Source organism: Oncorhynchus mykiss, chromosome 6, assembly GCF_057628025.1.
Source record: "Oncorhynchus mykiss isolate SJ-2025 chromosome 6, ASM5762802v1, whole genome shotgun sequence".
NCBI lineage: Eukaryota > Metazoa > Chordata > Actinopteri > Salmoniformes > Salmonidae > Oncorhynchus > Oncorhynchus mykiss.
This window is the reverse complement of record NC_143027.1, coordinates 39,224,135-39,296,223: the sequence shown is the minus strand read 5'-3', so window position 1 is coordinate 39,296,223 and position 72,089 is coordinate 39,224,135. Positions and strand designations below refer to the sequence as shown.

Below are 72,089 nucleotides of genomic sequence, written 5' to 3'. Positions count from 1 at the left end.
GTCAGAATAATAGTAGAGGGAATTATTTATTTCAGCTTTTATTTCTTTCATCACATTCCCAGTGGGCCAGAAGTTTACTCAATTGGTATTTGGTAGCATTGCCTTTAAATGGTTTAACGTGGGTCGAACTTTTCGGGTAGCCTTCCACGTACCCTTCCACAAGCTTCCCACAATAAGTTGGGTGAATTTTGACCCATTCCTCCTGACAGAGCTGGTGTAACTGAGTCAGGTTTGTAAGCCTCCTTGCTCACACACACTTTTTCAGTTCTGCCCACAAATTTTCTATTTTCTTGAGGTCAGGGCTTTGTGATGGCCACTTCAATACCTTGACTTTGTTGTCCTTAAGCCATTTTGCCACAACTTTGGAAGTCATTGTCCATTTGGAAGACCCACTTGCGACCAAGCTTTAACTTCCTGACTGATTTCTTGAGATGTTGCTTCAATATATCCACATGATTTTCCTTTCTCATGATGTCATCTATTTTGTGAAGTGCACCAGTCCCTCCTGCAGCAAAGCACAACCACAACATGATGCTGCCACCCCCGTTCTTCACGGTTGGGATGGTATTATTCGGCTTGCAAGCCTCCCCCTTATTCCTCCTAACATAACGATGGTCATTATGGCCAAACAGTTCTGTTTTTGTTTCATCAGACCAGAGGACATTTCTCCAAAAAGTCCAATCTTTTTCCCGTGTGCAGTTACAAACCGTAGTCTGACTTTTTTATGTCGGTTGTGGATCAGTGGCTTCTTCTTTGCTGAGCGGCCTTTCAGCTTGTGTCGATATAGGACTTGTTTTACTGTGGATATAGATACTGTTTCCTCCAGCATCTTCACAAGGTGCTTTGCTGTTGCTCTGGGATTGATTTGCACTTTTCACACCAAAATACGTTCATCTCTAGGAGACAGAACACGTCTCCTTCCTGAGCGGTATGACGGCTGCGTGGTCCCATGGTGTTTATACTTGCGTACTATTGTTTGTACAGATGAACATGGTACCTTCAGGCATTTGGAAATTGCTCCCAAGGATGAACCAGACTTGTGGAGGTCTACAATTCTTATTTTTTGGGTCTTGGCTGATTTCTTTTGATTTTCCCATGATGTCAAGCAAAGGGGCACTGAGTTTGAAGGACGGCCTTGAAATACAATCACAGGTACACCTCCAATTGAATCAAATTATGTCAATTATCCTATCAGAAGCTTTTAAAGCCATGACAAAATTTTCTGGAATTTTCCAAGCTGCTTAAAGGCACAGTCAATTTAGTGTATGTACAATTCTGACCCACTGGAATTGTGATACAGTGAATTATAAGTGAAATAATCTGTCTGTAAACAATTGTTGGAAAAATGACTTGTGTCATGCACAAAAAAATCTTAGCTTGCAGTCATCGTGAATCAAGTCGACAATCTACTGCCAAATCCTTTTTAATCCTTGTTATATGAAGAGAAATAATGAAGAGAAATTATAGATAAAATGTATCGGTGCTCATCAGCCAATGGACATGAATATTACACAACAAGTTAGAAATCGCAAATTCAACAATGAGTGGTTTTGAAGGAATCAGTGACTAACTGCAAGCATTGCAAAGCAATCACTAGCCTGCTATTCAGTGGAGTGGGTGTGTGGTCCCAATTCTCGGTTTAAGGTTCTCTTTTCTTAGTTTAAAATTATAAACATTCAACATTGGCCATGCTGTCCATCCAGCAGGATTCCTGCCACGCTCAAAACAACAACTCCGAACTGGGAAATTTGACTTCAGTGAGTTCAAGATAACTGGGAACTCAGGAAAAAAAACAGCTCGGACTGGGAAAATACACTTTGAATGGTCATCTAACTAGGAATTGTAAGTTGTGAACTTGGGCCTCTTTCTAGAGCTACAATCTGAAGATCACTGACGTCATCATGATTCAACCTTCTTTTTTCCGAGTTGCCAGTTGTCTTGGAAGCAGCATAAATCCAGAGAAAGCCAGACTTTGATGACAAAGTTTGATGCCACGAAGGAGCTCGGCACCACCTTCCTGTTCAAGTGGGCACAGCACAACAAGGTGAGTCCAAAAATGTTTTGTATGTTGCTGAAAAAATGATGTAATATGCCAGTGAGATATGTATACTGCAGCTAAGAAAGTAATACTAAGTATATGTTGTGTAGTAAACTGTTAGTAGCCCATGTGCCTCACCCTAATAATTTGGTATATTTTCCCCTCTTCATTTCGCCTTCTGTTCTGACTTGGTGGTGCACATGTAGTCTTTAACCTGTTTTAGAGAAATGTAATCATCGAATATTGTAAGAGCTTTCATTGCCTCTTTCTTTATCCTACGGTTCTGACTTGGTGTACAGGGAGAACACTGTAAGAAAGGAATGTTCTGAATTCTTTCGCTGTACATTTCAAAAGTGCTGAACAAATAGTTATATTGACTACGTCCGTTTTATCTCGCTTATTAATGTCTTAATCGAAATCATGGATTGCCTCGTTTCCGCTCGACGTCCCCTTATGCCGTAGTTTGTACATCTCAATTGTCAGTAGAAACCACATTTGTTTAAGCAAGTCAGCCATATCAGCTGTGTTTTTTTAAAGGCAGTAAATGAGGCTGAATGAACTGTTTCACTGCCAGACAAGACTCTGCTGAGAGCCAGGTGTAGCAGTGGTAAGATGATGGGACTGCTGTTGCGACTCTGCTATTGGGATAACTTTATGTAGGCCCTAACAGTTTGTGGGCACCGTTTTTCACTGTTATAGTGCAATTCATGTATTGTTTAGTGTTGTGTTGTGTAGAGGTTTTACTGGCATGCATCCCCAATAAAATTGCCCCACCAAGATTTACATGCTAAAATCGCCACTATGCAATCTGCAAACAATGTGTCAACTCCGACAATGAGAACAGGAAGATTGGAACAATATTGAATGCGTTAAAATAAATTACCTTAACCAAAGTAACAAACATTGTAGATTAGAAGTTCTAGGAATTCATGGTAAATGTTCTACTGGTGATATATGGGGAACTCGTTCTGTGAGAGTGGGCTTCTGAGGAGGCTAATCAGCTGTGTCGATGCTCCTAGCGTGGGTAGGAGGGCTGTGTAGACAACCGGTGACTTGAAAAGAATAACCAGGTGCTCCTGCTTGAATTCACCTCTTCCTAGACACTGTAATCAACCGTAGCATTGATTGTTAAGAGGTTCCTTTGTCTTCCTCAACCTTGTGTTGCCTTTTGGGATCGTGACTAATCGTGGACCCTGGCTGCAGTGCGTGGTCCTCTAGTCTGATATGTAAATTCTTAACTCACATGTTTTCTACCCTAGGGTAGAAAGGGGCATTTCCGTGTTTATGACACGCTTTCTGGGTTCCCTGGGGCTTAGCTAGTTATGAGGTAAAGTCTCACAATATACTATGATCTTGTTAGACAACTAAAATCAGCCTCTTCCGTCACAAAAATACACACATTATGAAACTCTTCAAGTTATAATGTTTCCATTATAACGTCCTTATTTAACTTTTAATGACATCACAAAATCGACATTCATTTTCATATTCCAGCTGTCATTTCCATTCTGTTGCCTTAGAATTTACGATGGACGTGAAGTGTCATAACACCCCCCCGCCCCCATCAATCCCTCTATACCGTCCCCCCTCTGCGGGATGGAGAGATATCTCTGTAGAACTGTGATCCACTGTAACCTGAATCTCACAGGCCATTCATGACAGCTGTCATCAGGGCAAAGGGTAGCTACTTTGAAGAATCTCAAATATAAGATATATTTTGATTTGTTTTTTAACACTTTTTTGGTTACTACATGATTCCATATGTGCTTTTCCATAGTTTTGGTGTCTTCACTATTATTCTACAATGTAGAAAAATTAAAACCCTTAAATGAGTAGGTGTGTCCAAACTTTTGACTGGTACTGTACATCCATTGTAAAAAGAAATAGATGAAAATGGTGGTCAAATCAACTAGTTGCTAAAACAGTTGTTTAATACATCAATGGTTATGAGTTCTTATCCCACATGGGACAGATATCCCTTTCAAATCCTTTATTTACAATCTTCATCCACATATCCTGCGGCTATGTTCATCCCATGCCCACACACTTCTAATTCTGAAAAGTGAATTCATACCTGTGAGATGGGTCGCCCTGGTAGTAGTTGTAGGTTTTTATACAGTACCCAAGACCAATCTGTGAGTTAATTTGACCATTGGAGAAGGAGCTACTGCGTAAATACTGCGATGTGGATTGGATTGAGCATCTAATCTTCACCTAGCTACCTAGCTAACGTTAGCCACAACAAATTGGAATTCGTAACATATCATATGTTTTTCAAATTCGTATATAATATTGTATATTCTGCAAATTTGTAACATAGACGATACCAACATGTTTCAAGCAGACCACCATAGTCCCTGCGCCCAAGAACACTAAGGTAGCCTGCCTAAATGACTACCGACCCATAGCACTCACGTCTGTAGCCATGAAATGCTTAGAAAGGCTGGTCATGGCTCACATCAACACCATTATCCCAGAAACCCTAGACCCACTCCAATTTGCATACCACCCCAACAGATCCACAGATGATGCAATATCTACTGCACTCCACACTGCCCTTTCCCACCTGGACAAAAGGAACACCTATGTGAGAATGCTATTCATTGACTACAGCTCAGCGTTCAACAGCATAGTGCCCTCAAAGCTCATCACTAAGCTAAGGACCCTGGCACTAAACACCTCCCTCTGCAACTGGATCCTAGGCTTCCTGACAGGCCACCCCCAGGTGGTCCTAAACACAGGGGCCCCTCAGAGGTGCGTGCTCAGTCCCGTCCTGTACTCCCTGTTCGCTCATGACTGCACGGCCAGGCACCAATCCAATGCCATCATTAAGTTCACTGATGACACAACAGTGGTAGGCCTGATCACAGACAACTATGACACAACCTATAGGGAGGAGGTCAGAGATCTGACCGAGTGGTGCAAGGACAACATCCTCTCCCTCAATGTGATCAAGACTAAGGAGATGATTGTGGACTACAGGAAAAGGAGGACCGAGCATGCCCCCATTCTCATCAACGGTGCTGTAGTGGAGCACGTTGAGAGCTTCAAGTTCCTTAGCGGCCACATCACCAACAAACTAACATGGTCCAAGTACACTAAGACAGTCGTGAAGAGGGCACGACACAAACTATTCCCCTTCAGGAGACTGAAAAGATTTGGCAATGGTCCTCAGATCCTCAAAAGGTTTTACAGCTGCAACATCAAGAGCATCGTGACAAGTTACATCACTGCCTGGTATGGCACCTGCTCTGCCTCCGACCACAAGGCACTACAGAGGGTAGTGCGTACGGCCCAGTACATCACCGGGGCCAAGCTTCCTGCCATCCAGCCATCCACCTCTACACCAGGCGGGGTCAGAGAAAGGCCCTAAAAATTGTAAAAGACTCCAGCCACCCTAGTCATAGACAGTTCTCTCTGCTACCGCACAGCAAGCGGTACCGGAGTGCCCAGTCTAGGTCCAAGATGCTTCTAAACAGCTTCTACCCCCAAGCCATATGAACAGCTAATCAAATGGCTAATCAGACTATTTGCACCCCCTCCCATATGCTGCTGCTACACTCTGTTATTATCTATGCATAGTCACTTTAATAACCCTACCTGCATGTACATAATTAACTCAATTACCTCGAGACCAGTGCCCCCACACATTGACACATTGACTCTGTACCGGTACCTCCTGTATATAGCCCCACGATTGTTATTTACTGCTATCTCTTACTTTTTCTTTTTTTTCTTAAAACTGCATTGTTGGTTAAGGGCTTGTAAGTAAGCATTTCACTGTAAGGTATACACCGATTGTATTCAGCGCATGTGACTAAAGTTTGATTTGGAACAGAAATGGCGCCCCACCAAATTGGAAGTCTTCTGACTAGCTTGGAAAGAGGAGTACCGTGCAATATTGAAAAGCTCTTATTGCTGCTCGATCAGCTTACTTTTCCAACCTGATTGAAGAAAATAAAAACAATCTAAAATATATTTATGATACTGTAGCAAAGCTAACTAAAAAGTAAAATTCCCAAAGTGAGGATGGCCTTCACATCAGCAGTGATGAATTAATGTACTTCTTCGACGAAAAGATCATGATCATTAGAAAGCAAATTACGGACTATGCGTATTTCTCCAAAACTCAGTTGTCCAGAACTGCCAGGACTTCGGATCAATGGAGACACAATTTTTACCCCCTGTATCTTATAATGGCATCAGACCAAGACTCTGCTTCTTTCCTCGTGCTCCTTCACCTTAGTGCCGCTTTCAACACCATTGATCACCACATTCTTTTGGAGAGATTGGAAACTGTAAATGGTCTACGCCGACAAGTTTTTGCCTGATTTACATATTTTCTGTGGGAAAGATATCACTATTATTTTCACTGTACACTGAGCGTACAAAACATTAAGAACATCTGATCTTTCCATGACATACACTGACCAGGTGAATCCCGGTGAAAGATGTGATCCCTTAATGATGTCACTTGTTCTATCCACTTCAATCAGTGTAGATGAAGGGGAGACAGGTTAACAAAGGATTTTTAAGTCTTGAGACAACTGAGACATGGATTATGTATGTGTGCCATTCAGACGGTGAATGGGCAAGACAAAAGATTTAAGTGCCTTTGAACAGGCACTTTAATGTTTGGTATACTCAGTGTATACTTCCATATTTAAAAAAAAACTGGTACTGTGTTACCTTCAGATGAGTCTTGTGAGGCTTGTGGGGTATGTAGGTGTTTGTGAGAGTCTCACCTTTCCATATTAGTGTGTAGCCAAAAGTGTTTTGGACTCTACAGACAGAAGTTGACAGATCGATGTTACCGACTTCAGACAAGTCCTTGTAAGCGTAGGGGTCGTAGCGCAAAACGGAGACACCACAAACCACACCACAAACGCTTGCACGCTACAGACGTTTTCGCGAGAAGACAGATTTTTGGGATGTCTCATGGTCTGACAAACACCGCTGTAGCTTGTCCACCTTCCACCGCTGATGCGGAAGGCCCCCATTGGTGGGTGCAGTGGATTGAGATGCAGCCCAAGCAAAAAACAGATATATCTAGCGTAAACAGACAGATTCATTTTTTCTAATGCTGATTTGATTTCCGCGGGGGCACGGCCACCGACTCTAGGGGGGTTAACAACTGCTTCCAAACTGGCAGCGACTACAGGCCAAAATAGACCAAAAGAACATGTCAAAATGCCCATTTTATTGATGGGGCACTACTACCACATACCAGTTAAATTGGGAAAGTATTCTTACTAACTACCACATACCAGTTAGATTGGTACAGTATTCCCACTAACGGGTGCAACAAATATAACCTCTCACAAGGCGCGTGTCACAATATATTAATGAACAAGAAACAAAAATATCATGCACTCACATGTGGTCAAAAAAGGGTTTTTGGCGCTCCAAAAATATAGTACGGTATTGTATTCTGTGGGAAGGAATTACTGATACCTGCACGTTCACAATGAGGAGGCCTGCACTCTTGGCCTCGCATGCTAGCAGTGAAAATGTAGCAGAAACCAAACGTAATGTTGCATATCACACTGCTTTCTTCCATGTGCTGTGCTCTCCTGACAACAAATAATCAACACTTCTTCATATTAATTCAGTGAATTGTGCTCAGTAAGCCCATGGAATATGGTGTTAGGTAATTGCGTAGCTACTGTTACGATAATATTTATATACATCTATTAGCAAGTACAAACTACAAGTGCATAACTAGATGGAAAAAGCATTTTTTATAATTATTTAGTTGCAATGTTTTCAGAAACCATGTATAACATTTGATTGGCAATGAAAAAGCCTCATGTTGATGTTGGTCACATTACTAATGTGAGTTTGTAATGCTGTGCGCACTGTGCAGTTCCAAAATAATTCAAAGGGTGGAAGCCTAGACCACAAATGAATGTTTTACATGAAATAATGTTCTGGTTATGTGCAACATAGCAGGACTGGGATTTGAGGCTGCTATCCTTTGGATTATTGTGGAACTGCATAAACTCACATCAGCAGTAGGCTTGTATTTTAACTGTAGAGTAGTAGGACACAGACACAGCTTTTGCAGATAATATGTACAAACTCGTTTTATTTTTAAATTTTTTATTTCACCTTTATTTAACCAGGTAGGCTAGTTGAGAACAAGTTCTCATTTGCAACTGCGACCTGGCCAAGATAAAGCAAAGCAGTGTGACACAGACAAAAACACAGAGTTACACTGGAGTAAACAATAAACAAGCCAATAACACAATAAACAAATCAATGACACAGTAGAAAAAAGAAAGTCTATATACAGTGTGTGCAAAAGGCATGAGGAGGTAGGCAATAAATAGGCCATAGGAGCAAATAGTTAGAATTTAGCAGATTAACACTGGAGTGATAAATGAGCAGATGATGATGTGCAAGTAGAGATACTGGTGTGCAAAAGAGCAGAAAGTAGATAAAATAAAAACAGTATGGGGATGAGGTAGGTAGATTGGGTGGGCTATTTACAGATGGACTATGTACAGCTGCAGTGATCGGTTAGCTGCTCAGATAGTTGATGTTTAAAGTTGGTGAGGGAAATAAAAGTCTCCAACTTCAGCAATTTTTGCAATTCATTCCAGTCACTGGCAGCAGAGAACTGGAAGGAAAGGCGGCCAAATTAGGTGTTTGCTTTGGGGATTATCAGTGAGATATACCTGCTGGAACGTGTGGGTGTTGTTATCGTGACCAGTGAACTGAGATAAGGCGGAGCTTTACCTAGCATAGACTTATAGATGACCTGGAGCTCGTGCACCAAACACGCTTGAGAATAATATATTTTTTTAAAGTATTTGTGGTAATAAATCACAGATTCCACGGTCTATTGGTTACAGCACAATATTTATACCTATTTAATGACACAAAAACAAATAAGAGGAATATGATACATGTTTGCAACTTCCTGCAGGTCTTCTTCTGACAAGAAGTTTAGGACTGCAGACTCAATAACAAAACCGTCCAGGTTTGGATGCCTCTTAGCAGGTCAGCTCCAACAGTTGAAAATCTGATCTAGCTCAGCAAATATTCTGGTTAGGCAAGGGAATTATAGTTTGTGTTCACTAGTACTGTGGTTGACCTCAGAACGTGCCCCCACATGCAGACACAATAACAAAACCGTCCAAACGTTTCTGTTTGCTTTTCCCTCCTGCATGAGCTGGATCTGGGATTTCATTGATTTCACAGAAGGACTTTGTTCTCTCGTACAACTCTGTGGCCGTCTCATCTCTATGCTTGCTTTTCAAAGCATCGCACACAGCTTCCTTGTAGTCGACTGCATAGGCTAAGTCAACTGTTTCCCTTTAGAGGAACTTGTGGAGACCCTCAGTGGTGGCCAGAAGGCTTTTGAACATCAGAAGGAGATAGACAGTCGAGAACTTTGACAGTTTTACCAATTGGCCCACAGCTAGGGCACTATTAACAGTGGCCAGGCACTGAAGTAGAGCAGGAAGGTTCTCCAACACTGTATTGACAGACTACTCCTGGCATGCCCAGCGGGTGTTAGAAAACCGTTAGAAACCCAGTTGCTTCTGTACTTTTTTGAATTTCTGATGGTTAACAAGACTTCCACTAAAGAAAGAGTACATTCCCTCAAACATGTCAAAGAATTCATTAGCTTCTGGAAATGGCTTTGCAGGTGTGGCACAATATCAAATGTAATTAATGAGCGTAACAGTGGACATAAAATGTTTCTCACAGAAACATCCGGGAGCAACTGCCCCACTCGTCACCGAAGCACCATCATAAGGTTTTGCCACACATTTTAGGTATTGAATATCATTTGATGTTAAGAGTAGCTCAATTGAATCGGTTATTGCCTTTGCATCAAAACCACTTAGTGTGTTAATGCCAACAACAACAACAACAACAACAAAAACGCTTCAACACCCTCTGGAGTCACAGACCTAACACAGACTGTCAACACTGTTCAATGTGTTTGACCCTGGCTTCATCTGCCATTACTGCAAGCATTTTTAGATTCCTTCATTTTCTTGACAATTGTTACTGTTATTTTGTTGTGAGCCGTACCCAACCATTTAATTTTGTGAAGTTGGAGAGAGGTAGGGCCTGTGGGATGATGGATTTTACGACTGAAGAAAAGGGTTGAATACTTTGAAGAATTTCACAACCTCAAGGAAATGACCTCGATTGCTACTTGTTTCAGCTTCGTTATTACCACGGAATAGGATGGTTTGTCTACAGAGGAGAATTGCTATTGCTACTAGTCTTCTAAGATATTCTCTTCTTTCTGTTTTTTTCGTTGAAATTTGCGACTTGTAACTGTTCTGCTATGTTTCCATGTGTAGCACAGGCAGTGTAGTATTGCCATGGAAAGCACTTTTTTTGTGTGTGAGGATTTGCCCTCATTTGCCCTCATGTTCATGGAAAGTGTCCAGAGTGCTCTTCCAATTTTGGCATCTGGTGGTTATCAAACAATCTCTTTCCTTTCCCAAATTGGCGACATGCAAAGCAAAACGCAGCATTTGGGCTAACAGAATATTCCAGCCAATTAAACATTTGGAACCAGCTTTATTGGAAAGCTCTTTTCTGCAATCCAAATTGCTGCTGCGGATAGTGGGCAAGTTGAACTTGACTTGGACCTGTTTGCTTACCACCCAAATCATCTGGCCCTTGCTGCTTTGGTCCTTGCCGTCTTGTGTTCTCTCTCGTCTGCGTTCTCTTCTTCTGTTCTCCTGAACGCTCCTCTGTCTGTCTTGTGTGGGCCTCCCCTCTCTCTCCCTATGGTTCTTATGTGTTCTCCTCTCTCTGTCCTGTCTGCTCCACTCTCTCACTCCCCTCTCTTCCTTGCGATATGAAGTTCTGCTTTACACTATCCCCTATATTATTACAGAGACAGAATAATATCAGTGCCGTAGCAATATGGAGTAAACACACACACACACACACACACACACACACACACACACACACACACACACACACACACACACACACACACACACACACACACACACACAGAAGCAATATGAACAACAAATAATAAGTTTACCTGATTTGAGCTAAAGTAAACATCTGGGACCATTTCTGTTCCTTAAAATAATAGCAGTTCACTCAATCTTAAGCCTGATTCAACTCTCATATTTGGACAGTAATTGATTAGACAGTAATTGATTAGTTAGTGATGCTTTTCAGGTGGTGAACAGAACTCCAGCAGATGGATTCAGTGTTCATAACATTTTCTGGGTAGTCCCTAGTTAGCTAGCTAGCTTAACGTTATATGGCAGTGCAGCTTTTGAGTCAACATGTTAATCGGCTAACAAATGGGCTAACAAAACACATTGTTTTTTAATCTAAATTAACCATAGTAGTAGCAATCTAACAAAGTTAACCTCCGGTTCTCCTTCTCAACTTTGTGCTCTCTCCCTCAGAAAAGGAACAGTCGCCTGCGTGCGCTGAAATATAATTTCATTGGAGGAATAAAACATGATTTTGGAAAACAACTTTTTTTTAAATTATTATTATTATTTTTATTAACAAATATCAACAAACAAAAGAGGAATAGTCACATGCAAACAGGCTCCTAAAGTGCCACTGTACATAGGGCAGGCCGGGGCTCAGGATTGGAGTCTTCATTGTAGTGTGTAATGCAGTGTAGCCTAGTTTGTTTTACACCATCCCATCAGCGCAAAAGACTCGAGGCTGAGCTAAAATCATTCGGGGCTAAAGCCCTGAAAGCCCGGGTCTGGTGATGTCACTGCCTGTAGGTCTGGGCAAACAAACCAAGGCACCTTTCACTAAAGCAATAAAGGGGTACTCTTCTCTCTGATGGTCTAGCAACCATTTTGATAATTTATAAAGCCCTAAAAACAAAACAAAAAAAAGACCTAAACCTCTCCCCCAAAGCCAATTCCATCCCTGGCTAATTTTGGGGTCGGAAACTTTCCCATTATCTGCCCATTGCACTCACAGACACACCCACAGGCCATTGTCTTAATTATTCATATTTTGGCTGCAAGTCTGATGAGAACCCACTAGTGCTCTAGCATCTCCACATGGAACTGTCAAAAAACATTGGAAAAACTTCAGCAGGCATGTGAAAAAAAAATCACACAGACGTTTCAGCGTCAACTTCCTTCAGAGTGTGTACCTGAACCACACGTTCCCTGCTTCTCTACCCATCCCCACATCCATTGGTCTCTGTCTGAGATAATGAAGCATGTGGGAAGTCTCTGATGTAATCTGTGGCAGCCATTCAGTCCTGTAGATCCAAAGATAAAGACTGCCTCCCAAATGTCACCCTATCCCCTAGTGCACTACTGTGGGCCCTGGTCAGAAGCAGTACACCATATAGGGAACAGGGTGCCATTTGGGAATCACACACATATATCATTTTTATGTTGCTCAGATGGTGGTGGAGAATAGTCTGCTCCATGCTTACAATGCTGTATACTGTATGTGTATGAAAAGCAATGTACCAAAGCAATGTACCAATCCCATTGTCTCATAGAATACACCGAAGGCACATTGAAGAACACTCTTATCTTTTTCTCCAAAAATGTCTTCATATTTGTCCATAGCAAACCAATTATAACCCTTCATCCAGGTCCTCCTATCTCTTTCTCTCCAACTCTTTTCACCCACCACCTCTATGGCCTACCTACGATGACGTCCTTGTGCATCAGCTGTGTTAGAATAAGGGCTGTGCACCAAATGGCACCCTATTCCCTATATAGTGCCCTAGTTCAAAAGTAGTGCACTATATAGGGAATATGGTGCCATTTGGGATAGAAAGTGTCAAAAGAGTGTGAAAGATTCCCTATAGCAGTCATTCAGGTCCTGTCTGAGTCCGTCAGCTGTACTCCTGCTGCTAATGCTGTCGAATAATCTGAACATCCTTCCTAACAAAGGTTCTGGGGTGCGTGCCAAATGCACCCTATACCCTATATTCCCTACACTGACCAGGGCCCCTTTATAGTGGACTACTTTAGACCAAGACCCCTAAGATGCCATTTCGGATGCAGACAATGACAAAAGTTCTGGATTATTATGCTTGAGAATCTCTATTTTGTATTGTTTGGGGTGAAATATTGTAAATGGATTGCACTGCAGTTGTCACAGTCTGCATTTCTCTCATAGACACTGTCCGTGGTGCTGAAAAAGCAGTTGTTGTGGCGAGAGGAGTAGGAGTTGTCAATGGTGCTGAAATAGCTGTTGGCGCTTGGGGGGTTGTCCACAGCACTAAACCACATCTGTCAAAATCAAATCCATTTTTATTTGTCACATACACATGGTTAGCAGATGTTAATGCGAGTGTAGCGAAAGAAGAAGAATTTGGTCAGATGGATGGTATGCTTGGTCAATGATGTCACCTCTGCATATACTGTGTTGATGACGATGACAAGGTAACCAAGATGGGTGATTCAGGCTTTGCTTTGAGACAAGGGCTGACTTACTTCATCTTTACAAATAATAATTTTGCTAGTAGCCTACCCACAGTTTAATGGTGCACTGTAAAGAGGTTATCGTGAATTTGACAGTAGCTTACAGGCAGCTCAGAGGCAAGTAAAAATATGTATTTCATATTACAGTACACCTACTGTAATGTAAATATGGTATCAAAGCAAGTATTGTGTAATGACACACAGTACAATATCAGAAAATTGACTGTATTATACTATAAAAAAGTAAATACTACTGTAACCGGAATGAATAGATGAATGAAATTCATTGCAGGGTTTGTATTTCAGAGTGGTATGCTGTAATTACAATGGATTGGTGCAAGCAGGTTGGCTTCTAGGTAAATGTTTACACATTACAGCATATTAATGAAAATGTGCTGTTTTATATCACTTGCACTTCTAATGGCCTAACAAAGGCAACCAAACTAGCAGCGACTACAGGGCAAAACAGACCAAAAGGACATGGAAAAATGCTCAACCATTTAAGGTTCAAGACTTGCTGCCACTCCAATCTGTCCCCTATACATGTTAAATTGATGGGACACTATAACAGCATAGGAGTTCAATTGGTATGGCATTCTCCCTCACGGGTGCAACAAATATTGCTTCTTACAAGGCAGTCCTCAAAATACTCTATGTTAAGGAACTAACTGATTCAACTGAAGCGTGGTCGTCACTAGTTACCACAACCACAACGTCATAAACCCCGCCCATTTCTACAATTTATCTTCTTAAAATCTGATTTTAAACCTAACGTTAACCCTAACCACACTGCTAACATTACCCTTAACACAAATCTTAAATTAAGAGGAAAAAGCTAAACATTTTGGGGGGAATTTTTACGATATAGCCAATTTCGACTTTGTCGTTGTATTAACTAGTGGAAACCTTTTCACCACTAGTGGGTGTATAATAAAGGAGTACAACACGAGGGGCACGCAAGCAACCGCGCGCTACGAGCCGGGCACGTTTTCTGCTCTCTGAATCACCAGCGCTGTTCCTGCGCTCACAGTCACACACTACAAGCTTTCCATAGTTACCAAGAGATTTTCTAGATTGAACGTAATTGAGTAGGCTATGAAACTGGTTAATTTTTTTTATAACTCAGGGTAAAGGGGGAGTTTTCCCATTTACCGTGGTTCCGCTTTACCTCCGTGTTTTCAACGAGCTTTTATTTCCTTCATATTTGATCGCCCATCAGTGTAATGATCTGGCTTTTTGCTCGTGTCGTTTCCACTTCAGCATGGGAACTGCAGTGTCCAAAAGGAAGACTTTAAGGAACGATGCAATATCTTCTGTGACCGCAAAAGTTAGGTGAGTGCCTGGCCGGGGGCTCCTCCGTAGCTGGCAGGTATAGTGATCAGATGCAGGGTGTAACCAGGTGCATGTTGCGGCGCTGATAACTGTTGGAATAGCGGTGTTGGTGAATAGCGACTCTGCTTTATTGTTCAAGCAGTAATTCCAAACGAACTAAAACCTTTATAAACAATGATATGTCAATGATAGCCTATCAAATGTGTTTCACTGTTTACTGTTGTGTGGTTGTGTGATCAAATATCTGCTTTGCAAAAGTATTTGCAATTATTTATTTAATTTCATGGATAAATCTGCTATCATATCAGCCCATAAGTTATATTCCTCGAATGTATTTTATTTTATTGGGCTAGCCACAATGATAATGTATTTTTTTTCAAGTCATTGAACAGCCATGGGAATTTGTAACAAATATGCTTTGAGCAATAAGAGTTAGTAAAACCACCGATACATTTATTTTGTCGGCAATACTCCTTCTTCGGGCGATTTTGCAACTATGTTAAGAAAAAAAGTGTTTTCTTTTACACATAAAAGTCGACACTAAAATACACTTAAACGTTTTGTTAATTTTTCAAATATGTTTTTTGAGTCATTTTCAAAAGTATTTTATTCCTGTATTCCACTGTTTCGCATTGAGAAGGCAATTGTCCCACACCCTGACTTTAGATCTTCTGCTATGTATTTCAACATGAAAATGATTTGTAAATATTTAATGCACCTGGTTAGAAAAGGAGTCAAATAAATGAAAGCTATATAGATTTGTTATGGGTCATAAGTCCTAAATATATATATTTTTTTCTACAAAATACAGTTGTCCCACAATTTTATGTCATTACCATTACTCTGAACAAAACGATACATTATAGTGCTTTTATCATAAGTCACACATGAACTGGGAACTGACCGTGGAGAACAAGGATATGCCATGTAGAGTGTATTATATTATGTCTCCATCTTCAAGAAAAGCAACTTCGAATATGTCAAGATCTGAGAATAGTCTTTACAGCAAAGGCTCTAACTCATCTAGATTATCCTCTATTTTAAAGAAAACATTTCATTTTGTTGTGGTTGGAATTTATAGCTGATCATATTAACCAACTAAACCTCATGGTCTGGCAGGTAAATCCATAAATGTTGCAAATTGTCATTACCAACTCTGTCACTACCGCCACAAAATGTGTCGGTAATGACAATTAACAGATTATTACCATTACAAAGTAGCGACTGTTTGTATACCTTTAGTATAAAATGCTCAATAGTGCTTAGTAAATTATATTTGACTGTCTTTGTAGCAATCGATGATATTTTAGATATCGATTTCCACTCGCTTACTGTACACAACTAATGCAATGTATTACTGCCACACAGTCATTACCAACTCAATGTACACATATTTCCTAAGAAAGAATACATGTAAACATTAACTATCACACATCTGTCTACATCAAGTAGAAATATGTTCCCAATATAACTAATATAAAAATGATATTATAATTTGAACAAGAAATTACGTTGTTGATGCTAGCCTCCGTGCAGGTATACAAGCACAGCCAGCAAAGGCCCATATTTATGGATTAAGGTATTAAAATAGTTATTTATAAATGTGGTGGTACCAAAATCCTATAGTCAGATGAACCAAATAATCCAAAAAGCCATTATGTTTTTCAATCAGTTTTAAACTAAAACTGAATGTTTTGTAATGCAACGGTAATGACATGTGTAGAGGGAAACAGAGAAAAATGGAGTGAAGTCCATGTATTGTCAAATAAAATGGCCACAGGCATTACCAGTTTATGGTTCCTGACAAAATGAGAACATTATTTCTGTTAATGCATTTAAAAAAAAAACATGTTACATATGCCCATAATTGCAAAATCACCCATTTATCTACTGTAGGCTATTGTGTTGTAACTCAAGCAGTACCCTTTGTACTATCTAGCTTTGATAAGTTATTTACACTCCTAGAAAAAAGGGTTTACAAAATGGTTATTTGCACAGGGATAGGCTTCTACCAATAACCATTTTGATCTGAAGAACCCATTTTGGAAGACAATGGTTCTTTGTAAGGCAAAGGGTTCTAGAACCTAGAACATTTTACATCCTAAGAACCGTTTTTAGAAGATAGGGTTATTTGATGATTCTTTTGGCAGGCAAGAAGGATTGTTTGGAAGGCAAGAAGGTTTCTACATAGAAGCATTTATCATATTTCCCAGCATGCTCTACTGCAGGGTGATCTTCAGAATTGTTTTTAATATCTGTGTTTTTGCATGTACATTGATTTATAAATTTTATGCTACACAAAGATAAATAGCATATATTTTTTTTAAACAAATCCAATTTGTTAGTATTATAGATGATAGAGTGAGTCTCAATATTCAGTCTTCTCTACCCTGGCAGCCATTCTGAATGCAGGTTGCCGGTGAATAAAAATTCCACTTATTGGATATCCTATCTCTGTCTGGATTCCAATAGTAGTTTCACATCCCTTTGCAAGCCAGCATAATGTGATTTGCAGGCCTGATGTGGCCACTAAACCAGGAGTTTCCTAACACCACTGTATTATGGGTATAACTTGGCCCTCGAAGAAAGGCATTATGATATATGTAATGTATTGTCAGAAATAATTTTAAATTAAAGGCTAATAAGGCTGGTGGAACCATTCATAGAGTGTTCTAGGAAGAACCCTCCAAATATAAAATGGTTCTCTGTAGAACCCTTCATAGAGGGTTCTAGGAAGAACCTTTAGATGATAAAATTGTTATTGGTAGAACCCTTCATATCATAAGGGTTCTAGGCCGAACCCTTCATAAAGGGTTCTAGGTACAACCATATACAGGGGGTTCTATGAAGAACCCTACATAAAGGGTTCTAGGGTGCTAGGTAGAAGCAAATGCTTCTAGCTAGCACCAAAAAGGGTTCACCTATGGTAACAAACTGAAGAGCCCCAAATGTGTGAGTGTGTGATCTGATATGAAAAGGCATGTGAAATGCTACCAATCAACTGCACACAAAATTGAATCCTAAACCCTTGATTTCCAAATGGCATGAAGCATGTAGGCAACAACACATTTGTAAAAAGTTTCCATAATTTTTAAGCTTTCCAACTAGCAGGCTCTGGCATCTATGGTGTACCAGAAAATGTATTTTACATGCTCTCCTTCTTTATCTCTCTCTCTCTCTTTCTCTCTCTCTCTCACACACACATCACAGAATGAAACATACTGACCTTTACATCCACTTACACAGCCTCAACCACATACACACACACACTTTTGATCTCTTTCTGTTATGCTCTGTCATACACACACACACACTCACTCACTCACTCTATCTATCCCCCCTCTCTCTTTCTACCTCTCTCTCACTCTACCTCTCTCTCTACCTCTTTCTTTCTTCCTCTCTCTCTACCTCTTTCTTTCTACCTCTCTCTCGCGACCTCTCTCTCTACCACTCTCTCTTTCTACCTCTCTCTCTATCTCTCTCGATCTCTCTCTCTCTCTCACATACTCGCACACACAATCTCTTTCTGTCTCACACACTCTCTCATTCTCATCTCCTTCTCTGTTTCTCATCTTAGTCTTTCTGTCTCTCTAACACACACCGTCAATCAAACTGATCAACATTATCAAAGACACATATTATTGGACTGAAGCTCAAGAGCTTTGTTATCCACTTTGTCTACGACAGATTTCGAGACGTGTTCCAGAATCTTCAGAAAGCAATCACCCTTAACTTTAGTGTTCACTTTAAACACTATGATGGTATAATTTCCATGAGTTATGGATTTTTTTTTATTTTTACCAACCTGTAGATAGACTATAAAATCAATCGATGTCATGGTGGTGTGGTTTTACATCACTTCTGCCTCAGAATCACAATCACTGGCTGATTAGTCTCCAGCAGCAGCGACTAAACATTGAAGGTCACTTTTTCCATGTAGCTAACATGGACACACTTGTTCTGACAATTACCCCGTGTTACCCAGGACATATCTTGTTTACTGCTAGAATTAAGGTAAATTGGGTAACAAGGTGAGGACACAGACAGGATACCGTCGACTTCTTTATTCTGGTATGTTCTCTTATTCATCTTGTAATGCTGGACTGGATGGTTGCTGGACACAGGACAGAGAGGGGTTTCAGCCAAGAGGTATATTTATGCCCTCAAGGTAAATGGACTAATATGTGTACCTGAAAATGCACTGGAGCAAAATATTTATATATTTGGCCTGGTAACATTAGAATAAGTGTATACTTGGCTACACTGGGTATTTTAGTAGAGTTAGGAGGACAATGATTGCAGGCGGCTTGAAGTTAGCTTTCTCTGGCCATGCAAGTCAATAGAACTCCAGAAGTTCTGACGAAACTGTTTCCTCTGTTGTACAGTGTCATTTCATGGCTCTACTCATCATACCAGGCAGAATGTATTGTGTGGCCACTTGCAGAGCAGTGCTGACCAGTGACTGTATGGCTGAACACAGCAGAGAGAGCACAGTGGAGGTTAGCTCCATTACACTCACGATTAGCCCTTTCTGGTTACTACTGCGCATCTTGGCTTCTCTCCTAATTATTCTACATCCACATTACAGGCCTGAAACGCATCTGGTGCCATGGCATTGATGTGAGGAATAGCTGGTTCAGCAGCCTCTTGGTGTATTCCATTAGGATATTGTACATTGGCGTTGGGGTGGGTGCGTCCAAACTGGCACCTTATTCCCTACATAGTCAACTACTTTTGACCAGAGCCCTTTAGTCAAAAGTAGCACACTATGTAGGGACTAGGGTGCCAGTTCGGACGCAATCTTTGTATTACACAGTCACACGCTGCCCTAGTGCTGAACCTACAGCCACTTCTGACAGAGAGGTAATTGTCTGCCTGACACCTAGTGTTTATTGTCTGAATATCAGGCCATCTCAGTACTAATGTATCTTAATTAAGCCACCGGCCTTTTCACCCAACCTGTGTTCAATTTTCTCTCTGTGCTCTCAGGCAGTCAGAGGGACACAGAGCAATATCCAGAGAGGACAAATACTTTAGACTAGGGCTCCCAGATGAAAATAGAGTGGGTGATCTCTCTCTCTCCCTCCCTATCACCCCCCCCCCTCTCTCTCTCTGTATGGCAGGGATTACAGTGCAGAGGGGATGTATCTGTGGTATCTAGCTGCTGTAATTACTCTGATTACAGCCTGTAGAGGAAGCCTGGACTGGAATGACACAGGGAGACAGTGATCCTGTACAGTGGAGGCTGCCTGTCCCTCATTGATCTGAGTAATTACGCCCATGTTACTGTTGTGCCAACGGCAGACGGAACAGCCGAATGGAACGCAGGACACAGCGGGTCAGAAACTAACGCTGCACACCGGGCCGGCTGCGGCGCTCGCGCTCAGCATAACTCATCATGTTATGCAAAGTAGGGCTGAGGTTGCGTTCCAAATGGCACCCTGTCCCCAATAGAGGCCCTGGTCAAACTTAGTGCACTATGTAGGGAACACGGTGCCGTAGGCTGAGACTGTCTGCGTGTGGTCAAAATACTGATTAAGCTTACTTGGCGTTAACTACCCAGTGATTTCCTACATCTGGTGTTGTTGTTGTTGTTGTTTAATCCAATTACAAAGCAATCATTCTTACGGACTCTGATAAACATCAATTTAATCACCTAAGAACCTCAGTGTAGAGAGTGAAATGGAGAAAGCGGCCAGCAGGTACTTTGAAGGCATGCCAAATTAGAGATTTCCATTTGACTCCCAGAGAGAAAGAGAGAGAGAGAGAGAGAGAGAGAGAGAGAGGGAGGGAGGGAGAGAGAGAGCAATTGAGGACAAGAAACTAAGACGCTAAGTGGGCAACTCGATATTTGTTGTGTCATCTTGTCATTTCACTCAATTGGATGTATTTGTATTGGAGAGAGAACACAGTCGAGAAGAGAAGGCGAGAGAGAGAGAGGGACTGAGGGATATTTTTTTATTTTTTTTATTTTACCTTTATTTACACCGTTTTTTTTCTCATTGAGATAACATCTCTTTTCCAAGAGAGACCTGGTCCAATAGCAGCAGAGGGAAAGAGAGGGAGAGAGGAAGACAGAGGGAAAGGCGAGAGAGAGGGGGGATGGAGGGAGAGAGGGAAGGTGAGAAAGATGGGAAGAGGGAGATATATAGGGTGTCTCATAAAGAGGTCATCCTCTCAGTTAGGAGATCTGTGATGAGATTCAGTGGCTGAGCAGGAACACTCTGTGCCCCTCTTTCCCAAATGACTCTAACACATTATGAAAGAGCCCGGTTTGGTGTCAATGAGACACCCAGTAACTGGGCTACACTGATGATTTCACTAAGACACCCAGGGCCAGAACACCGAAAGCTGGCTTTTTGACACAGATAGGAAAAGTGGCTTCAGACTGTCACTTCAGGCACTACCTCATTGAGCTGAAATGTTCTTTCTTCATGTCTAAGGGCCAGGATTCCTTCCTGATTACCTGATGAGGAACAGCTCTGGGCTTATAACTAGGGCCTATACATGAGTGTGTTTACTTCCCTATACATCACAGCACCACAGACAAAAGCAAAGGCATTTGCTTTGCTTTCACAGAACATGCCATTTGGGTTTACATCACTTTTCTTAAATAATCTTCTCCACTTTCTTACTTCAATATGCATGATTGCAATCCGAGGTGAGCTAGGAACAGGGAGATATCAGTTGGTGTTGTATTGGACCTTTGTAGTGCCACAAAGAGATTGGCTCCATGCCAGTTTGTCCTCTGGAAGTGGTTGTTGTGAATGTGTTTTGTCATCCCCATTACCTTTTTACACACATCCCTTTAGAATGTGTATAGGAAGGAGTGGAGCCAGAGAGATAAGGGATGATAGCATTCTCTCCTCTCCCTCTCTCTACCAGTTGCTGGGACTTTTCAGGGCAGGTTGTTGTTTTTTGGGATGAAGCGATTTCCACTAGATGTGCCAGCTGCAGAGTAAAAATTAGCTAGCCTATATATTGGAAACATTTATGAAAACACAAATGAGCTTTTAAGGTTAGGTTTAGGCATAAGGTTAGCAGTGTGGTTAAGGTTAGGGTTAGGCATAAGGTTAGCAGTGTGGTTAAGGTTGTGGTTAAGGTTAGGGTTAATCATAAGGTTAGCAGTGTGGTAAGGGTTAGGCATAAGGTTAGCAGTGTGGTTAGGGTTAGGTATAACATTAGCAGTGGGGGTAAGGTTAGGGTTTGGTTTAAAATTGGATTTTATGACTTTGTACCTGTGCCAGCTAGTGACTACAGAGCTGCCTCCAGTACATGAGTCATCCCAATAAATGCCAACCTGCATTTTCATGGGGAGAGCTGCTACACGTGCTGCCTCATATTTAATTAGTTTGAGTGTGTGTGTTGTAGCAGGGAGAGGGCCATGGCTACAACAACAAAGCAATCCCATTTCATAGCAGCATCCCCCGGAGATGTGTACAGACTGCACAACGCCAGCCAGCACCACTGACTGGGGGAGGATTAAAGCCCTGTGTATCTATGTAGGTGTGTGTGTGTGTGCGCGCGCATGTATGCGTGTCATATGTGTGTAAATATGTACGCACATGCTCTACTTGTGTTAGCCTATATCCTCTGTGTCTCTAGCAAATATTATGTGCAGTCTGCATAGCTATGTGGGCGTGCTTAGAAATGTGTTTGTAGAAATGTGTTTGCGTTCGAAAGTTTATCTAATTACCAGTATTAAACCACTTAGTACAGCTGACCATGTTTTTTTTCTGCTGCCTATTAAGAGAGCAAGAACAATAGCTCTAGCCACTATATAAAACATTTCCACACTCACTCCACATTTTAAGGGAAAGGGAATTTTTTTAATGATGTTGACGAATGAAAATGAAATGTATGGTAATATTTCATAACCCACCCTATTAGGTTTTAAGTATTCATAAAGATGTTCCGTATGAAATCCTCTGTCAGAGGGTTGGTCATGGAGCCGCAGATTGTGCAGGCTTTTGTTCCTGCCCAGCACTTAAAACCTGATTCAACAATGGTCTTGATTGTTAGTTCAATCTGGTATTTTAGCACTGAGCTGGAATAAAATGTCTGCACAGTTTACAGCCTTCACATGACCATATCTGAAGCACTGTTCACATTCCAAGTTGGCCAGTTGGAAGGGAAGCCTACGCCTCTGTTTGTGTCCCAAATGGCACCCTATTCCCTATATAGGTCCACTACCTCTGACCAAAGCCCCGTGGCCCGTGATGAAAAGTAGTGCGCTGTTAGGAAATACTGTAGGGTGCCATATGGAAGACACATTTGTCACCACAGTCTAAAACCGAATGAAATGACCCTGCTACTGTGTGTGGTACAGTACATGGGAGATCGTATTAGGAATTATTAAACCTGGAGAAGAGAATTGCACGCAGCTTTTGTTTCGTATTGCAAATCTATCCCCAGGCCCATGCTAAGAAACCGTAGGGGAGATTGAATTTGTGACATGTGAAAGGAGTACTTTTAAGTTTTACGAAGGTAACGATTGAATTCATGTACATACTCAGCCTCCCACGTCCCTCTTCTAACGCTCCATGCCCAGTGCTCCCCACGCGACTACGTGTGTGCATGCATGTGTGTGTGTCTGTGCTTGTCTGTGTGTGTGTATTTGTGTATATGTGTGTGCAAGCATGAGGAATCATATCAAACCTGTCTGGAACACACTGCATATTGGATTTCACCTTCTGTAAGGAGAGAATAATGGCCACTGTGTAGAACATGTACCATGAACATCTTTGCGATGTATAGATAGACTAGCAGCGTGAAGTGACTTTCTCGAGTAGTTTCGACTTGAGAAGACAGTTCCATAGGGAAATCAGAGTAAAGCCATGTCAATGAGACAAATGTTCAGGTCTAATCAATGATTGCGCAAGACAATCATAAAACATTGTTTGCGTCGCAAATGGAACCCTATTTCCTATAAAGTGCACTACTTTTAACCAGAACCCTATGGGCTCTGGTCAAAAGTAGTACACTATAGGGAATCTGAAGCTATTTGGGACGTAGCTAGCTACTGAGTAGGAGACGCCTTGGAATAGTGAATCACTCTCAGTTGGAGTCAGCAGGAAGGCTCACGGTGAGAGGCAGGCAGGCAGGCAGGCTGCCAGTGGTCCAGTGCTAATCAGTGTTGTGTTGTGCTTCTTTTTGCAGAGCAGCCAGAGCTTTTGGAGATTATCTGTCTCACACACACCCTGAGAACCGTGCCGGCTCAGGTAGGCAACGTCTTCACCTGTGCCCAGCCTCATCTGGTAGCCTACATCTCAACCTCATCTAGTACATTTCCAAGGACTTTCCTCATCACATGGCTTCATATTTCGTGTAACCTTCCACATCACTCGGCCTTCCTCTCATCTCACTGTATAGCAGTTAGAAGCAGAGAATGCTCTGAAAATTTGAACAACATTATTGGCATATTTTACTGTGAGAGGGTATATCTTCCCAAGGCCCAGGACCAGGCAAGTCTGCCAAACCCCTTCTATCCTTCAACTTATCCTCTTAAAGTCCCTCCCAATTCCCCTTCTCCGTCATCCATCTCTTCACATCTCATTCCCCCTCTCATCTCCCAAAAGCTTTCTTGGCTCCCTGATGTTTGTTCAAATGTTGCCAAGGCCTTGAGATCAAAAGACAAACAGCTCATCTCTTCGCCCTCTCTCTCTCTCTCTCTCTCCCCCCCCCCCCCCCCCCCTCCTCTCTCTCTCACTCTCTCTCTCTCTCTCTCTCCAGATCACCTGCTGTCTGATACCTTTATCGGCCAAGACACAGACTCCCCTGACCTCAGTCGTCTCCACAACAACCTGCACCCTCAGAATCAGCCCCAGGCCCACAGTCTCCAGTCACAGCCCAGCACCCTGCATCCCCAGTCCAGCTGTCTCCATCTCCATCCCCAGCCCAGCACCCTGCAGCCAGATAGTTTGCAGTCCACAGGACCGTCCAAGCACAGGCTCTCAGCAGGGCTCTCAGCGGAGCTCTCAGCAGGGCTCTCAGCAGGGCTCTCAGCGGAGCGCAGCTTCTCCTTTGAGCAGCAGCCTCCTCCCAGGTCCACTGAGGGAAGTCTGACGGGCCTGAAGCCAGCTGCCCAGCGGGTCTACACCATCACCAGGGAGGGAGGCATGCTAGGGGGCCAAGGCAGCGAGGAGAGCCTGGAGCTGGAGGTGCTGAAGCAGCCCCTGTCCCCTCCTCCCTCCTCCAACCAGCCCTCGTACTCCAATCCACAACCACCAGGCAGCAAATACCAACACGGCGGCGGTGGTGGTGGCAACCATCACCGTGGCAACCATAACCATGGCCCACAGAACCACAGGTCCCAGTCCCAGCCCCTGCAGAGCTCGGGGAGCGCCCATAACATCCGGGACTGGGGGGTGCGGAGGGGGGGCTCGCGGGAGGACTGCACCCCAGAGTCTGTGACCTGCATCAGGGCCCCATGTCAGAGCCAGCGCTCCCTGGATCTGGAGACGTCCCCGCAAGACGGAGGCAAACAAAGGAAGAAGCTGGAGAGGATGTACAGCGAGGACCGAGACAGAGACAGACAAGGCTCTGCTGAGGAGAGAGGTGAGGAGGTGGAGGGAAGAATGGAGGGGAGTGGGGCCTTAGGTGTCTATATATCTCTTTATCGCCATCCCTTGTCCACTATGATAAGATTAATTTGGAACAGAATGTTTTTCTCAAACGCAAAGCGTTTGGAATCTGTATCGGTGAAACCGCCATGTCAGTTTGTAATATTACAACAACAATGATGTTACTTCAAACAGTGGGGCCCGCAGAGGTACTGCAGGGGGCCCGCAGCTAAATCTTAATCTCAATCACACCTACTCATTCAAGGGTTTTTCTTTATTTTTACTAATAATAGTGAAGACATCAAAACTATGAAATAACACATAGGGAATCATGTAGTAACCCAGAAAATGTTAAACAAATCCAAATATATTTTATATTTGAGATTCTTCAAAGTAGCCTCCCTTTGCCTTGATGACAGTTTTGCACACACTTAGCATTCTCTCAACCAGTTTCATGAGGTAGTCACCTGGAATGCATTTCAATTAACAGGTGTGCCTTGTTAAAAGTTAATTTGTGGAATTTCTTTCCTTAATGTGTTTGAGCCAATCTCAAATATAAAATCTATTTTGATTTGTTTAACATTTTCTTTTGTTACTACATGATTCCATATATCTTATTTCATAGTTTTGATGTCTTCACTATTATTCTACGATGTAGAAAATAGTCAAAATAAAGAAAAACCCTTGAATGAGTAGGTGTGACCAAACTTTTTACTGGTACTATATACTGTAAAAATATATATAAACTCATCATTATTTTTAATTTTTTATGAATATTACTAACAACAGATTAAACGCATTTTGGCCAAGAGATCTGTGGAATAAGTGTAGAGTGAGTGATACAATACAATGTAATATTATTCAACTAGAATTTATGTTCTTAACCCTGGGTTAACATGAGCCTGGGAGACTCACAGGGATTTTGGTATCCACATTGGAGCGGCAGGGTAGCCTAGTGGTTAGAGCGTTGGACTAGTAACTGGAAGGTTGCAAGTTCAGACCCCCGAGCTGACAAGGTACAAATCTGTCGTTCTGCCCCTGAACAGGCATTTAACCCACTGTTCCTAGGCCGTCATTGAAAATAAGATTTTGTTCTTAACTGACTTGCCTAGTTAAATAAAGGTAAAATAAAAATGATAGATTTTACAACTCAATACTTCTTGTATTCCCCAACAATCTTTATTTTTCATAAATTCACTGTTTTTAAGCTTTAAAACACCAACGTTTTCTATCTGCCTCATGGAAAAATGTGTAGAATTGCAGGATATTAACGTTAAAGCTGCAACAACCCAAAATCAACAACCCAAAAAGGCGAGCCTTTAAAATGTTCTTTCCCAGGGCCCGAGACTTGGTTTGAAGGGGTACCTGACTAATTTACTATCAAAAAAGGGGTCCCCGGCCCCCAAAAAGTTTGAGAACTGATCTCAGCTCTAACATTGTATGAAGCATGGTAACTGCTGAGAGAGAACAACAGTTGGAGTCTTATGTTGTGGGCTAAACTGCTGCTTTGTTTCCTTGGTATGTAGAGGACAACCCTAATAGCTGGTTCCCCAAAGAGAATATGTTCAGCTTCCAGACGGCAACCACAACAATGCAGGCGTGAGTATAGGATACGCCCAGTCCAGAAATAACACACTCCTAACGAACATGACATGGCTTCCTCAAGAGTTCCGTGTTCTCAACACGGATCTAAAGATAGATGACAGTTCAGAGTGCCTCCCAAATATGCACCGGATTCCCAACAGTATATAGTTCTCTATAAAGGGAAAAGGGTGCCATTTGAGACGTTTTGACTTCTTCACATGGCTCTACCCTGGACACAGTTGGAGGCCAGTAGTTTCAGAGAGGCTCTGTCATGCAATACAGAAGGGCTAATGACTGTGCAAGGCCTTCGGACCTTGGGCACTGTGTGTTGCATGAGCAGGTTCATTAGTCTACACACATACACACACGAGGCACGCTCTCGCACGCACACGCACACACACACACACAAACACGCGCACACACACACACACACACATACACACACACACACACACACACACACACACACACACACACACACACACACACACACACACACACACACACACACACACTGCTGACTGCTTAATTATCACCTGTCTGGTTGAACTAGTAATTACGGCCCACACACACCCTGCACTCCCAGCACGCCACTGTCATTCTCCCTGCTCCCTCTCTCACTCCACTCATCTCTCCACTCATCTCCTATCTGGCCGTCCCCCTGGATCCCACACTCTCTCTCCATTGCTCCCTCTCTGTGCACATCTGTCAACGTCTTTGTTTATTTTTCTTCTCCATCTGTCATTGTCCCTCCTGTCCTCTGCATCATCTGTCCCCCCCTCATACTCCCCATGGAGGCCCTGCACTTTATCCCCTATATAGTGCTGTACTTTTGACCAGGACCCATAGGGCTCTGGTGAAAAGTAGTGCACTATATAGGGAATAGGGTGCCATTTGTGATGCACAGAGTGTCCTTGACTGGAATATCATATGATTGACAGCTAGCTCTCCCAAACGTATATCTCTCTGTCAAGTTCTTTATTTATTACTAAAGTGTCTTAACTTGATTCTCCTCTCTTTCCTTCCCTTCCTCCACACGGCCTGCACCAACTCCTGCGCCTACAGTATATCGTGAGTAACTCTCTTTCTCTCACTCCTTCTCTGTGCCCCTCAGACAACTCACTGTTAAACTCTTGGCTATGTCTCCCTGTGTGCTATTACCCACTGTATCCTTCATCCTTATTAACCCCTCTTAACCCCCCCCCCCCCCTCCCCACCCTCCCCCCTGCTGTACTGAGTGTTCGATGTTACGGAAAAACATCAACAGTATCCAAAGCTCCAATGAATAAACAATACATATTCTGCACAATCGGTCTAAATTGTAAATAAGTGCAGATTGAATTCTCACTATAACAGTATAGCTGGTATTAAATTGTATTAATCTACGGATCAACAATGCAGAACATAAAAGACACAGTACTGTAGCACAATGAGTCACACTAGAGATGGTAATGTAGTGTTCTGTTCCTCTGTAGCCAGGGTCATGACACACACACACACCCCTCTCCACACTGACGTTGTTTTAAGTTTGGCTTCGTCAGTTCATTCGGTGCAACAAAAGGACGACTGACTCTTCAAAAGGACGCATTCGGGAAGGAACAAAGAATTGCCTAGAGCAATATAGGCTTACTGTAGTTACGCAATATTGTATAATACACAAGTGCACAAGTGTAATGAAAAGTACACATTGTAGGTGGTCTCAAGAAAAGGCCATTATGCGACTCATTGTTTTAGTGGTGCCCGTCTAGATAGAAGTAGATCGCAACTGACACCCTATTCCCTATATAGGGCACTGCCTTGGTCAAAAGTAAAGTACTATGAAGGAAATAGGTTCCCATTTGGGACGCATTGAGAGTGAATAGATTATATTTCATAATTAAGCAATAAGGCACAAGAGACCATGCTATGTGCTGAATACAGTCACGGGTAAATGCTGTTGTTCAGCCTGATGCGACGCGAAGGGCCAGCCAACCCATTTAACTTAGACTGTATTCTGCACATAGCACGGTCTCGAGTGCCTTATTGCTTCTATAAAACGGTTACCAACATATAAAATGTAAATAAATGACACATTTTCATTAACTTTATCTTGATAATTCAATTCATACCAATTTAATATTCCTTTAGACGAAAGAGTCCGGCAATGTTGTTCGGGAAAAACTCTGGTTGTTCTTTCTATACTTCTAACAAACAATTGTTGCTATGCTAGCTAAACTAGCTAGCTAGCCTATAGCTTATTTAGTTATGTCTGCTAACTTTTAAGATGTTTTGTTCTCATTAATCTGTACATTGCCATTTATTGTACATCCACTATAAAAGTGCCCCATGTCGCCGGGTACATTGTCTCCAGGAACAGTATCCATTATCTTCCTCTTTTCTGGCGGAGAGGTGCACCAGGCGACACAGAACACTTTTTTTAGTGGATGGACGATAAATGGCAATGTACAGAGCGTTAGCAGACATAACTAGGCTAGCTGTAAGCTAGCTCATGCCCCTTTTAATGACGGTGCTGTGAGTGAGTGACTGCTAGATAGCTAACCAACAGTAACATTAAGCTAGCCAAGACCAACACAAACAGACTATACAGCTACGAGTAGTAAGTGGAGTTTCAAACAGACCATACCAAACAAGTTAAATGTATTGTTATTTTAATGTTGGTAACCGTTTTATTAAAGCAATAAAGCACTCGAGACCGTGCTATGTGCTGAATTCTGTCACCGGTAAATGGGTTTACTTCGGGCCAAACAACGCAATTTACTTGTAACTATATTCAGCACATAGCACAAGTCTTTTGGGCCTTATCTCTTAATTGTGCACTGTCCAGTATACATAGAACAGGTTGTGAAGTCATTTGTTTTGTAATCCTCATTAGTAGTTATTAGTTTATACCACAGCATACAGCAGTCTAGTTTATGCACAGTAGGCAACACACACAAACACACACACACACACAGACAGTTCTCATCCTCTGTGTGACAGGCAGTGATTGACCCCATTGCGTAGAATATGGATAGCATCTGTCACACATGATGGTTACTCTTTTTGGCACCCTGTCACAACATATATCCATTTAGGAGGTACACACAAACACAATTGCTGTCTTGGTGGTATCCTTATGTGTGTGTTTGCAGTGTGTGTAGTGTACAACAAGCACCTGTGCTGCTGGCTCTAACCCACTAGCCACTAACCAGTGCTAACCCTGTGATGGCTAATTCTCTGTGGCGTGGATCCCCGCTCACTAACGCCTTCTAACCCTGCACTCACAAATCCAGCCCCTCACTTCTGACCTCTGAGCCCTGACCCCATTAACACTGTGACGTCCCAGCAGGGCATTCCGGTGCATTGCTGAGAGAAAGAGGAGGAAACGAGAACAGGAGGCAACCTCTACTATAACAGAGACTGAGAGGTACCTTCCATGTCTGACCTGGCTGCCCTGTACACAGTGCTGTAGTGTGGTGTGGCCCCCGCCCCAACAACCCCTGCGCAGACACACACGTGCACACACACAGACGCACAGGCACCCTCTAACATTGTTGTTGTGCCCCCCCTCACACTCACACCCTGTCCGTCAGACCAACTCTAATGATCGACCATGTCTTAGTAGCCTCTCACTGTTCCAGGTAGCGTGATCATACAACACTTTGCCTAAGAGCCAGACAGTTGACTCCAGAAGTCAATAATGATTGGCGTGCGTGAGTGTCTGGGTTGCTGTCTGTGCATGGATGGGCTGGCGGTAAAGGAGGAATGCTAGTGTCTGCCTCACCAACTCAAACCCAACTCAGAAGTTGCGCACTACAGTATATATGGAATAGGATTCCATTTGGGAGACAAGCCTAGCTGTACTACTGTAGATGGGACCAGGAGCTGGGTTTGCGTTGGTGAGACTGACACTGCTACAACAGCTTGTCAACATTTTTAGTTCCTTAGGCCTGGCGGCTGTGCGACAATGGGCAGTGGTGTGTAACCGTGGCAATGAATCAATGTATGAACATTTACAGCATGACATTGGCATGACAGTTTTAATCAGTGTTAAACATCGAGCCGCTGCAGTGCACACCGTGTGACTGTGTTCATGGAGACTGGACTGTAACTCACTTCTCTGCCGGACAGCGTTGTGTGGCTGTGACTGTATGAATCATGTGTCACAGTGTAACTCTTACAGGATAAAGGGTACAATAAATTGTCGGTGTATTCAGTGCACCAGGGTTCTCATGTGTTGCAGAGGAGTATGGACAGTGTTTCATTGTATCAATTTGGTTCAATTTATTATATGCAGATTAAAGGAACACACATGGATGGGTAGAGATTGGACTGAGAAGTTTGTATACGAAGAGTAACGCACGCACGCTAATACACACGTGCACACACACCAAAACTCCCCTCGTTAATTTAGGTCTGGAGGAGGTGCTCTCTCTTGCTCGCTCGCTCTCTCTCTCTCTCTCTTTCATCACTGAGTCATTTCAGGGAGTGCATCGTACTGTCACAGGCACCCAGTTGATTTGTGTAAGAGACCTTGACAGTATTTTATTTGTAAACCAGCTGTCTAGAAAACACACGTTAGCTTTAGCTTGGTATCTAACACGCAAACCGTTAGGCTGCCGTTACACGATACAACTTGCACACAATTTTAGTTGCTTGCAACTGAGTTTTTTCTTGATTGCTTCGCGAAGCACCCCCCTGCAACTAATCTGTAACTTGGTTGCATCCAATTAAAACTTTTCAACAGCCAATCAAAACAAACACTTTTGTCACATGATCCATTCGACGGTTCGGAATCCTGACCCAGTTGTCATGTCAACACACAGCTGTCAGTGCTGCGCAGAACAACCCTCTACCAAGGTTGACAGAACAAAGACAAGCACAGCAGGAGATGTTTAAGTGATAATGCCCTTGAAGACGGTGTTTATATATTGGCACGGGTGTTAGGCCCGAGACAAAGTTGAGCTTAACAACACCTGTGCCAATATATCCTCCAAACATCAGTTTTATACAACAGGTTACCAACATATTCAAATAATGACTGACATATTTTCATCAAAAAAAATTCATACTATTTCATCCTTCCACAAGATATAGTCCCGACACAAATCTAGGGTTGCTACCCAAGCCGGCAGGTCGTTCGTTCTATCGGTTCGGTTGCTAGAGACGCGACCCAGTCATTCGTTCTAAATGTTCCATTGCCATACTGGCTGGCAACATTCTTATCCCTTGCTTGCTAGCTAGCCAACTACGGCTAACTTACAGTCACGTCAAAAAGTGCAGGCAGAATAACAGCAAAGTAGCTGCATTTGCATTTGTTTAACCCTCTGTGGCATGGTGTTTCCCTCAGGCAACAAACTACCTTTTTGTACCTCACACCACCCCTTTCATTTTTTTTAAATAAAAAAAATATATATTTTCTAACATGTCTGGGTCCAATGAAATGAGGGGCTGAAGTGAGTGTGGCCTTTTGTCTGGGGGTGGAGCAGTCCTTTCACGAAGCAAAGCCGCATGGGACACAGGGCCACCAATTGGTAAGATAAAATCACTTTTTAACATGTTTAAATTCAAATTCAAACTTCATATAAAAAAATATATGCATGTGCATGAGTATGTAAAGAAGTATGTTTGATTGTTTAAATACTTATTTTGTTTTTATTTATATACTAAAACTGTGTTTTTTTGGTTCGTTGCCTCAGGGCAACATTGTGCCGTTAGACCACTTTTGTTCGGGCAATATCATGCTAAATCAAATCAAATCAAATTTATTTATATAGCCCTTCGTACATCAGCTGATATCTCAAAGTGCTGTACAGAAACCCAGCCTAAAACCCCAAACAGCAAGCAATGCAGGTGTAGAAGCACGGTGGCTAGGAAAAACTCCCTAGAAAGGCCAAAACCTAGGAAGAAACCTAGAGAGGAACCAGGCTATGTGGGGTGGCCAGTCCTCTTCTGGCTGTGCCGGGTGGAGATTATAACAGAACATGGCCAAGATGTTCAAATGTTCATAAATGACCAGCATGGTCGAATAATAATAAGGCAGAACAGTTGAAACTGGAGCAGCAGCACGGTCAGGTGGACTGGGGACAGCAAGGAGTCATCATGTCAGGTAGTCCTGGGGCATGGTCCTAGGGCTCAGGTCCTCCGAGAGAGAGAAAGAAAGAGAGAAGGAGAGAATTAGAGAACGCACACTTAGATTCACACAGGACACCGAATAGGACAGGAGAAGTACTCCAGATATAACAAACTGACCCTAGCCCCCCCGACACATAAACTACTGCAGCATAAATACTGGAGGCTGAGACAGGAGGGGTCAGGAGACACTGTGGCCCCATCCGAGGACACCCCCGGACAGGGCCAAACAGGAAGGATATAACCCCACCCACTTTGCCAAAGCACAGCCCCCACACCACTAGAGGGATATCTTCAACCACCAACTTACCATCCTGAGACAAGGCTGAGTATAGCCCACAAAGACCTCCGCCACGGCACAACCCAAGGGGGGGGGGGGGGTGCCAACCCAGACATGCTACAGTGTGGAGATGTGCTCGGATGTATAATTATGACCATAGACAAAGTTTTTACTTTACTATCTACTGATACTTACAGGAAATGGACACAATAACGTTTTATGGGCAGAAGGAACATCATCGAGCAGTTAGGGTCATTCCCGCTGACAGTGAGGACAGTGAGCTTGAGGAGAGTCAGGAAGAGTGGATCCCCGAATCAGGTTCGAAAGACAGTTAGGAGGTCAGGGGTCAGTTAGCAAAGTAATGTGTGTGTGTGTTTGCATGCGTGTCAGTGGCTGAAGAAGGGTATATGACACATTCAAATGTGTGCTTCCTGCTTTCTTTTATAAAGGAGAATGCCTGAGGATGAAGATGTAGCAGAGGTTGATGTTCCACACCTACCCTGGTGGACAACACCCCACAATGCATACTTCAATGCTTACCCAGAATGGCAGGGCCTGCTTTCAAGATCTGATGATATCATGTCCCCCCTCCAGTACTCCAAGCAGTTTTTCTCTGAAGACATTCTGGAAGTTATTGTAGGGCAGTCAAATCTATATGCGATACAATGTAACGTAAACAAGACCCTTAACCTCACTCCAAAAGAATTGGAGCAGTTCCTGGGTATTGTGGTGTACATTGTTTGGTTTACCAGGCACCTTCATGTTTTGGAACAAAGCCTGCCGAGTGTCCCAAGTAGCTGACACCACGATACTGAATAGATGGGAGGCCATCAAAAAATCCCTGAGGTTGACAGTTGGGATCTGAAGCGAAAGATTATCTGCTGTGGTGTAAGAATACAACAAGAATATGGGTGGGGTGGATCTGCTCGACTCACTGTACCAGGACAAAAATCAGGTCAAAGAAGTGTTACCGCCGGCTGGTGTTCCACTTCCTGGATATGATCATCGTGACCACCTGGCTGCTCTACCGAAGAGATTGTGAAGGCACTGGCATGAGAAAGAAGGAACAAATTAAGCTGTACACCTTCAAGTCATACATTGCAAAAGTGGAAAGTCTGGAGCGTGAGAAATGTCCCAGTTCCACAATTGCTGGTGAGGTATGAGGAGAAGAGGAGAAAAGAACCCGCTGCTCCAATTCCAGTCCCTGATGTGCACCTGGATGCCACAGCCCACTGAAAAGAAGGGGAGATGCAAGGTACCAGGTTGCACAGGTACACAAAAAGCCTAGTGCCAGAAATATGATGTCCACCTCTGTTTCACATCCACCAGCAACTGCTTCTTGAGGTTCCACACAGAATTGGAAATCAGAGTGTGCTTTGTCAAAAAGAGAAACACTGATTCAAATAATAACCCACACAAACACACATTCAGACACACTGAAACACATACACACTTGCACATATACCCGCACACATAGGCTAACCCCTCCACACACACACACACACAGACACACACACACTCATTTGGATGTTAGTTTATTTGATTGTTTGATGTTTTGACTTTGAAGCTTCTTATTGTGATTGGCTGGAACTATTTGTGCTTGATGTTTGTCTAAATTAAACTTGTTCTAATGCATATATTGCTTGTTTTCCTTATTCCACTTATCATACATACTATAGAAAACCTTGGTGTTTCAGCAAGAAACCAATATCTGTTTGGGGGACGACGACGACAAATTTTATGATGGATATATTACCCTGAAGCTCCCCAAAAACCGGGTGAAATATTTTTCCCCCAAAAAATAAAAACTCATGCCATAGAGGGTTAAGCTGTTTTCCAGAGACATTGATTTGGATACATCCATAACAATGAGCTAATGAGGCATGATTTCGCCTGGAAAATGTGCTCACTCATCAGGACACTGATGTTCAGAGGAGCTAGCCAACAACACAGCTAACACAATCGCTTCAAGCTGGAAAGACTGCAAACTAGCTGCACTTAGTTTCTTTTGACATTTTTTCAATTACACTTCTTTGTGTATATCCATAAAAATGATGCCAGCAGATTCATGATTTCGACTGGTTGAGAAACGTTGCCTGCCTGTATCTGTCTCGTCCCGAATCCCGACACTCTGGGACAGCTGGACATCGAATTTGTATATTGAAACAATGTTGCAAATGTCGGAGAGAAAGACAGTAGGGTTTTACAAATCTCCACTGTTGAAATGGAATTGAAGTGAAATTCTCAAACAATATGACAGAAGCATCTTCAATTTGATTGGCTGTACCATGCAATTTTAATCGCATTTGAGTTGCTTCTTGTAACAGCAAAGTTACTTGAGATGATGCCACTTGCAACTGCAACTGAAATTGCATGATAGTTGCTTTGTGTAACCCCAGGCTTAGGCAACAGTCTCAATAAAGGTATTTCCGTTATAAATTGGACACAGCAGAATGCACAACATTAGTTATAATTTATGAGTGTTTCTTCCAACACGTTTGTCTTAACTATGGCATTCATACTACAACAGTATAGAGAGAGATTCAGTATTGCGTGCTGGACAACACGTGGGAATAAATACCTAACTTTGAGAGAGTCCTCTTAAACAAAGACAAGCGACGACAGCGCTAAAAGCATCTTAACATGCACAATAGCATCACGTGTCAAATAAACATTCATGAATTATGGAGATTTTTTTTTTAGGCTTGTTTCTCTTCTTCCACTCTGTTCCACTTACATGTAGGGCTGTTTCTTTTCTCTGTTTCCCCTCATCCTTTTCCCTCTATACTTCCTCCTTTAAAGCAGGCAGTGTTTGTGGGTAAACTGACGACAGCAACTCTCTCTGTCACACACACACACACACACACACACACACACACACACACACACACACACACACACACACATATGCATAATGCCTGTGTTTGATCCACAACATGAATCAGAACCATGGATATGTGTATACCAGACAGCTGTGTAGAGCGAGAGACAAGGGAACAAGGGATGAAGTAGGTTGAAGAGACGAGGAGAAGTAGTGAGGGATGAGAGGGAGGGCAGTATTCAACTTCAAATTCAAAGTCTAATTTCAACTTCTAAGTTAGAGAGGAAGAGGAGGTTAAGCACACATAACTTGCACCTTAAGCCATACCAGTGGCAATTTTATCATGTAAATCTTTTTGGGGACAGTTTTTTAATTTTTTTTAGATGCATGCCAACAAAGCCACTAAACAACACAACACTAAACAATACAGTAATGTTTTAATTTTTCAATGTTTTTATTTCACCTTTATTTAACCAGGTAGGCTAGTTGAGAACAAGTTTTCATTTACAACTGTGACCTGGCCAAGATAAAGCAGAGCAGTGCATCACAAACAACAACACAGAGTTACACATGGAATAAACAAACATACAGTCAATAATGCAATAGAAAAAGTATATATACAGTGTGTGCAAATAGGTAGGATAAGGGAGGTAAAGGCAATAAATAGGCCATAGTGGTGAAATAATTACAATATAGCAATTAAACACTGGAGTGATAGATGTGCAGAAGATGAATGTGCAAGTAGAGATACTGGGGTGCAAAGGAGCAAAAAAGATAAATAACAGTATGGGGATAAGGTAGTTGGATGGGCTATATTTACAGATGGGCTATGTACAGGTGCAGTGATCTGTGAGCTGCTCTGACAGCTGGTGCTTAAAGTTAGTGAGGGAGATTATGAGTCTCCAGCTTCAGTGATTTTTGCAGTTCATTCCAGTCATTGGCAGCAAAGAACTGGAAGGAAAGGCGGCCAAAGAAATAATTGGCTTTGGGGGTGACCAGTGAAATATACCTGCTGGAGCGCGTACTACTATGCTGCTATGGGGACTAGTGAGCTGAGATAAGGCGGGGCTTTACCTAGCAAAGATTTATAGATGATCTGGAGCCAGTGGGTTTGGCGATGATTATGAAGTGAGGGCCAGCCAACGAGAGCATACAGGTCGCAGAGGTGGGTAGTATATGGGGCTTTGGTGACAAAACGGATGGCACTGTGATAGACTGCATCCAATTTGCTGAGTAGAGTGTTGGAGGCTATTTTGTAAATGACATCGCCGAAGTCAAGGATCAGTAGGATAGTCAGTTTTATGAGGGTATGTTTGGCAGCATGAGTGACGGATGCTTTGTTGTGGAATAGGAAGCCGATTCTAGATTTAACTTTGGATTGGAGATGCTTAATGTGAGTCTGGAAGGAGAGTTTACAGTCTAACCAGACACCTAGGTATTTGTGGTTGTCCACATATTTTAAGTCAGAACCGTCCAGAGTAGTGATGCTGGACGGGCGGGCAGGTGCAGGCAGCGATCGGTTGAAGAGCGTGCATTTAGTTTTACTCGCATTTAAGAGCAGTTGGAGGCCACGGAAGGAGAGCTGTATGGCATTGAAGCTCGTTTGGAGGTTAGTTAACACAGTGTCCAAAGAAGGGCCAAAAGTATACAGAATGGTGTCGTCTGCGTAGAGGTGGATCAGAGAATCACCAGCAGCAAGAGCGACATCATTGATGTATACAGAGAAGAGAGTCGGACCGGGAATTGAACCCTAATTAATTGCACTATAACGGTGATTAAAGGTGCCCACAAACTGTTAGGGCCTACATAAAGTTGTCCCATTAGCAGAGCTTTCTTTTCAGCACCATGGAGTGAATCCTTACCACCGCCACACCTGGTTATCAGCGGAGCCTTGTCTGGCAGTGAAACTGTTCATTCAGCCTCATTTACTACCTTTAAAAAAAAAAAAGCTGATATGGCTGACTTGCTTAAACAAATGTGGTTTCTACTGACAATTAAGATGTACAAACTATGGCATAATGGGACGACGAGCAGATAAGAGGCAATCCGTAATTCCGATTAAGACATTAATGAGGGAGCTAGACAACAAAACCCCCGTTTTGCCCGGGGTTGAAGCGGCCAGCTGTCTAGTGATTTTAGTGCAGCATTTGATTCACCTTGTTATGCTGTGCTGACTTGAACAGGAAGATGGCGCGGCAGTCCTTCTTGTGGGCAAATTTCGTCATCAAACTTTGTCATCAAAGTCTGGCATTCTCTGGATTGATGGTGCTCTCAAGACAATTGGGAACTTGGAAAAAAAACAAGGTTGAATCATGATGTCTGATCTTCAGGTCGTAGCTCTAGAAAGTGGCCCGAGTTCCCGACTTGGAATTCCGAGTTGGATGACCATTCAAAACATATTATTTTCCCAGTCGGAGCTTGTTTTTTTTTCGAGTTCCCAGTTCTCTTGAACTCACTGAAGTGTGAGATTTCCCAGTTCTGAGTTTCCTGTTTTTTTTACGTGCCAGAAGTCATACTAGATTGACAGCATGGCCAATGTATTCAACCTTTTAGGTTAATAATAGCCTAAACAAACCATTATAGCACCATTATTAACTTTACATGCTTGCGCCACCATTATCTTAGGCTATATTGTTGAGCATTTGACACAATATAAAACTCCCTACAATGCAAAACCCAAACTTACCTCTTTTACTGAACTAATTTGATCCAAATCTACCCCTGACGCAGTGCTGACCTCCTCAATCCTCCGTTTTGCCCTGGGTTGAAGCGGCCAGCTGTCTAATTCCCTGTCCTTGAGCTGACGTAGTAACTGCTGTGCTCACCGGTGGTGAGATATAAACAACTCATTCACTTGTGCTCTATTCAAACTTTTCTGGCCCATGGTGTTGCTTATGAATGTTTATCCTTTTGAAATGCATATTTAATTGGTCACTGCAAATGTAATTGGTCATTGCAAATGTATGGAAGCGTGCTAAACTGTGTCCTATTCCGAACAACAGCAAAGAACCCATTACTTCTGCCAATAGTCGACCAATTAGTATGCTAGATATTGGAGGGTATTGTGAGTAGACACATATGGGAGTACATGGAAAAGAATGATCTGATCACAGCCAATCAGCATGCTGTTCGCAAAAACCATTCCATTACCACTGCATTGGTTGACATGACTGACCAGAGGCTCAATGCTATGGATAATGGCAGGTTTGTGGGTGTACTATTTTTAGATTTTAGTGCAGCATTTGATTTAGTGGATCATAAAATAATTTTTGACAAAATTGTTGCATTATGGTTTTAAGGAGGTAGCATTGAATTGGGTACAGTAAAATCTAACTGGCAGGAAACAGTCATTTTCTTCCCCTCGTGCTTTAAACTATGGAATACCGGAGGGCAGCTTCCTTGGGCCACTACTTTACTTGATATATACCAACGACCTTCCTTATGCCTTATCTGAACCTCAAGCTACTATATTTACAGCAAGACAATCGGTTCAACAGGTACAGCAAGCTCTACAAGTAGAGTTGGAAAATATCAGGAAGTGGGTTTTCCGGAACAAACTTGTTTTAAACACCAAGAAAACCAAATGTATGTTGGTCTGTTCCACCAGGAAAAGGCCAACACAGCATGGGATACAATTAAGTATGGGGGGAGTACAAATTGAGGAAGTGGCAGAAACCAAACTACTAGGAGTGCGGCTAGACAACTGCTTAACATGGTTGTCTCAAATAACTCATCTATGTTAAAATAAATATTAAAGCTGCATGCATGATCAGAAGGATAGCTACATATTTAATTTGGAAAGATTCTTAACCCAAGCATTAATTGAGAGTCAGGTGAACTACTGTTCTGTGGCCTGGGGAAATGCATCAGCAAGTGAAATTAGGAGGCTGCAGAATGCACAGAAGAAAGCAGCAAGGATTGTTTTAAGGTGGACATATGGTTCTTCTGTTGTAGTCATTGCGCAATTGCTCTTGGCAATGCTCTCTTCTTATTTTATTTCATAATATACACCATTTTAAACGGCCAAACTCTATTCACAACAGTATTCAATTGGTAAGAGACAGGCATTCAGTAAATACTAGGAATAGATTGTCCACCATCTATCTATGTGTTATCCAGACAGAAAAGACTGTTAGAGTATTTCTCTGATCAATATGTTAGTGCATTATGTATGTTTGTAACAGTGTGTTATATGTGAAAATGTGATCGTATTATAAATTGTATTTTAATGTTTAAGGACTCTTTGAAGATTAGTCCAAATGAGGACTAAAAGAGATCCTAATCAAATAAAAATCAAAATCCTTTTAAGCTTGGAAAAGAGATGCTTAAACGTAGACTTGGCCACACACCCACTCCACTGAATAACAGGCTAGTGATTGCTTTGCAACGCTTGCAGTTAGCCACTGATTCCTTCCAAACCAATCATTGTTGAATTTGCAATTTGTTGTGCAATGTTTATGTCCAATTTTCGATGAGCATGGATACATTTTCTCTATAATTTCTCTTCATATGACAAGGATTGAAAAGGATTTGTCAGTAGATTGTTGACTTGATTCATGATAATGACAGCTTGTCTAGTTTGCTAGCTAAGATTTTGAAAGTATGATGTTGACAATCAAAGCAATGGTAGATATAACTTGATTTGACGTCATTTTATCTGTGGCCAATGACCTTGAGCCTTGATGGATGGACAGTTCTAATGTAACTCTATGGCAGCACCCAAGGGGCTTGATTTTTCAAGCTATCCCCATAGATTTTGCAGTGACGTAGTGTCCCAGTGAGTGACAGAACACTGAGCCAATCACATTACCAACCCCTACGCTCGGTATTTTCCGCTGGCTGCCCCACCACCACAGAAAGCACTGAGGCTAGGCTGAAACACCTTGGAGCTGCCTTACTCAAGAAAGATGAGACCATGTTTTTGTATGCAGCTTAATTAATTATTATTATTTTTTTACATTGTTTGCAAACTGATATATGACACGTATTAATGCCAAGATAACATGCAAAACAACACATTTTTTATATTAATAACAAAACAATATATATAAATAAATAAAGTAATACTGTATATATACATACTACTGTATATATACTGTATATATACATAAAGTGCCTTTGAAAAGTATTCAGACCCCATGACTTTTTCCACATTTTGTTACGTTACAACCTTATTCTAAAATCAAAATACAAATCCTTAGCAATCTACTCACAATACCCCATAATGACAAAGCAAAAAATAAATAATAATAAATAAAAAACAAAAATACATTATTTACATAAGTATTCAGACCCTTTGCTATGAGACTCGAAATTGAGCCCAGATGCATCCATTCAATTGACTGGACATGATTTGGAAAGGCACAAACTTGTCTATATAAGGTTCCACAGTTGACAGTGCATGTCAGAGCAAAAACCAAGCCATGAGGTCGAAGAAATCACCGTAGAGCTCTGAGATAGGATTGTGTCGAGGCACAGATATGGGGAAGGGTACGAAAAAATGTCTGCAGCATTGAAGGTCCCCAAGAACACAGTGGCCTCCATCATTCTTAAATTGAAGAAGTTTGGAACCACCAAGACTCTTCCTAGAGCTGGCCGCCCGACCAAACTGAGCAATCGAGGAAGGAAGGGCCTTGGTCAGGGAGGTGACCAAGAACCCGATGGTCACTCTGACAGAGCTCTAGAGTTTTTCTGTGGAGATGGGATAACCTTCCAGAAGGACAACCATCTCTGCATCTCTTGTTAAGCATGGTGGTAGCATCATGCTGTGAAGATGTTTTTCAGCGGAAGGGGACAAAGTTTTTTATTTTTAATAAATTAGCTAAAATGTCTAAAAACGTGTTTTTTTTTGCTTTGTCATTATGGAGGTATTGTGTGTAGATTGCTGAGATGTTCTTAAATCAATTTTAGAACAAGGTTGTAACGTTACAAAGTTTGGCAAAAGTCAAGGGGTCTGAATACTTTACGAATGCACTGTATATATTTTTAGCTAAACAGGTGGGGCTCAAAACAGTTGGGGCTCTGCCCTGAATGACGGTTCGCAACTGAGCCATACCATTGCATGTGTTTCCTTAAAAAAGTTATTTAGTAACAGTTTATGAGGATGCAATATACAGTACCAGGCTCCAGTAACACGGTTATCTCTACGCATTACTGTATCTAGTCAGTATTTACTTTCTGTGTAACTAACATCACATGTTTTTTTTTGTTTTTTTCAAGAGTTTTGTACACTGTCAGTAGATGACAGCTGAATCACAGGAACTTGTTTCACAAGATTGGATTTATGTTTTAGATCTTTTTTTTCAGAGGTTTTGGATGAGTCAGACTGACCAAACTTGGAAAAGAGTTCATCTCTTTTGATCCAGTTGAATCATGTTGTGGTAGAGTTCGAAAGGAATCAGATTGATCAGACTGAATAACTTCAAACAGCAAAGCACCCCCCCCCCCCTCCCCCCCACCCAAAAACATGAACAGGAATTGATTGACACGCCGTTTCACTTTCCTGTCCAGGTAAGCTACTAAACTGTTACTCTTCTTCTTCCCTCTGCTCTCCCTCTCCCTCTGTTCTCCTTCTCTCTCCTCCCTCTTTCTTCTCCCTTCTACTGCTCTGTTCTTTTCTGTGACAGGAACTTCCGGAAGCACCTGAGAATGGTGGGCAGCCGCAGAATGAAGGCTCAGAGTGAGTTCCCCAGTGAGTGTGGCCCTGGTGCCTGTGCCGTCGTAGCTTGTTATTATGGGATCTACTTTCGTCAGTGTGGTTGTGCTATATGCATGCAGCCTGTACAGTACATGTGTCAGTGTGTGCTGGATAAAATATACTCCATGGTACATTCATGCATTCATAAATAATTGTGGCATGGCTCAATATGAACTAGTTAAAGCTACAGTAAATGGAACCAAGTGGTCCATTGTGGGAGTGTGGTGAAACTGTAGTAGTATAGTCTCCCAAGCACACTGAATCTCACTTCACGCACCCCCTTCCACATGTTCTCCCCTCTAAATTATGTGTCCCTCTCTTACATTTCAAACTGTCTGAAAAATAGACATCCAACTCCCAGGAGAAAGTGGTCAAAGAGTCAAGATGATCAACGTTACGGCATAAAAGCTTTCAAGTTGGCGTTTTATAGTTGGATGTCTGGTTAGAAGAAGCTGGTAGAGGTGTTGACTTTATTAGCAGCTGTTAAGTGACTGGGTGGTTTGGATACGACAGGCCCAGCTGTGAGCTGGAGTACCAGATGCTCACCCACTCAGCATCACTGTTTCGTGATGATGACTCAGTCAGAGCAATGCAAGGAACATGTTTTCAGCCAGGCTGTTTTGAATGAACCGGGATGTGTTGAACATATGGGAAGTGTTTGTGTGTGTTGGCGTCTGTGGTGAAAGACGTTTCTGAGTTACTAGCATCTGTGTTGAGTGGCTACATCCCAATTATCTGTCCTTTTCTCCCAAAGTGTTCCTTTGTTCACTTCCCTTCACTGATTTGGAAGGAAATTACAGGTATTAAAATACAAGGTGGAAACTCCCTCTAGCCTCCACCAATCCAATGCTTTTAGACTTGTGGGAAGTAGTGAACAAGTGTACACTTCAGAAGAAAATAGATATTATTGGAACACGCCCAGTGCGTTTTGGGCTTGATTAGGGAAAGTGCCTAATCAAGCCCCCCCCCCCCCCCCCCCCCCCCCCGGCCTCCTCCTCATCCTCCACTCATTCTCCTCCACTCCCTCATCAGCATATGCCGACCGCCGAGCCAAGAGTTTCAACCGCTCCTGGAGTGACCCCACCCCTATGAAGCCAGACTCTCTCCATGGCTCCAGAGACAGTGAGTCCAGACACATACTATACACACACTCGCTCATGCAAGCCGACGTGCCCAGGAGACGTACGCAAACACACTTTCTCACTCAAGCATACTCGACACAAGCACGTACAGTTAAGAATAACTTTACTGAGGCACAAAACAGGCGCTATACGTACACTATGGACACGCACACACTCACACAAACACACACACACTCACACACACACACTCACACAAACACACACACACACACACACACTCACACACTCATTTGAAAGAAGCTCCCCTGTACAGACTGTTTGACCCTGATTGTATTTTTCCTCTACCTATTCACGTCTGTCTTTTGGCGGCGGCGGTCTACTGTACCTTGCGTCTGTACGTCTGTCCTTTACGCCTGTACTCTGCGTCTCTGCCGTCCTCCATATCTGTCCAAGGTCTGTCCGAGTCTGTGCTTCTATGTTCCAAGCTCTGTCTTTCATTCTAAATATTTTGTGTCCGTGTCTCTCTGCACACCTATTGTCTATGTATCTGATGGCTTTGTGTGCCTGCTTTATGTGCCTATGATCTCTTGTGCTACAGTGCATTCGCAAAGTATCCAGACCTCTTGACTTTTCCCACGTTTTGTTACGTTACAGCCTTATTCTAAAATGGATGAACAAAAAACAAAATCCTCAAACTACACACAATACCATATAATGACAAAGCAAAAACAGGTTGTTTGGGAATTTTTGCAAATGTGTAAAAAAACAAACAACAGAAATACCTTATTTACATATGTATTCAGACCCTTTGCTACGAGACTCGAAATTGAACTCAGGTGCATCCTGTTTCCATTGATCATCCTTGAGATGTTTCTACAACTTGATTGAAGTCCACCTGTGGTAAATTAAATTTATTAGACAGGATTTAGAAAGGCACACACTTGACTATATAAGGTCCCACAGTTGACAGTGCGGTTGAAGGAATTGTCTCCGAGACAGGATTGTGTTGAGGCACAGATCTGGGGAAGGGTACGAACACAGTGGCCTCCATCATTCTTAAATGGAAGAAGTTTGGAACCACCAAGATTCTTCCTAGAGCTGGCCTCCCGGCCAAACTGAGGCATGGTGGTGGGAATGTTTCTCAGCGGCAGGGACTGGGAGACTAGTCAGGATCGAGGGAAAGATGAACGGAGCAAAGTACAGAGAGATCCTTGATAAAAACCTGCTCCAGAGAGCTCAGGACCTCAGACTGGGGGCGAAGGTTCACTTTCCAACAGGACAACGAGGCTAAGCACACACCCAAGACAACGCAGAGACCTGAAACCCAAATGCAGACACAGGAAGCAGATGGTTGGAGTTTAAGATGTTTAATAAATCCAAAGGGAATAGGCAAGAGAATGATCGTAGACAGGCAAAAGGTCATAACCAGATCAGAGTCCAGGAGGTACAGAGTGGCAGGCAGGCTCGAGGTCAGGGCAGGCAGAATGGTCAGCCAGGCAAGTACAGAGTCCAGAACAGGCAAGGGTCAAAACCGGGAGGACTAGAAAAAGGAGAAAAGGCAAAGCAGGAAACCGGGAAAAAACGCTGGTAGGCTTGGACATAGAAGACGAACTGGCACAGAGAGACAGGAAACACAAGGATAAATACACTGGGGAAAATAAGCGACACCTGGAGAGAGTGGAGACAATAACGAGGTCAAGTGGAACAGATCAGGGTGTGACAAAAAATAGCTGTGCCTCGATGCTCCCCAACCAACCTGACAGACCTTGAGAGGATCTGCAGAGAAGAATGTGAGAAACTCCCCAAATACAGGTCTGCCAAGCTTGTAGCATCATACCCAAGAAGAGTCGATGCTGTAATCGCTGCCAAAGGTACTTCAACAAAGTACTGAGTATAGGGTCTGAGTACTTATGTAAATGTGATATTTCCTCGATGTGTGTCTCTCTATGATTCCTGTCTTCTTCTCTCTGCAAACAGCCAGCAGCCAGGTGCGTAGCTTTTGATTGCAGACTCTCCTCTAATCAGCTCTGTTTGTGATCCTTTCATCTCTCCCCGACTCTGTGTTTCTGTGTGTGTGTGTGTGTGTGTGTGTGTGTGTGTGTGTGTGTGTGTGTGTGTGTGTGTGTGTGTGTGTGTGTGTGTGTGTGTGTGTGTGTGTGTGTGTGTGTGTGTGTGTCAGATGGGGACCTGCAGTCCTCGTCAGGGGCTCTAGATGAAGGGTCACAGGAGGATGCGGACTGGGAGGAGGAGAGAGAGCTGGAGAGAGCAGCCTGCGAGGGAGAGGACTTCACCCCCCCCAAAATCATAGTGAGATTCTCAGCTCTCCTACGAGACCAGTTAGCCATCTCATAGCAGTGCAAAGTGAATAGGGTACATTGTGTTGTTAATAGCTAAGTGTAAACTGTAGTAGAATATCTCTGTAGTGCTGTTCTATATGTCCTTAAACAGATATCATACTACCAAGTAGGGTTGTTTCTGACAAAGGTATTTATCTGTTTCCATTCTTATTATGATGTTACTTACAGTATATAATGTACCCACTGTAGACAGTTTTTAGTGGATTTTTGTATAGATGTTGAGACTGTCTGTCTTCTTCCAGCTGATATCCTCTAAGGTCCCGAAGGCTGAATATGTCCCTAACATCATCCGTCGGGACGACCCCTCGGTCATCCCCATCCTTTATGTGAGTCCCTCTCATCCACTGGTCCGTTGCACTACTCCTACCTGTTATGATAATTCCTGGATATTCTGATGACTGTCATATTGATTTGCAAGAGTCTCTTCTACACTTCCTAATTTTTACAGTTTATATGGAAAATATCAACTTTTTAAATGCTACGACATAACGTGCAAACCATAAACCACCCCGTTCACACAGTAGTTGGAATTGTCTTACCGTCTCATCTTATTGTGTCCTTTTTTTAAATTTTTCTGTAGGATCATGAACATGCCACATTCGATGACATCATTGGTGAGTAGAGGAAGTGTTTGTTTTTCAGTCATAGTATGCCCTGAATAATGATCATAGTACAGTATGTGGCCTCTCTCCTCAGCCTGCAGAAAAGTAACATTTATACTTTCCTCCCTCATCTTTCCCTCCAATCACAGAGGAGATAGAGAAGAAGCTGACGGCCTACAGGAAAGGCTGTAAGATCTGGAACATGCTCATCTTCTGTCAGGTGAGAGAGGGGAAGGGGAGATGGCTTAGACACTATTGTGTGTTTGCGTGTGTGAGCTGGAGAATGGGTTCTTATTGTCTCAAACTCAGTGTTTATGTCAGCTTATTGCTGCTGCGGTTATTGTTGCATGCACATAACCGGAAATTAACCTGTTCTCCAGGGAGGTCCGGGGCATCTGTACCTGCTCAAGAACAAAGTGGCCACGTTTGCCAAGGTGGAGAAGGAGGAGGACATGATCCAGTAAGATCACTCACTTCTGACAACAATATCACCATGACAACTGTCACTGGATTGCAGGAGCATAGACCAAAGTCATACACGACCATAAAAATGCAGATTCATTTAATCTCTTCCACTTGTATTTGTATGGACAGGTTCTGGAAGAAGTTGAGTCGGTTCATGAGCAAACTAAACCCCGAGGCCAACCTCATTCACATAATGGGCTGCTATGTTCTGGGGAGCGCCAATGGAGAAAAAGTATGGATTTAAAGTTTCCAATTGTAGTTGCAAAATTCTAGTAATTTTCCCAAAGTTACCAGGTTTTCTAGAAATCCCAGTTGGAGGATTCCTGGATTTCCTGCGTTCTCCCCTCCTGATTCCTGGATTTCCTGTGTTCTCCCCTCCTGATTCCTGGATTTCCTGCGTTCTCCCTTCCTGATTCCTGGATTTCCTGCGTTTTCCCCTCCTGATTCCTGGATTTCCTGTGTTCTCCCCTCCTGATTCCTGGATTTCCTGTGTTCTCCCCTCCTGATTCCAGGAATTTCTGCCAAAACCTTGGGGATTTTGTGAAAGTTACTGAAATGTTGGCCCCATAGTCTGGGTAGCAGTCTGTTTAGCTGTCATTCCACACCTTGACAATCCTCGTCATGCTAGTCTTTGTCATAGGACAGCTAAACAGACTGGTACCCAGGCTAACCCTACCCAGTACTATATTAACTTATGTAAAGAGTTGTGTCCTATTCTGTCACTGTAAACATTTATTACCACAACCGTAATGCTTCATTATAGATGAGTGCACAGTATACAGGCCTATTTTTATTTATGGAGCCAGTATAGAGCCACACACACACACACACACACACACACACACACACACACACACACACACACACACACACACACACACACACACACACACACACACACACACACACACACACACACACACACACACACACACATCCCCCTGCCCTGGCCCTCCTCACCCACAGAGACTAAGCCGTACTGGCAGACACTGCAGGGAACAAGCAGCTATGCACACAAACAGATTCACGTACACACACAGACACACACGTACACACTCAGGCACGCACACACAAACACACACAGGCACTTAGTTCAGATGGTCTTGAAAATGCATGCACTCTCACACAGAAACTCCGTACACATGCTACAGCATTTGTGTTTACTCATTTAAATAATTGAACATACCGTTTTCACACGCTGTATTAGGCAGTGAAATGTACAGCAACACATGCATGCATTTTGTTCATCAGCACGCTGTACAGTGTGCCCACCCTCTGACACAGACATCAGTGTTATTCCAGTCTAGCTGACATTTTCTCCACGCTGTTCCTTCTCTGGAGTGTGTGTGTGTGTGTCTGTGTGTGTGTGTGTGCGTGCGTGGCAGTCTGGAGGCTGTACAAGTTGCAGAAATGAAACAGGGAAGCATTTTTCAGTGCATTTATCAGTGTTCTCTTCTGCTATCTGTAATCCCCTGCTACCTCAGCTGGAATGCAGATAGAAAGCTTTAGTCATCCGTCTAATAATAGTCAGCTAGTTTCTGAGAGACCTACGTACCGGTACACACCCAGCCTACCTGTAGCTACAACTCAACTCTAACACTTCCTTGATTGATTTTGGGCGTCTCCCAAATGGCACCCTTTTCCATATACAGTGCACTACTTTGACCAGGGCCTATAGGGAATGGGGTGCCATTTTGGATGCCAACCTTAACTTTGTTATACAGCTCGTTTCCACTCCTTTAGTTGTATTCACTCCCTGTACAGTCTTCTTCTGGGGAGCAGTCACCTCTAGCCTACAAAGGACAAGACAAAAACATCATTAGTTCCTCCTCTGAATTCTGTTAATCCGTCTGCTGGTTTCTGCCGATAGAATCTACCACCGAAATCCTTCTGTTGTACAGTATTCCCCTCTTTTAAAATAGTGACCCGGCTTTAAGGGTTCAAACGATTGTTGTTCATCTCTGTCGACACGGTCAGGGGAGTTGAGGTTAAGCACTGTAACACTGGAGCACGTTATATTCGCAGAGTCCCGCTAGGGGCCGCGAACCCTGACCTCTCCCACACACGCACACAAACTCCCCAGAGGTTCCGTACATTGATTTAGATCATGCATGCTGCTACTTCTACTGCTCTGAGAATGGCGTCAGCAGATAGGAAACGGGCTTCTGGAAAAACATGTTAATTGGTTGCGAGGCTCCATGGGGCAGTGGCACTGGCTGGTCCAGACTGCAGGGAGTGGAGCAGGAGCGGACAAGAGAGGAGGTGCAGGGAAAGGGGAGTTGCAGAGAGAGGGAGAGGAGCGGGGAGAGGGGGGGTGTAGGGAGTGAGCGGAGAAGTGGGCAGGAGGAGGGTTATGTAAGGTACAGTAATGTGCTCTGTCAGGCTCTCTCCAGCAATGAGCACTCTCCTCGTACACAACAGCCACTCAACAACAGATATACTCAGTGAGACAAACACAGGTTAACACTTCAGTGTCACTTCCCATTCTGCTGTATACACAAGACACACTCTGCCCCTGTCGTTCCCACTATGAAGGGCTCTTTTCGGTTGATGTTATGACATATTTAACTTTGGAGTTAGTTGTATTGCTTTTGGAGGTACAACTGAGCGTTAGTTTCCTTTGGAAAAAGAATGAGTGACAATATGTCTGCAATTGTTTTTGCTGTGAACAGAAGACTATTTTCTCTCCTCTCAAGAGGTTTGTCTGTTTTGCCAGATGGATGTTTTGAAATGTAAAATGCTCTGCCTCACAGCTAATCCAGAATCTGAAGCAGCTAATGAGACCTCATGCCATCGAATTCAAGTCCCCACTAGAGCTGTCTGCGCAGGGTGAGTGTAACACGCATGACCACACACACACAATTTCACATATGTACACTTTCGATTTTCCAATATCTGCTACATGCTGCGCTGTACACGTTCCCTGAATGTAAATAGTGAACATTAATCAAACCTAGTAAGGCAAACCAAGTTAATCAGGACATTAGGGAACACACTGGCAGACATGTCTGAACTTCCTGAGCTCTGAACGCACCCCTCATCAATCATTTCCCCCTGACACTTATTGATGTCATGCTAATTATTTTTCAATTAATATCTCATTATCTCCACTGAGTGTTTCCCTCTCCTCTATTGACCCACAAGACCCCACTATTTCTCCACCTCTTTCTCTTTTATCTTGTCTCCTCCATTTCCACCGGTTTATAGCTTGATCAAGCTTTACAGCACATGAACACTTCAATCAACTGTATATTTCAATCAACCTTTGAGAGTAGTTGTTGGGAAGGGGGGAATAAAACATGAATTATTTTCTTTTCTGAGAAGGGATTAGCTAGTGGAGAGGTGAAGAGAAATCAACTGGACTTAACCGGAGCCCCTCGACCCCGCCCACCCTCTCTCTATTTCTCTCTCTCTAGGCAAGGAGATGATCGAGATGTACTTTGACTTCCGTCTCTTCCGCCTGTGGAAAACCCGCCAGCACTCCAAGCTGCTTGACTATGACAACCTTTTGTGACATTGCTCACCTTTCACCTTTGTCAGCCTACTGGCTGTGTATCTCATCACCGATAGCCTACAGTGACGGCTTTCCTTGAGAGGTCCTGGACGGGAGCGCTCTGTAGAAGAGGTGCAACAGGAAGACGGGGTTCAGGTGGTTTTACTCACCGAGGAGGCTTCAATCCTCAGCTCTCGGATGAATTGAAGGCACTAAGTGAATTCCAGTAGCAGCTACTGTCAAGAGGTGAACTGTATATTTCCCCCCCATCCATTTTCACCGCCTCAACTAATGCCTCTACTGAGAGAGAACCAGAGAGTGAAGGTAGAAGAGAGGAGTGGATAGATCATCCTTTAGTCTCAAGAGACACATAGAGTTAGATTTTATGCTCAGGAGCCCAGAAAGTCTTCTTGGAAAGAGAGAAAGAGAGAGAGTGAGATGCAGCACCTGCAGGGAAAATAAAGACTCTTTGTGAAAGGGGAGAAGAGATGGCGACAGATTTCCTCCTTTGTCTACCTGTCAGCTGTGTGAACTCAGATTAAAGCTATTTTTTTCCCGGAAGTACGTAGATCTCCCTAAGGAGCTAAATGTATTTATAAAGTGCTTTGGTGGTTTTCGGAGCTTTAGAGAATATATTTCCGTTATCTATACATGTACCACAAATAGAAAAGATAGTACTAAATTAGTCTTACCAATAATTCAAAGTATCTATATATCGTATAAAACAGCATTTATTTTGAACTTATTGTGTTAGTATTTCTTATGAACTGTTTGTCTTGAATAACTCAGGGTTACTGCTATCCCTCGTATGATAATTGCCGTCACCTCATGTACCGTCATAACGTAACGGAATAGGACGGAGATGTCTGTCGACTAGTTTCGATCCTCTCCGCTCAGTGGTTGTCAGGGAAACCATTTCTGTGTCTCTGAGCACCTGTGCGTGTTTGTGTGTGAACGAGGCAGTTTTTTTTGTTGTTGATTCTTCATAAACTAGGTCAATTGTAGCTTATTGCTCATTACGCATGCAACAGTGACACCGTACCAGAGCCCTTCCACATTTATGTTTTACCCTGCTGAACTACGGACACAGACGTTTCTTTCTTGTAGTGTTCAGTTCACTCCCAGGGAATGATACCCTGTTGCTGTGAGCGTTCTGTCTTACCGTGTGTGTCTGCATTGCATTGCTAACTGTGCATCACTTAATACTGCCATGAGGTTTATGGAACGTGGACTAGGCCTAGATGACTTGTGTCACACTGCTTATGGTCATCTCCCTCTCTTTATATCTACAGTATATTTACTTGTATTTAACTAGTATTGGTGCTAGTTAGTCTAGTTACTCTCTGCACTGCCTGTGTTTTTCTTCGTTCTTGTTCGAACCAAAATCACAGTATTCTTGTCATGTCATTCTTATGGCATTTACTTTCTGTGTATTGTGCTATTGACTTTTAACAAATGGGCTTTCTGTCTTGCCCATGTGATATTGTGCAACACTCAGTAGTGGTACAGTACACCTCAAACACACGCGGAGCAGTTCTGTGAAGGAGCGGGTCATGATATTGAGATTGGTTTCCAACTTTTGCTCGTGCTCAAAAGTGGCAAAATAACATCATTTACGGATGCTTTTCGCATTCTCCCCTTAAACTGTTCCACCAGAGCTAATAAGTTAACGTGTGTGTAGCTCCTCGGCTCGTGTGTGTGGGTGATTTGTGTGTTTCTCAGAATCCTAGCCTGATGGGGCACTGCAGGGGTACTGAACTGTGAGGAGTCTTCATTATCAGTGTTCTCTCTTAGCTGGGGGGGGGGAGTGGGATGATAATACACATCTTTATGCATCCATGTGGACATACTCACCACAGAGAGACAAAAGAGAGAGGCCATTTTCTTTAAATTCCGTAAGATTTGCTATTATTCAGCAACGTTGGTACAGAGGGCACACGCCTAACAATTCTTTGTTGACCTTCCTAGAAGGAGGCAGGCACTCCATGTATTTTACTCACTTGTAGTTTTTCTACATTTAACTCTTTCTCACTAACATAGGAGTATTACTGTACATGCGTTATATTGATGTGCAATCAACATTCAGTTTGTGCCACATGGGTATTGTATCTCTCCCCCCACTCCTCTGTTTAATGTGTACCTTTACAAAACTGTTAACCAAGGATACAAGCCCTCTATCCTGTAGCAATAGACTTTGTAACATTTCCTACACTGTTATTAGAAAATATGCGTTTGCCTTGTTTTGGTCCCAATGCACAGCAATCTCCAACATTACTGACATTGATACGGAAGCAGAGACAGAGGGAGAGAGAGCACGAGAGAAAAGAGAGAGGGGGAGAGAGAAAGAGCACGACTGCACACGTTGATATGTGAGGTTCAGTGTTTATAGCAGATGAGGATGTGTGTATCTTGCTACTCAGAAAGTAGCCTGCTGTATGTGTGGTCTTGTACATCCCACAGTTACTGGCCTTCCACTTCCTCTTCTCAGAGCCTCACTGCTGCCTGTCTCAAAAGCTAACCCCGGGGAGGGATTAGGGCCTAGATTTAATGCGGAAGATCTGCGCAATAGCACAATTTTACATTTAAAAGACAATGTTCCTGTGTTCGCAGAGACTACATTCACGGTACACACTGCATATGTCCGGCTCGATCGGGAATTTCCCAACGCGGCTCTTCCTCGATATGGATTGAATCTAGCCCTAGGTGTTGGAGCACAAAGACATGAATTGTAACTGTATTAAAACACATCAAATTAGCCACATCTATCTGTCTTTGCGTGGTCTGTTTTAATGCAAATTAGCTCTAAAAACGGAAATGGGAAAACAGTGAATTAAGTGAAGTGGATTAATTGAGCCCAGTGAAATACAGTGAATTCAAAAATGTTGTATGAATCATTGATGTATGGTTCTGCTTTAAAATATGTTTATGACCCAGGGGTTAGGCCAGTGGACAGAGAACCATCCTTTAAATACCATGGAGATAGGAATATTTATTATCTGGTATTTGAGGATGATTTCAAACCATTGTGCCAGCAGAGGAGGAAGTGGCGGAGCAAATGTAGTGCACTATATAGGGAATAGGATGCAATTTGGGATGCACGCGTAAGAAGAGTAGTACACGAGGGATATGGCAATCTTTCTTGGATAGTTGACAAGCATGGATAGACATTAAAACTTTGAGATTGCAAAAGAGAGACGTGTAAATGAGAAGTCGGTCTGGCCCATATTTAGATGAGCGCTAGGGGCTTTGTCCCAAATAGCTCCCTATTTCCTATTTAGTGCACTACTATTGACCAGGACTCTGCTCAAAAGTAGTGCACTTTCTATAGTGAATGCAGTGACTGTAATGTATTAGACTGAAGGCAGAATCAGCGAAGCGGGCGCTGACTGCTCGTCGTGGTTTGACTTATCATCCTGGCCAACGAAGCAGCCATTTCCATTTCTGTGAGTAGAAATATAATTGCACAAACCAAGACATCCATCTCGCACGCTCTATTAATTCAAACCTTCTGTCATCACCAATGAGTAAATTAGACATTTCCATGAACTTTCATCCTATTTTTAATGTATGAGTTTCTCCCCCGTTGACTGCGTCCACTTTTTATCAAGATATATTGTATATCTCCCAAATGACACCATGTTCCCTGTATATAGCACTACGTTTGACCAGAACCCTATGGGGAAAGGGTGGAATTTTGGACTCGGCCATTGCCTAGTTCTCTGCTCTGTATGCTCTGTGTTGGGGATGCTGATTGAGTTATGATGATTGATTGATGCAGCTCTGACGCCTCATGTTGGGAAGTGATTGTATTTTGGGACGAGGGGGAGCGCACACAGATCTCATATTGTGTAACCTCGGTCTTAACTTTTCACAAAGTCATGTCTGGACCAGGGCGTTGCATTTTCAGTAGATTTCTTTAGGAAGATTTACATAGCATACTACAATAGAAAGGGAGATTTTAGAAGTGACGGCTGTCACTAATGTAATTCTTTAGTCAGGTTGAATATCCAAATGTCTTGATAAAAGTATTGTTTAAAATGCTAATTATGATAGTGATAAGGTTTTATGTCTCTGGTGATTTTAATACTAGGAGATACTAAAGAAAATAGACTGGAGTAGTGTACCTTTACTTAGAATAGCCATATATCTTGAGAATTGACATTTAATTGACATTTTAAACTTGCTGTAACTGAACTAATATCACGAGCAGTACAGTATGTTTCGCACTGTACAATATTGGTACTAACCAGTGGAAAATGTTTTTAAAGTGTTATTTTTCTTTTCAGTAAAAAATGTATCCAGTTCTAACCAATTTGTGTCTTTGTTGTTTCTTTGTTGGCTGACTCACCTGAATCTGTAAATAACTTGCTCGATTTTACAATGAACTGTGGGAAATAAGCGGCACAATGATAGATAGGTGATTTATCCATCCAGTCCAGCATCTCAATTTATCCTCAATGATCTGTTGCCTCTCTGCCTATAATACACAATGGTTGATAAACTATTTGTCTCTGACGCGCACGCACACGCACGCACACACACACACACACACACACACACACACACACACACACACACACACACACACACACACACACACACACACACACACACACACACACACACACCTCTGGCACACTTTCCACAGTCTGGCTGGTCATCAGCTGGTGCTTAAAGGTTGTCAGCTCATAGGAGATGTACTTAAGTGTGACTCTTCACAGAGCAATGCTTGCAAACAGCAGGCAGAGAATAACTGAAGGGTAGTGGTGGAAAAAGTACTCAATTGTCCTACTTGAGTAAAAGTAAAGATACCTTAATAAAACATAAATTAAATACAAGTCACCCAGTAAAATACTACTTAAGTAAAAGTATCTGGTTTTAAATGTACTTAAGTACAGGGGTGGAAAAGTACAAAAAATTGTCATGTAAACGTAAATGCCCTACATCAAATTCCTTATATTACAGTTTTTTCCAACTGCTTACATACGTTTTCAAGACTGTCTCCTTTTCTTCAAAACTCTACACACAATTCCCAAAACTGCACACACAAAATGCTAAATGCCTCACATCTCCTTCAAAATGTAACACTGCATTCAAAATGCCATAAACACATGTCGGAATGAAGCATTTGCATCAAATGGCAAACACTGCTTTCATAATAGTACATTTTGGGATATACCATGTAAACACTGTTGTTCTAAATCTAAAGCTCTGTGGTCTTTCATAGGCATATATCTACATTTCAATACAATGTTCTACAGTGAACGTAATCTGCTGAGGGGGGTAACAAGTACACTGTAAACACCAATGGAAAGTAGAAACAGAACATATTTATTAGGCCAAACATTAAAGATGTATACAGTAGCATACAACAAAACCATAAACATATGTAAACCAAAAGTATATTCTTTAGAATACAGTAAAGAACACATCCCTGGGGGGGTGGGGCAGTCACCAGTGCTAAGTTACGCTACATCTCTTCTCCGGCCTCACAAGATACGTTTTCTCTTGCCAAACATGGAGGGAAGTATCTCCTAGCATGGCGTATCCAACCTTGGACAGAGGCAACCTCTATGTCCCCACATGCGTCCTCCATTGCCTGGAGAAGCGACATGCGGGCATAGGGTTGACGATCATACACTTTCCAGCACCAGGCTGAGAAGAATTCCTCTATGGGATTTAGAAAAGGTGAATATGGGGGTAGGTACAAAACTACAGTGCCTTGCGAAAGTATTCGGCCCCCTTGAACTTTGCGACCTTTTGCCACATTTCAGGCTTCAAACATAAAGATATAAAACTGTATTTTTTTGTGAAGAATCAACAACAAGTGGGACACAATCATGAAGTGGAATGACATTTATTGGATATTTCAAACTTTTTTAACAAATCAAAAACTGAAAAATTGGGCGTGCAAAATTATTCAGCCCCCTTAAGTTAATACTTCGTAGCGCCACCTTTTGCTGCGATTCCAGCTGTAAGTCGCTTGGGGTATGTCTCTATCAGTTTTGCACATCGAGAGACTGACATTTTTTCCCATTCCTCCTTGCAAAACAGCTCGAGCTCAGTGAGGTTGGATGAAGAGCATTTGTGAACAGCAGTTTTCAGTTCTTTCCACAGATTCTCGATTGGATTCAGGTCTGGACATTCTAACACCTGGATATGTTTATTTTTGAACCATTCCATTGTAGATTTTGCTTTATGTTTTGGATCATTGTCTTGTTGGAAGACAAATCTCCATCCCAGTCTCAGGTCTTTTGCAGACTCCATCAGGTTTTCTTCCAGAATGGTCCTGTATTTGGCTCCATCCATCTTCCCATCAATTTTAACCATCTTCCCTGTCCCTGCTGAAGAAAAGCAGGCCCAAACCATGATGCTGCCACCACCATGTTTGACAGTGGGGAGGGTGTGTTCAGCTGTGTTGCTTTTACGCCAAACATAACGTTTTGCATTGTTGCCAAAAAGTTCCATTTTGGTTTCATCTGACCAGAGCACCTTCTTCCACATGTTTGGTGTGTCTCCCAGTTGGCTTGTGGCAAACTTTAAACGACACTTTTTATGGATATCTTTAAGAAATGGCTTTCTTCTTGCCACTCTTCCATAAAGGCCAGATTTGTGCAATATACGACTGATTGTTGTCCTATGGACAGAGTCTCCCACCTCAGCTGTAGATCTCCGCAGTTCATCCAGAGTGATAATGGGTCTCTTGGCTGCATCTCTGATCAGTCTTCTCCTTGTATGAGCTGAAAGTTTAGAGGGACGGCCAGGTCTTGGTAGATTTGCAGTGGTCTGATACTCCTTCCATTTCAATATTATCGCTTGCACAGTGCTCCTTGGGATGTTTAAAGCTTGGGAAATCTTTTTGTATCCAAATCCGGCTTTAAACTTCTTCACAACAGTATCTCGGACCTGCCTGGTGTGTTCCTTGTTCTTCATGATGCTCTCTGTGCTTTTAACGGACCTCTGAGACTATCACAGTGCAGGTGCATTTATACGGAGATCTGATTACACACAGGTGGATTGTATTTATCATCATTGGTCATTTAGGTCAACATTGGATCATTCAGAGATCCTCACTGAACTTCTGGAGAGAGTTTGCTGCACTGAAAGTAAAGGGGCTGAATAATTTTGCACGCCCAATTTTTCAGTTTTTGATTTGTTAAAAAAGTTTGAAATATCCAATAAATGTCGTTCCACTTCATGATTGTGTCCCACTTGTTGTTGATTCTTCACAAAAAAATACAGTTTTATATCTTTATGTTTGAAGCCTGAAATGTGGCAAAAGGTCGCAAAGTTCAAGGGGGCCGAATACTTTCGCAAGGCACTGTACAAATTGTGGATGGGTGGCAAACCAGTTTTGGACCAGAACAGCCCGGTGAAAACTAACATTGTCCCATAAAATGACAAATCTAGCAGGCTTCTGATCTGGACAAGCATAGTGTAAATTGCATCCAGAAAAGTGAGCATATGGCCGGTGTTGTACGGACCCAGTGTGGCATTGTGATGGAGGACCCCGTTTTGAGTGATGGCAGCACACATAGTTATATTACCCCCACGCTGTCCAGGGACATTGGTAATTGCCCTCTGTCCTATTACATTTCTTCCGCGGCACCTGGTTTTGGTCTGGTTGAAGCCAACCTCATCCACATAAATAAATTCATGGCGAATTACATGGGCATCCAGCTCCAATACTCACTGTAACAGACAAAAGGATATACAGATGAGTAAAGATGGTATGTCTGAAGTACTGGAAGTAGTGTTGCATACATACCTCTACAAAGTCATGTCGCATATTCTTGACTCTGTCAGAGTTTCTCTCAAATGGCACCTTGTAAAGTTGTTTCATCGTCACTCGGTGCAGTTGGAAGATGTGTTGTATGGTCGACAGGCTTACAGCATTGATGTTGTTAAATATGGTGTCATTAGTCAAGATATGCTCTCTTATCTCTCGAATCCTAATTGCATTGTTGGCCAAAACCATATTTATAATTGCAGTCTCTTGTACATCTGTAAACAAGCGTCCTCGTCCTCCATGATGTCTTTGCCTTTCCACTCTGTACAGAATTCAAACACAGTATGTGTTCAGCATAGGAACTGTAAACGATGTACAAAAAAATGTAGTACAGCATGATAACCAACCTCATTCATTCAATGCAGTGCAGTAAATGGATGGCTTAGAGTTACAAATGTTTATGCAATACTATGCAGTCATACATATTTTACAGTACATTACTGTAATGCTAAAATAGTCATTATATAGTTGCATACCTGTTCTAATTTCTGAAGGTTCGAATTATGGACGCCACTGTAAATCGACTCAAGTTGGGCTGGACTCTCAGTCCAGCCTCTCTCATGGTCAAACCGTGGTTGATCACATGATCAACAAGTGTTGCCCTAATCTCATCAGAGATGGCTCTCCTTCCTTCTCTTCTTTGCCCTTGTCCTCTTCTTCCTCTTCCTCTCCCTCCTACTCCTCTTGCTCTCTGTCCATTGTTGGCATCCATTGTTCAAAACAGGTAATCTGACCTTTGACCTATTTATAGGCCTATACTACAGTAAAGCAGTGTTTGGTGAGTGATCAGTTAAGCTATTAGTGTTCGCACATGTGAGGAGTGTGTGTGTGACCTGGTGAATAAGTGTAGCATTTTGATTGGTTGTGTTTGGAAAAGGAAAGCAAGTCACTTCCTGTTAGATGTTTGTGTTTTAGGTAGAGGATTGTGTGTAGTGTTTTGAAAAAAGTGTTTTATGCAATTGACAACTGAGTCAAAGGCTGAGAAATAGCTTACGCAGTATATGTGTTTTGTGAGTCCGCCAGATCAGAGGCAGTAGGGATGACAACACGTTATATTGATAGTTGTGTGAATTGGACCATAACTCTCTCCTGCCTCAGCATTCAAAATTGAACAAGTCCTTTTTGGTGTCAGGTGAAATGTACGGGAGTAAAACATACCTTTATTTTCTTTAGGAATGTAGTGGAATAAAAATATATAAAGAGTAAAGTACAGATACCCCCAAAACGACTTAAGTAGTACTTTAAAGTATTTTGCTTTACTACTTTACACAACTGTTGAAGGGAGATGGAGGATGGAGCTGCTGAGACCAACACTGCAAAACAAGAACAAAGTGATGGTGAGCACTCATGGGATTGGCTGGCTGGCTAGAGATTGGCTGGCTGGCTAGAGTCTTTCATTAGCAGGTAGAGGGAACAGGGGGGGAGAAACAAGCCATGACACGTCTGTCTGAATCTGGGCCACTCTCCTCCCTCTGTCGTAAGCCCCAAAGTTAACATTCCTCAAAGGGCACACGATTGGATTACGTGACATTCTCAGAGTGTTGGTGTTTAATTGGTGTTGTGGCTTTTGGCAACACACTTGAAAAAGGTCCCCAGGGATATTAATAATTAAAAATAATGAGTCAGGGTTTTCCATTAGCTCAGAGTGTTTTCTGTGCCTCGTCAAAGACGTTCAACCACACACAGCGAGAGTGATTTCCTATGGATAACTGTACAGTATCTGTACACAAACACATCTCTTTACCTGTACACAGACACGTGCATCTCTTTGTTTGTGTGTGCGTGTGCACTTCCATTTGTGTTCTTGTATGTGTGAATGTCTGCATGTGTGCCTGTGTGTGTGTGCCTGCATGTGTGTGCCTGCGTGCGTGTGTGTGTACGTGCCTGTGTGCATGCATGCATGGCTCAGATTGGAGTGAAGAATGGCATTTATAAGCACTTTTATAGCAGGCATGTCTCCTAGGTTGTAGGTTTCACCAGGCATTTACAGCCTGTATGAATCAGGGACAGTAAGATGGGTGATCATATGACAGACTGCTTCAACCTTTCTGCTGTCTTCACTGATGAAGGGTGCTATATTCCACACTACACTACCTCCTGCCTCTCCCCCCGGGCCCCAGTCCTACCAAGGGCACTGCTTCATTGCACTTTCCTCATAGACTGCGGCCCCAAATGACACCCTATTCCCTATGTAGTACACTACTTTTGTCCAGACCCTGGTCAAAAGTAATGCACTATATAGGTTAAAGGGTGCCATTTTGGACAAAATACTGGGGTCCTGACCCTCCAGGTCCACTTCACACCTCACAGCTGAGGAATGGAGGCCATAGAGAAGGCTTTATAGTCCTGTAAGACCCTTAAATCTTAACCCTTTATACTCAAGGGAAATGGCCTATATGGATCGGGCTAAATTGAAATGTTTCTTATAGAAGAAATATGAGCACATGCAGAACTATGGTAGCAATTGAAAGAGAACCGTTTGGAGATTATGTGAAAATTATTAGACCAAAGGTGATGAGAACAGTTCACCTGACACAAGACTGAATCCAGACATTACACTGCTGATTTTATGTGCCTTTTACATTTACTATACCTTTCGCTGCATTTGTTGATAACGAAATCTATAATTAATCTGGATACATTCGGTATCCATGATAAGAATATTCCTGGAAAATGTGGGGTAGGTGCAACATAGGACAACAAGAAAAATACAATGGTTTGAGTGAGAGGACTAACTTGTGACTCCAAATGGCCACACATCTCTCCAGAGTGTGCACAGTTCCAAAGCAATTTCAATGCACCGTTTTGACTCAAAGAAGAGTCTTCAACTATAAGATGCTTTTTTGAGCTCTCCTAGCTGTGCCGTTGAGGAACTAGAGCAAGCACACTTGTAGTTGTTTTGTTTGGAACACAACCCTGCATCCCCACCATCACAAAATGATTGTTGTTCATTGCGCAATCCAAAAACGGTCCATTATAAATCGCAATCTGGATCAGGTGGGTATAATTTAAAAGCCAGTTCTATTTCCAACATGTTTAGCTAATTTCTAAAATATAATATTACAATCTTAGGCTTTCACAATGTAATTCAGGAAAAATATTGTCATTTTAGTGGACATAGAAAAGAGTCATGAATGCATTCAGGTACATGTGCTGCGTGAATTTTCTTCTCAATAGACAGACTCATTGGGGCGGTTTCGTGGATACAGATTAAGCCTAATCCTAGACTCAATTGCACTTTTAAACTGGACTAACTGAAATGGCATTTCTCAGGTTTAAAAAAGTCTCAGACTTGCCAAGGTAGATTTAAAAAGTTTGATTCCCAGAAGGATGATTAGAGTTAATCTAGATCTAAATGAAGCCTTAAATTAAACCTGGCCAGAGGCCAATTGGTAGTTACAGTCTTGTCTCATCGCTGCAACTCCCGATACGGAGACTCAAAGGTCGAGAGCCATGCATCCTCCAAAACACGACCCAACCAAGCCGCACTGCTTCTTGATTCAATGCCCACTTAACCCAGAAGTCAGCCACATCAATGTGTCAGAGGAAACACCGCACACCTGGCGACTGTGTCATTGTGTATGCACCCGGCCTACCACAGGAGTCGCTGGAGCATGATGGGACAGGGACGACTCTGCCGGCCAAACCCTCCCCTAACCCGGACAATTGTGTGCTGCCCCATGGGTCTCCCTGTTGCAGCCGGCTGCGACAGAGCTTGGACTCGAAACAGGATCTCTAGTGGCACAGCTAGCAACTGTGATGCAGTGCCTTAGACCACTGCGCCACTCGGGAGGTGGCCCCCAGGTTTACCTTGGCAATGGAGGAAAATGGATTACCCGGACTTCTTCAACGATGACCAAAGAGCACCACCAAGACCAGACAGAAGGGCGGTTATAGACAGAAGGTTATAGAATGATTTTGATGAAATCGATTTCTGTAACGTTTCCGTACAAAAGAAAATGCAGCTGACATTTGTTTGCTTGAGCCAAGGACTTCGTCTGACTCTCTTAGGGGAATGCCCATCCCTCCTTCCCTACAGGGGCTGTGTATGCGATATGTGAACTGAAAGACAATTACAGTACATCAAGATCCCCGATGCTGCTGCCCAAGCCAACTACAAGGTAGAGTTTCTGGAATATGGGAACTTCCCTCGAGTCATTGGCTGTATAGATGGATGTCATAATCCCATCAATTGTCCCTCTACAGCAGGTGCTGAGTACAGGATGAGTAAATACTGGTTCTCAATCAATGGACAAAGTGTGTGCACTCACAATTTGCAGTTCTCCAACATCGTTGCACATTGAAAGGATTTTCCAAAACTCCTCTTTTCATGCTCAGGAGGACAACATAGTGGAATCTTACTTGGTGACAGTGGGTACATACAGTATGTACAGACCAACTTCTTGTTCACCCACTTTCTTCCTGCAATATGACCTGAGCAACAACAGTACAACCAAGCACATATACGCACCATAAGTGGAGCGCATGTTTGGTGCATGGTGTCTCAGAAACACATTGCGCTTCCAACCAAGAAGATTCTGCATTGTCATAAATACACATGTTAAATGAATGTGTCCAACCAAATGAGGAGAGGAACGGTCCCCCATCTAAACTGTCCAAATGGTCATCATCGGGGATGCCTTACAGGGGTTGCTGGCTATCAGGGATCCCGGTCAACAAGTCCCCCAGCTCATATGCCTCTGTGTTTCCACTGCTCCAGAGTCCAATGGTGACGAGCTTTACAACACTCCAGCCGACGCTTGGCATTGCTCATGGTGATCTTAGGCTTCTGTGTGGCTGCTCAGCCATGGAAACCCATTTCATGAAGCTCCCGACGAACAGTTCTGTGCTGCTGTTGCTGCCAGAGGCAGTTTGGAACTCGGTAGTGAGTGTTGCAATTGAGGACACACAATTTTTAAGCGCTACTTTCTTCATCACTCGGTGGTCCCATTCTGTGAGTTTGTGTGGCTTACCACTGTGCGGCTGAGTGGCTGATACACCTGTCAGCATCGGGTTTGGCTGAATTAGCTAAATCCACTCATTTGAAGGGGTGTCCACATACTTTTTTATGTATACTGTACAGTGAATGTACAAAACATTAGGAGCACCTTCCTAGTATTGAGTTGCATCCTCTTTTGCCCTCAGAAGAGTCTCAATTTGTCGGGGCATGGACTCTACAAGGTAGAGCGTTGAAAACCCAGCAGCATTGCAGTTCTTGACACACTCAAACCGGGGCGCCTGGCACTTACTGCCATACCCCGTTAAAAGGAACTTCAATCTTTTGTCTTGCATTTCCCCTTCTACAATGTAGAAAATAGTACAAATAAAATAAAAATCTTGACCAGAAGTGTGTGTATATATATATATATTTTACACTGTTTGGACCTGAAAAAATGCCCAAGGAATCCAATGACAGAAAAATCCTTACATTGGATTTGTTTCCTTGGTTAAGATTTTAGATCAGTACATTATATAACAGAAGATGGTTTTGAAAAACAATCAATATTTGAACTTATGCAGGACATTTTCATCAGCAGTACAACATCGATTTGAGTGGTGTAAATGGGGGCTGCTATCTAGGTATCGGAGGTGAAATTCTGAGAATATGGATGTACTCCACCTACCACCACTGCTGAGCTCAATAACCATCCTTCACCCTCCCTGAAGAGTGTGTATGATAGATGCCTGATGCACCCCAGCAAGCATATGGATGTGTCACAAATGGCACCCTATTACATATATAGTGCATTACTTTTGACCCATAGGGCTCTGGTCAAAAGTAGTGCCCTATGTAGGAAATAAATGAGGATGCCATTTCAGACTCAGCCATTGGTGAACCTGTCAGGGCCCTGTCGCTCCCCCACCACACCCTAATCGTTCTCCCACCACTCCTGTACTTGGGGTTTGAAGGTTAATTGGGTTGAACCCAGATACACGTCATAATGGTCAGATCAATCATCAATCAGGTCTTTACTGTGTGGGGGTCAGAGAGGGGAGAAGAGTACAGAGAGCAGAGCTCAGCGTGTGTCTCAAATGGCACCCTCTTCCCTACATAATTCACTACTACCTTATGAGCCCTGGTCAAAAGTAGTGCATTATATAGGGAATAGATTGCCATTTGGGACAGGGCCTCGGAATAGATTCAGGCTGAGACAGAGGGAATTGAATGCTTCTACAGTGTTATCATGCCCTAAAGCCATCCACCCTCACTAGTCCTCACCATCCCTCACTGATATAAAAATATGTTATAGATATATTATAGAGCAGGGGTAGGGAACAGATTTGAGTATTTTTTCCCCCAAAATGGTATTCAGCTAAAAGTGTTTCATTTAGGAAATCTGTTCACCAAGTACTCCCATAAAAAAAAGAGATGTGATCATTTCTCAAGATTTTTTTGTGCCTAGTTGTGATCACTTTGCAGTGTAAAAATGATTCAAATTATGTTCCGGCCCCCGACCATCTGCGGCTGAATCTAGTTGCCTACTGCTGTATTAGAGGCACAGCTTCCTGCACTGGCTGGGTTATGAGCATCAACAGATTGTCCAGTATACAATACCAGACTGACATATTTCCACATCACTTTTCACACACATAGGCTGAAAGTGTCACGTTCTGACCTTAGTTCCTTTGTTTTGTCTTTGTTTAGTATGGTCAGGGCGTGAGTTGGGGTGGGCAGTCTGTTTGTTTTTCTATGTTGGTTTCTGTGTTCGGCCTAGTATGGTTCTCAATCAGAGGCAGGTGTCGTTAGTTGTCTCTGATTGAGAATCATACTTAGGCAGCCTTTTTTCCACCTGTGTTTCGTGGGTGTTTGTCTTCCGTGTCAGTTTGTTCGACGGCACGGGACTGTTTCGTTGATGCACATTATTTTGTCTTGTTCCAGTGTTCTGTTGTTTTTATTAAACATTATGGACACTTACCACGCTGCGTTTTGGTCCTCCGATCCTCAGAAGAGGAGGATGAGATCCGTTACAGAGTGTCTTACGTGATATACCCTGCCAGGTATAATCACATAAGACACCAGCCAGCACTGAGCACACAGACCAATTCTTGCTAATAAAGTGGACAAAATCCATGTTTATTGGTCACATACACGTGTTTAGCAGATGTTATTGCGGGTGTAGCGAAATGCTTGTGTGCAGTGTGTAAGCAGGCAGCACCATGCATCACTTTGTCCCAAATGGATCCCCTCCTCTCAGCATCTTGACCCACATATAGGCCGTATGGGCCCTGATCAATACTATACTATATATACTATATAGGGAATAGGGCGCCACTCGGGACAAAGATTGCACAGCCATTTCATGCATGTCATAGCAGTGCTATAGCCTACTGTAAGTTTATTTTCCTTTTTATTTCTAGAACCACAATTAATGTCAGTTCTCAGTTATCTGAACCAAGAGAGGTCAGATGTGTGTGAATGTGGACATGTTCCTTCAGCAAAACCCCTTAACCTGGACATTCTGCCTCATTCCTTGTTCTGACCAGACATTCTGTAGCAGCTTCTACCGGCCTCTTATTCCATGTATGGTTCTTCCAATCTCTACAACCCAGCCCTAGTTTACAGGGCCATTTGGGGCACCCTCCACCTCTCTTGCCATTAGGATGGTAATAACTCTATGATGGCACTGGAGAGAGCGCGATGGCCCACAGACCCCTGGGAAGGGAGGACACTGACACAGTGTAATAAGCCATGGACACTAATGCTAGCATTCCGTAAATATATCTACTACAGTGCAACCTCTGGACCTCAGGATACTGCTGATGTAGTTACTATAAGGAAAATGGGATGTCAGTCCCTTTCATTAGGCAAATCCTCATCGATCCAGAAGACTTTATCCGTCTGTCAGATTATGGTAAAGACCGGCCTTATCTTCTAATATATATTCACATTTTATTCTTTCTTTTTATCCCCCCAACTTTTACTCGGTTCATGTTTTATTCATTCTGCTAGATTATCACGTGAGGTGATGCATTTCCTGTGTTGTAAAGTAATTAGTTAAATCTACCATGAATTGGCCAGTGTGTGTTCAACCGACTTTTAAATCCTTAATAACCGTGTAACTAACTTTTACTGTTAATCCTCACCCCCAGGCCAGCTATGTAGGATAAAGCTTCTCTCTGGTCTCCCCTTGATCTCCCCTGTAGTTCTGAACGTCAGAAGTTAGGCTTTATTACTAAGTTCCTCCTTTCCGCAAAGGTAGCTATAGTTCTTTGTATAGAAATATACATTCTTTATAGACCCCAAGGAGAGATATACTGTTAGCTTTCCTGTTCGTTCAGTGTCTCTCTACATTTTGGATTCTATTCCTCTCCAATATGCTCAGTCAGCTCTCCTCTCTCACTTTGTAGAAACCTGCCTCTATGGCACATTACCAGGCCCAGGGGAGGGGAGGAAAACAGAGAGATGGAGAGAAGAGACAAGAGAACTGACAGCTGAACTGACGTACCTTCTCTCTGCTGCGGAGTCATTTTTTTCTTTGAGTTGGTCTCAGTTTGTTTCTTTTCTAATGGCCAGCGAGAGAGAGTCAACAGTTTGCAGGGCATTAGGTGTGACCATGTGACCAGGCTGCATTTCGATCCGTGTTTCCCCTCCGCTCAGCATCTTGACTCACATATACTCCTGGCTGATGCAAGACATGACATCTGGGTCTAGTTGCAAGATGGTTTTAAACATTTTGGGGGAAAATCTGAGATCGGAAAAGGTCAATGACTCTGGTGCCCTGTCCCATCTAAACCCAATGATTTGAATGCCGTCAGCCTGTCACGCAGTATGAATGCTGGTTGAACCCCACCTCAGACTGTCAGCAGGGTTCAAATATTGAACTCAACATGAATTCATTCTTCATACCACTTCACATATAACACATATAATTGGTTCCTCACATCATTTATACGCGTAATGTAAGAAGGTATTCTGCTATGTTGTCTCTGTCGTTCCAGCTGAGCTCATTCACAGGTTTACGCTCTGATTACACTACTCATCTACCTAATCAGGGTGTTTTAATTGCTTCGGGGTGAGAGAGAGAGAGAGAGAGAGAGAGAGAGGGAGAACAGTGTGTGGATAGGAAAGCTGCTGAGGTGGCTTTTTCAACTCTTGCCTGTAATTGGGAAGTGACAGAGCTGGAGCATTTTCACACATCAAGCGTCCAACAGAGCTGTGGCTGCTCACACTGAACCCAGAGGCAGGAGGCATCAGTACTCAAATAGCATTCATCGCCTGCCGTCTACAATTAAATACATATAATTAAAATTGTTCTTTTAGAACTACAGGAAGCTCTATAAATTACAATAACTCTTTTCAAATTGTGTTACCATAACTGCAATTATGTGATATCTCTTTATTGGCCCTGGCCACCTGGTTGAGACAAAGTACCAGTCAAAGGTGTTTACTCCCCATTGTGGAGACAGTCAGAGCCTGAAGCAAGCTGCCATGAGTCACAGATCCAAATGAGCCACTGAAATTGGCAGAGAAATTACTCACCTCTCCTCGAGCAGAACGGTTAGGCTAGAGTGGTGTGTTACGTAAGGCTTATTTTGGATGAAATACCACTTGGTGACTGATGCTGAGTGTGGTTTGTGGCTCTCCCACTGTGACTGGTGTTAGCAGTTGATGTTATTCTTCAATAACACTAACTACAAAGCAAATCAGGGGGAGAAAAATAGTTTTATTTGAGAAGGACAAGTCATAGATGTTATGCTGGGAGACAGACGTTCAGTCTCCCCTGTCCTCAGCTTTTCTCCAACCAACAAAGGAACAGGATGCCATTTATAAACCCCCACCCCACCCTAGCCTGGGGTTGACCAATCAGAAGTCATTGCAGTACCACTGGGCCAATGGACAAATAACAAGCATCCTGCTCCCGACTCAATGTACAGAAGAAAAAAAATCCAGAAAATCACATTGTAGGATTTTTAATGAATTTATTTGCAAATTATGGTGGAAAATAAGTAGTTGGTCAATAACAAAAGTTTATTTCAATACTTTGTTATATACCCTTTGTTGGCAATGACAGAAGTCAAACGTTTTCTGTAAGTCTTCACAAGGTTTTCACACACTGTTGCTGGTATTTTGGCCCATTCCTCCATGCAGATCTCCTCTAGAGCAATGATGTTTTGGGGCTGTTGCTGGGCAACACGGACTTTCAACTCCCTCCAAAGATTTTCTATGGGGTTGAGATCTGGAGACTGGCTAGGCCACTCCATGACCTTGAAATGCTTCTTACGAAGCCACTCCTTCGTTGCCCGGGCGGTGTGTTTGGGACCATTGTCATGCTGAAAGTCCGAGCCACGTTTCATCTTCAATGCCCTTGCTGATGGAAGGAGGTTTTCACTCAAAATCTCACGATACATGGCCCCATTCATTCTTTGCTTTACACGGATCAGTCGTCCTGGTCCCTTTGCAGAAAAACAGCCCCAAAGCATGATGTTTCCACCCCCATGCTTCACAGTAGGTATGGTGTTCTTTGGATGCAACTCAGCATTCTTTGTCCTCCAAACACGACGAGTTGAGCTTTTACGAAAAAGTTATATTTTGGTTTCATCTGACCATATGACATTCTCCCAATCTTCTTCTGGATCATCCAAATGCTCTCTAGCAAACTTCAGACGGGCCTGGACATGTACTGGCTTTAATTAAGCAGGGGGACACGTCTGGCACTTCAGGATTTGAGTCTCTAGCGGCGTAGTGTATTACTGATGGTGGGCTTTGTTACTTTGGTCCCAGCTCTCTGCAGGTCATTCATTAGGTCCCCCCATGTGGTTCTGGGATTTTTGCTCACCGTTCTTGTGATCATTTTGACCCCAAGGGGTGAGATCTTGCGTGGAGCCCCAGATCGAGGGAGATTATCAGTGGTCTTGTATGTCTTCCATTTCCTAATAATTGCTCCCACAGTTGATTTCTTCAAACCAAGCTGCTAACCTATTACAGATTCAGTCTTCCCAGCCTGGTGCAGGTCTACAATTTTGTTTCTGGTGTCCTTTGACAGCTCTTTGGTCTTGGCCATAGTGGAGTTTGGAGTGTGACTGTTTGAGGTTGTGGACCGGTGTCTTTTATACTGATAACGAGTTCAAACAGGTGCCATTAATACAGGTAACGAGTGGAGGACAGAGGAGCCTCTTAAAGAAGAAGTTACAGGTCTGTGAGAGCCAGAAATCTTGCTTGTTTGTAGGTGACCAAATACTTATTTTCCACCATAATTTGCAAATAAATTCATTAAAAATCCTACAATGTGATTTTCTGGATTTTTTTTTTCTCATTTTGTCTGTCATAGTTGAAGTGTACCTATGATGACAATTACAGGCCTCTCTCATCTTTTTAAGTAGGAGAACTTGCACAATTGGTGGCTGACTAAATACTTTTTTTGCCCCACTGTAGCTCTGAGTTCAGGAGGGACATTCCACAGATTCTAAACAGCTGTTGAACTGAAACCCAACTCCTAATTGCAATTCCCTATTGACCATTAGTACTCTAGTTTTTAGTCCTCTCATCCTCTGCGTTATGAATTTATCTTCTTATACTGGCCTAGTTGAACCTGGAATCCTGAGGAGAGGTGAGTGGCTCACCATGTGGCCTGGTCTAGATGCTCTGTCCCCAATCAATCAATCTCTATTCCCCCCCCCCCACATCTCTCAAGAATGGTCTAACACCGATATCTGTCCCACAGGATGTGACAGAGCTGGTCTAAATTCTAGTAATGGGGTCGCCTTGACCCTGGAACGCCATGTCTTATCCATCAGCTCTCAGATGTGTTTTTCCTTGCCCTGCGACTACGTCTGCCTCTGCAAGTGTTCTGTCTCTTCTGATCATGACTCAGGGAGTATTGAGCTGTCGGTGGACACATTTTAAGCCAACTCAGATTTGCAACACTTACCATGCTGTTTCACGCTCACAAACACTCTCAGCCCTTGGACTTTTTTTTAATGACAGGCATATCATCTTTTAAATTGAATTTCAGAGTACCCACATGAAAATACAACAGTATACTATGCTTTGAACACTTTAGTATTATTTGTGAGAAATTGTCTAGTTTTGAAAAGACTGTATGGCTGGTTTTAGTGAATGGTGAAAAAGGCTCCCTTAAGAGGGACTCAAATTCATGACTTCTCTTTAAGACGTTTTATTTTAGGCAGGTCAATTGTCAGAGGACATTGAAGTTAAAGAATATATACTGAACAATAATATAGTGTAAAGTGTTGGTCCCATGTTTCTTGAGCTGAAGTAAAAGATCCCAGAAATGTTCCATATGCAGAAAAAGCTTATTTCTCTCAAATTTTGTGCACAAATTTGTTTACATCCCCCATTAGTGAGCATTTCTCATTTGTCAAGATAATGCATCCACCTGACCGGTTTGGCATATCATGACACAGGTGCACCTTGTGCTGGGGACAATACCACTCAAATGTGCAATTATGTCACAGATGTCTCAAGTTGAGGCAGTGTGCAATTGGCATGCTGACTGCAGGAATGTCCACCAGAGCTGTTGCCAGATAATTTAATGGTCATTTCACTAGCCTAAGCCGCATCCAATGTAATTTTAGAGAATTTTGGCAGTACACATTTAAGCACGCCAGCCTAGGACAACCACATCTGGCTTCTTCACCTGCGGGTTCATCTGAGACCAGCCACCCAGACAGCTAATGAAACTGTGGGATTGCACAACCATCTTAGGGAAGCTCATCTGCATGCTCGTCGTCCTCACCAGGGTTTTGACCTGACTGCAGTTCGGCGTCTTAACCAATTTTGGCGTGCAAATGCTCACCTTAGATGACCACTGGCACGCTGGAGAAGTGTGCTCTTCATGGATTAATCCTGGTTTCAACTATACCGAGCAGATAGCTGACGCCATATTCTGTGTTGTGTGGGCGAGCGGTTTGCTGATGTCAACGTTGTGAACAGAGTGCCCCATTGTGGCAGTGGGGTTATGGTATTGGCAGGCTTAAGGTACGGACAACAAACACAATTGCATTTTATCGATGGCAATTTGAATGCACAGAGATACCATGATGAAATCCTGAGGCCCATCCACCACCATCACCTCATGTTTCAGCGCGATAATGAATGGCCCCATGTCACAAAGATCTGTACACAATTCTTGGAACCTGAAATTGTCCCAGTTCATCCATGGCCTGCTTACGCCATGGCCTGTCCCCAACTGAGCATGTTTGGAATGCTCTGTATCAACATGTACAACAGTGTGTTCCACTTCCCGCCAATATCCAGCAACTTTACACAGCCATTGAAGAAGAGTGGGACAGTATTCCACAGGCCACAATCAGCCTGATCAACTCTATGCGAAGGAGATGTGTCGCACTGTATTAGGCAAATGCTGGTCACACCAGATACTGACTGGTTTTCTGATCTACGCCCCTTCCCTTGTTTTAAGGTATCTGTGACCAACAGATGCATATCTGTTTTCCCAGTCATGTGAAATCCATAGATCAGGCTCTAATGAAT

At 42.8% G+C, this 72,089-nt stretch overlaps 1 protein-coding gene across 1 annotated transcript; it reads left to right on the top strand.

Moving 5' to 3' along the window:
- Positions 1-14,376: 14,376 nt before the first annotated feature.
- nsmfb (NMDA receptor synaptonuclear signaling and neuronal migration factor b) lies at positions 14,377-55,152 on the top strand. The gene is made up of 16 exons (XM_021606420.3): positions 14,377-14,793; positions 23,953-24,014; positions 24,526-25,350; positions 26,882-26,954; positions 28,005-28,010; positions 30,268-30,345; positions 42,778-42,842; positions 43,881-43,970; positions 46,110-46,237; positions 46,530-46,613; positions 46,868-46,901; positions 47,039-47,109; positions 47,270-47,349; positions 47,484-47,586; positions 50,108-50,183; positions 50,771-55,152. The coding sequence occupies exons 1-16, from the start codon at positions 14,723-14,725 to the stop codon at positions 50,866-50,868; spliced, it is 1,944 nt and encodes a 647-aa protein (XP_021462095.2). The 5' UTR covers positions 14,377-14,722; the 3' UTR covers positions 50,869-55,152.
- The last annotated feature ends 16,937 nt before the right edge of the window (positions 55,153-72,089 follow it).

Coding starts and splice junctions, on each gene's coding strand:
- nsmfb (XM_021606420.3), top strand. CDS start 14,723: ATGGGAACTGCAGTGTCCAAAAGGAAGACTTTAAGGAACGATGCAATA. Junction 24,015..24,525: donor TGAGAACCGTGCCGGCTCAG/GTAGGCAACGTC, acceptor CTCTCTCTCCAG/ATCACCTGCTGTCTGATACC. Junction 46,902..47,038: donor CACATTCGATGACATCATTG/GTGAGTAGAGGA, acceptor CTCCAATCACAG/AGGAGATAGAGAAGAAGCTG.